Here is a 72089-nt window from a genome sequence, read left to right on the forward strand (position 1 = left end):
AAGTAAGCAATTTAAACTAAATCTTACGTATCGAAGAAACCATTTAAGGATCTGTTTTAAGACAGGCCAATTATGAATCTTAAAGCCAGTTCCCACAACATTCTGTTTACCAGTATTTAAACTGTTTAAAATGTCTCTTCCCAAGGAATACATGGTCTAAACTTCTGGTGACTAACAGCAGAAACTATTAGTGTTTCGAGTTACAACATTTCAATAGCCCAAGAAAATCATTACAGGAGTTTTAAATCTAATAGTTTGGGAGTATCTTAAATTAACTTCTTCTCACCAATCCATGGGAAGATTTTTTCCTGGGTGGGTTTCTTCTTCAGTCTTTTCTGTTTTTAGAGTAACAGCCGTGTTAGTCTGTATTCGCAAAAAGAAAAGGAGTACTTGTGGCACCTTAGAGACTAACCAATTTATTTGAGCATAAGCTTTCGTGAGCTACAGCTCACTTCATCGGATGCATACTGTGGAAACTGCAGAAGACATTATATACACAGAGACCATGAAACAATACCTCCTCCCACCCCACTCTCCTGCTCGTAATAGCTTATCTAAAGTGATCACTCTCCTTACAATGTGTATGATAATCAAGGTGGACCATTTCCAGCACAAATCCAGGTTTTCTCACCTCCCCCCCCACTGTTTTTTTTTGTCTTGGGAGACAGGCCAGTCCTTGCCTACAGACAGCCCCCCAACCTGAAGCAAATACTCACCAACAACCACATACCACACAACAGAACCACTAACCCAGGAACCTATCCTTGCAACAAAGCCCGTTGCCAACTGTGCCCACATATCTATTCAGGGGACACCATCACAGGGCCTAATAACATCAGCCACACTATCAGAGGCTCGTTCACCTGCACATCCACCAGTGTGATATATGCCATCATGTGCCAGCAATGCCCCTCTGCCATGTACATTGGTCAAACTGGACAGTCTCTACGTAAAAGAATAAATGGACACAAATCAGATGTCAAGAATTATAACATTCATAAACCAGTTGGAGAACACTTCAATCTCTCTGGTCACGCAATTACAGACATGAAGGTCGCTATCTTAAAACAAAAAAACTTCAAATCCAGACTCCAGCGAGAAACTGCTGAATTGGAATTCATTTGCAAATTGGATACTATTAATTTAGGCTTAAATAGAGACTGGAAGTGGCTAAGTCATTATGCAAGGTAGCCTGTTTCCCCTTGTTTTTTCCTACCCCCCCCCCCCCAGACGTTCTGGTTAAACTTGGATTTATGCTGGAAATGCCCCACCTTGATTATCATACACATTGTAAGGAGAGTGGTCAGTTTGGATGAGCTATTACCAGCAGGAGAGTGAGTTTGTGTGTGTGGGGTGGGGGTGAGAAAACCTGGATTTGTGCTGGAAATGGCCCACCTTGATTATCATGTACATTGTAGGGAGAGTGGTCACTTTGGATGAACTATTACCAGCAGGAGAGTGAGTTTGTGTGTGTGGTTTTTGGAAAAAAAAAAGGGGGGGGGGGAGGTGAGAAAACCTGGATTTGTGCTGGAAATGGCCCAACTTGATTATCATACACATTGTAAGGAGAGTGATCACTTTAGATAAACTATTACCAGCAGGAGAGTGGGGTGGGAGGAGGTATTGTTTCATGGTCTCTGTGTATATAATGTCTTCTGCAGTTTCCACAGTATGCATCCGATGAAGTGAGCTGTAGCTCACGAAAGCTTATGCTCAAATAAATTGGTTAGTCTCTAAGGTGCCACAAGCACTCCTTTTCTTTTTTCTGTATTTGTTATCAGTGTCTATGGCAGGGTGCTTATAGAGTACTGTGTTTCAGCAGGATAGCTAAATGTGCATGAGGAGTGCTCACATCAGAGTTTAAACCCTTCTCCTTACTATGTACATGGAATTATAGGAACACACATCTCTTTTAGGCTTGTTAGATTCAAAGTTGATTTCTTTCTACCCTTTCATTGGCTGGTTGGCTTAGGTGATGCTTTCATCTCCTGAATAGGCAGACAGTTGAATGTTCTTTAATTGCCTTTGTTCTTGTGGTAGGAAAGATCCAGGTAACTTTTAAAGTTTTAACTTTAATTCAAACCAGTTTGAGATTTCTTTCAACTGTATTATTCGATCAGAAGAGAAATTCTGCTTTCAAAAACGTTCCAGTGCTCCTGTTCTTTATCCAGAAAGTTTAGTTCTCAAAATGTCCTTTTTTTTAAATTTAAGAAGACACTTACAAATTCTTCATTTTTAAATAGTTCAAAATTGTTCACTTCAGAAGACAAGAATTCTGTCTCCAGGGTTGGTTAAGGCTTTGTTTGTGCACTGCCATAATCGATTCTCCATTAATATAGGTATTCTATTCTATACCTAAATGGCCTTTTATTAGTTTATTAGTTTAGCAAAGTCATTAGAATTCATGCTGGTACATAAAGCATTTTACTATTCACAAAGAAGTGACATTAGGAGCTCTGCATTTAGCAAACATTTGCAAGTACGCATTTCAGAGGTGTTTGTTTTAAACTTCTTTCATAAGTGTTTCATATTCAGTTGCATATGTTTTTCCTCAAGTTAAGAACACACAAGTTTTCTTGCAAGATAGTAAGGGTTGGTAGAGCCCACTTTAGCCAGATTTATTGCTCTGATAGCACACTGCATTCCTTTTTACAATTAGACCTCTACTTAAAACATGAATGTTGCACATGGTCTATCTTCTTGACATTTGCTTGTCCTTTGGATATAGAAGCAGACACCTTTTGGAGCTTCTTTAAATAGCTTTATCATTCTGTAATATAACTAGCTAAACATAGGCATTATATTTCCAAGTATCCCAACTATAACATTCTTGAAGCTATATTTTAGTATTTAGTAAAGGGGCAAACAAACCTATAATGACTTAAATATGAAGTTGTAATACATTATTTTTTGGATGGATATTGAAGTCTCTCCCTAAGAGGGACTTATTTCTATGTCTCTTCTCTTTTTCCCCCTCTTCATGTTTTTCATTTCAGAAGTCCCTAACTTACCCTGACATCATTCCTTTCCCCATTCCATCTGTTAGTAAGATCTGTAATAGTTACACAGGCTTTCAGAGTGCCACAGACTGAGTAAAGTGAGGCATTAACTTGATGACGTTTCTGTATGATACTACTTTGGGCAAGAGATCCCTCAGCATGATTTTAATGAGTTACACAGGATAAACTTTATTGTAACATGTAAACACACCAAAAAAGGCTTCCTTTAGTGACGGCTAAGGTATCAGTACACACCCCACCAACTCAGTCCGAGATGCAGGGAAATAAGGGGAAAGTCTCCTGAATTCCTTGTAACTTTCACATCAAAAATAATGTAGGCAACACAGTAGCAAGTTCTCATTACCACCTCCAAGGGATTCCAAAAAGCATTATGTACCCCCAGACTCCCACTCTAGCACAAAATCTTAACAGAGATCTCAGATGCTCTCATATCAACATGATCACATTTCACTGTCACACATCCCATAAACTTGGAAAGTTATTCTGCTTCAATATTGCAGAGATCACAATAAGTGTTTCATAAACCCAGCACTGGTCCTCTACAAAGTGATGAATTTGATCCTTTCTGAACAGTCCCTGCCCTGATCATATTGTAGATTTCTTACATGTAAGTGTCCATTGCTTTATCTTTACACCAGGTCAATTGATCAACTCACCCTGAAGAAAACTCACTCCAAGCAATTTAGTGTTCGATGTAGCTAAATTATCTCCATAGGGAAGCTCATGCTTTCAGGGCAAAGTGGCATCCTTCTACAGTCTTAGTCTTATGCCAATTCTTTTTTCCTGTTTCTCCTAGTTTTCCTTGTCTTCAATTCCTTCTCCCACATTGTCAGTCTGAAATAGCCCCTTATCTACTTTCAGTCAAATAAGCAGTAAGCTGCATCATTGGTAGTCTATAACCAATGCTCTGATTTGTTGGCATTTCAGGAAAATAGAAGATGTTAAGTTCCTTCAGGAGAGTACAGTGCAGTTTGCCACATGCTTAGATTCTTCTCTGGATCAGGCCTGGAGCTCTCAACTTTTTCTTTAACTTTAGTTTCACAGCGGGCAACAAGAGGACTTTGGGCCATATTATCGATGGCTTAAAAAAAAAGCTCAGCTTTACTGGAGTTGCATCCTCTTACTTCAGCAATGAATTTGTCCTTGTACAATCTCTTTTTAACAATGTGTTTTAGTCTAGCTCTTCCTTTTTAACCTAGAACCAGTGTTTAATACAAAACATCACTGTATGAAATGTTTAATTTAAAAATTTACTTTAAAAAGTTATAATTTCTACAGCAGTCCTAATTTACTTTAAAAAGTTATAATTTCTACAGAAGTCCTAATTTACTTTAAAAAGTTATAATTTCTACAGAAGTCCTTTTTAAGTCGTATTATGCTCACAGTTGAGGCACTCTTTGTACATAGGTTTACAAGACATTTCTAAAAGCATATGTCCATTATCCTGTTAGAGGAGAACATTTTCTTCCTGATTTCAGAACTGCACTACCATAGAAAAGACAACAATGTGCCTTCAATCCTTCTTTTGTAATTATACTCTAATGGTGTTGAGGAACGGAAAGGATTTTTGAGAAACTAACAGTCAGCAGATCAATAGTTTGATATTTTCTTATCTGAAGTGTTGTAGTACTTTACCAGAACTGATCTTGTGGCATGGAGCCCAGAGGAAACTTCAGAAATGGAGGGGATAGTGCATCTCAATGTATTCCTTCAGATAAGTCTATTTCACTTCTTTAGAGAGATCTAATAGTCCCTCCTTGCCAGAGCAGGGAGCTATTATCTCTCTCCAAGGTACACTCAAGTTACGTGCCGTGAATATGGTTTGGTCTATATACATCATTAGAAACTGTTAAAGTTGAATAGCTATTAGCAGCTGTCCTACAATATTTGACATCTAGCAAAGAAATGCAAGTGGGAACTACTGAGAATTCTTCACCATGTCGATTAATATCTAACAAGTGTGGGAAATGAAGTGTAATGACTATCCCTGTACCAATTCATAATGTTTACAAAATAAGTATTGAGTTTTTCTCCCAAATGCTGGGATTTTGTTTCCTCTGGGTTTTTGTTTTGTTTTTTGTTTTAATAGCAGTGGTGACTATGAATAAGTGGCAGGAAAATTACTTCTCCTGTTTCACAATGCGTTTCTTATCTAGCAGGCCCAGCTGTCACATATCATAAATAAAAGCATTTAGGTGTCTTGCTAGACATACTAGTGCCTATGTCCCTTAAAGTATTTTGTGAATTTTAACTACTTTGCGAATTTTAACAAACATGCCAATTTTTGCCCCACTATAGATAGTGGTTGATGTATCTTTCTTACAAAATATATGAAAACATCTTATTTTCCCTCCATATCACATTACAGGGTTAACTGTCTGAGGTGTACCTGGGGTACTTACAGGTCTTCCAGGGGGGTACATCAACTCACCTAGGTATTTGCCTAGTTTTACAACAGGCTACATATAAAACTCTAGTGAAGTCAGTAAAAACTAAAATTTCATACGACTTGTTTATACTGCTCTATATACTATACACTGAAATCTAAGTACAATATTTATATTCCAATTGATTCATTTTATAATTATATGGTAAAAATGAGACAGTATGCAGTTTTTCAGTAAGAGTGTGCTGTGACACTTCTGTATTTTTATGTCTGATTTTGTAAGCAAATAGCTTTTAAGTGAGGTGAAATCTGGGGGTATGCAAGACAAATCAGACTCTTGCAAAGGGTACAGTTGTCTTGAAAGGTTGATAACCACTGTTATAAACTAACACATGCATATATTAAGGTCAAACTATTTCTAGTCCTTTTCCCAGATTCTATGAAAAGCAAAAATAAAGTGTCAAAAGATGTGCCTAGTAAAAATATGTTTTTGTGTACACTAGTCTTTGGGGCAGAAAGAACACTCACAAAAAATTAAATATAATTTACTTTTCACAATTTATGCTTGGTATATATACTTTTTGCATTTAATTCAGTTTAGTAAATGACATTAGATTTGTCCATTTCACTGTTTCTTAAACCAGTGGTATATTATTAGTATCTATGGATTTCCAATGCTGCAACAGAATGTTTAACACTGCAATTGTATTTTTTTAAATCTGTTTTAGGTTTTCTGAAACTTAAATATTTATGCACAAAATTCTCTAAAATTTGTCTTCATCTTTCTGTGAAATCAGTCGTAAAGTTTAGAATTTCAGAATGAAAATCCATGTATGATATAAGTTGTATCAAATGGTATTGAGGGAGATTGTTTTTAACCAACTAGCTTCCAGAGAGATCCTGATGCTAGTCCAAGGGATGGATACGGAACCCCAGTCTCAGTTACTCTAGGGAAAATAGTTTTAAAATGTAAATTGTTAGTTTTTATTATCAAGATTGAGGGTTGACAAATATCACAATTAAAAAAGACATTTAAAATTAGGAAATTCCATACAGAACTACAATGAGGATATTATTGCATGGTTAATGACTCAAGTCTGGAATATCTATCCTCTTTTGGGTATGCATGCTGATATCCTATTATCACATCACATCACATCATCCTGTTAAATAATACACACTTATCTCATAATTCACTGGATCAATCGGTCTTCAGCTGTCGTTAAGACTTCACCGATCACAACATGTCCGCCATTCTCGCACTCTTGCCTTTCCTCTCCACATTCGTCTGAAACGTTTAACAATGTCATCTTCCCATCTTCTTGGAGGCTGACCGGGTGGTCTTTTCTGTTCTCACAGGTACCACTCAGCAATGATTGCGGTCCACCTATTGTCCGTGAGCTGTGCTGTGTGGCCCACCCATCGCATCTTGTTATGTCTGCTTTCCACGACAATATCTTTCACACCATTGCGTTCTCTGATCATTTCATCCAGAAGGGAAATTCCCAACATAGCTCATTCCGTTGCCCTTTCAGCTACTGACAGCCACTGCTCTTCTCTCTTTGTTAGTGCCCACATTTCACTGCTATACAGCATGGCTGGCAGCACTGTTGAATTGAAGATATTTGTACGTGTGGTCTTGTCGATTTTTCCTTTGAGGACGTCCTTGATGGAATTAAACGCACACCATCCTGCCTGAATTCTTCACGAGAGTTCTCCATTCAGGTCTTGGCGCATATTAACTTCTTGGCTCAAATATATGTACTGTTCCACTTCTTCGATTTCTTCTCCTGTTACCATTATTCGGGCTTTTTGTAAGACATCTGATTGCATGTATTTCATTTTGCAGCAGTTCATTTTCAGGCCAACCTGTCTGCTTTTCTTGTCGAGTCTTCGTAGCATGCTGGGCAGTTGGTTGGTACTTTCGGCAATTGGTACAATGCCATCCGTGAATCTGAGATGAGATAATCGTTATCCATTTATGTTGACACTACTCCACCAATTGATCTTGTTCATAACCATTTTGAGGCAGGTGATGAATAGTTTCGGTGAAATCGTGTCTCCTTGCTTCATGTCTTTCTCGATTGGGATGCGGAGGGGAGTTTTGAGGAGAGTAATGTCTGTTGTACATCCAGTATTCACTTCCTTCAACAAACTGATGTACTGTGTGTTAATGCCCTGCTCTGCAAGCACCTTTAATATTGCGCTAAACTTGACGCTATTGAAGGCCTTTTCATAGTCGATGAAAGCAATGCACAGCGGGAGTTTGTATTCCCTCGCTCTTTCTCGGATCTGGCTAAGAGTAAATATATGGTTGGTCATGCTGAAATTTCTTCGAAAACCCTGCCTTCTCTCTCAGCTGTTGTTCATCCAGACTCTGCGAGAGTCAGTTCGTTATCACCTTTGTAAAGAGCTTGTAGATGTGAGAGAGCAGGCATATAGGGTGGTAGTTCTTAAGATTTTCTCGATTGTCCTTCTTGTGCAGCAAGATGGTATTTGACTCCTTCCAGCTTGATGGTATTTTTCCTTCTTCAAGATATCAACTGAATCTTAAAGCGAGGGCCTTCCAAAGTTTTTTGCCTCCTGCAGAAATCATTTCTGACATTATTCTATCTTTGCCTGGAGCTTTTCCCTTCATCTGGTGTAGTGTGCTTCGGACTTTGCTGGCAATTACTGGGGGGACATGTTCTTCTGACTCTTGGAGCATTGATTCTTGATTTGAACAGTTCTGTATAGAAGTCCTTACAGACCTCCTCCATCCCTGCTCTGTTGATTGTCTCTCAGTCCTTGTTCTTCAATGCTGTTATGCTCAATCTATACTGCATCAATTCCCGCTTGTATATCCTGAGGCTCTTGCGTGATTGAGCTGTTTTGAGGAGCTTTTCTTTCCGGAAGTTCTCAAAGTCATCCTTCAGTTTTCGCCATATAAGCTTGCACAGAATGGAGTACTCGAGATTGTTATCCAAGCTCCTTTTCATGTTTCTCCGATTCTCCAACAAGCTTTTCATTTCATTCAAGATTCTTCCTTTCGCCTTTTTCAGCTTTTCAATTTCAGCTGCTTTTATGCAACGTCTAGGCTTGTCAGCGAAGATACTATAGTCCTCATCACACTTTTCCGTCTGGCTCCAGTCAAACCCAGAAATCACTTTCTTCAGCTTGTTGAAGTTGATTTTTGACGAAGCAGTGGAAAAGAAGGTGTTACAGATGGCAAACAGGAAACAGCGGCCGAAGACATTCAATGAAGCAAAGCTGAAGAAAGCGATCTCATAATTAAATTCCCCGTTCCCTGAAGAGTACAGAAAAAAGACTTTTCTCGCTGAAGGAAGTGCATGACACATGTCTGCTATTGAGGGTCAGATTCAGCTTCTCTTAGGTCTGGTCTACACTGCTACTTATGTCGATGTAAGTTATATCGCTCAGGGGTGTGAAAAAAATCACCCCCCTGAGCGACGTAGCTTTCATCGACCTAAAGTGGTGTCTAAACCATGCTATGATGGTGGAAGAGCACTCTCCAACCAACTTACCTTCTGCCTCTTGGGGATGTGGAGTAGTGAAGTGACTGGGAGAGCATTCTCCTATTGACTCTTCGCATTTTCATCAGACCTTTCATCAACACCACGGCATCAATTGCAGCTGCGCCGATTAAGCGTGCCAGTATAGACAAGCCCTTACTCACACGTAATACCTTGCTCCAGGAGCAGTCCCACTGCAAACCATGTGGGGAGGCAGATTCTGGTTTTAAATTATACCAGTTTACACCTTTAGAGAAAAGAGAACTTGTCGTAAAGAAGTCCAATACTTTTATAGTGATGTCTTAGACTGCCTACATCACCACAGTATTTGGGCATCTTCCAATAGTGCAGTAAGTGACATGACTAACACTTGTCGTGTGTTTCATTCTCTCTCATCCTCTCCCGAGCGGTAGAATTAGGTTTTGGTAGGGTTGAACATAGAAAATATATATTGTAAAAAGGATCAATTTGCTCTGTTTGTTAGAGAAGGCAAGTGTGTCTTGCATGTGGTGTGGAAGGTGGTAAGATTTGTGATGGTCCTTAGCCCCTATTGGAGTTCATTCTCTAGTCTTAGTTTGACCACTGTCTCTTGTACCAACAAGCTTTAGGCTTGTGGTAGAAAGTTCTGTTCTGCATGAGGAGGGAAGTTATGATCCATAGTCCTCATCATAGAGCTCTAGGTGATCTTTTAGATATGCTGGACCCAGACAAGTGAGCACCTGGTAGAGTTGGACTGATACACTAACTTACTATGGACAACGAAATTACTTTATGCCCAAGTCAATAAAAAGCTGTCAGCTATACATGTCCAATGATGTGGAAATTAGTACATTTATATTATATAACTGGAGATCTAATATGATCAAATAATTAAATGCCATATTGTAATGGATATACCTTGGCAGTTATTCCCCCATTTGTGTGACGAATTAATAAAGAATGCATGAATTTGAAACAACAATGACTCGATTGCCTCTGCAAGTGGTGATCAAAGGGGAAAGGGGAGGGCGGTTGGCTTACAGAGAAGTAGAGTGAACCAAGGGGCGGGGGGTTTCATCAAGATACAAACAGAACTGTCACACCATAGCCTGGTCAGTCATGAAACTGGTTTTCAAAGTTTCTCTGATGTGCAGCATGCTCTGCTGTGCTCTTCTAACCGCCCTGGTGTCTGGCTGCACGTAACCAGTGGCCAGGCGATTTGCCTCAACCTCCCACCCCGCCATAAACGTCTGCCCCTTACTCTCACAGATATTGTGGAGCACACAGCAAGCAGTAATAACGATGGGAATATTGGTTTTGCTGAGGTCTAACCGAGTCAGTAAACTGCGCCAGTGCACTTTTAAATGTCCAAATGCACATTCTACCACCATTCTGCACTTGCTCAGCCTATAGTTGAACAGCTCCTGACTACTGTCCAGGGTGCCTGTGTATGACTTCATGAGCCATCGCATTAAGGGGTAGACTGGGTCCCCAAGGATAACTATAGGCATTTCAACATCCCCAATGGTTATTTTCTGGTCTGGAAAGTAAGTCCCTTGCTGCAGCCATTCCCACAGACCAGAGTTCCTGAAGATGCGAGCATCATGTACCTTTCCCGGCCATCCCACGTTGATGTTGGTGAAACATCCCTTGTGATCCACCAGTGCTTGCAGCACCATTGAAAAGTACCCCTTTCGGTTTATGTACTGGCTGCCAAGGTGGTCCGGTCTCAAGATAGGGATATGCATTCCGTCTATCGTCCCACCACAGTTAGGGAATCCCATTGCAGCAAAGCCATCCACTATGACCTGCACATCTCCCAGAGTCACTACCCTTGATAGCAGCAGGTCAGTGATCACGCTGGCTACTTGGATCACAGCAGCCCCCACAGTAGATTTTCCCACTCCAAATTGCCTCCTGACTGACCAGTAGCTGTCTGGCATTGCAAGCTTCTAGAGGGCTATCGCCACTTGCTTGTTAACTGTGAGGGCTGCTCTCATCTTGGTATTCTGGTGCTTCAGGGCAGGGGAAAGCAAGTCAAAGTTCCATGAAAGTGCCCTTACGCATGCGAAAGTTTCGCAGCCATTGGGAATTGTCCCAGATGTGCAACACTATGCGGTCCCACCAGAATTGGTGCTTGTTTCCCGGGCCCAGAATCGATGTTCCACGGCACGAGCGTGCCCCATTGCCACCAGGATGGCCAAATTGCTGGGGCCCATACTTTGGGAGAAGTCTGTATCCATGTCCTCATCACTCTCCTCACCACTCTGCTGTTGCCTGCTTGCCTGCTTTTGCAGGTTCTGGTTCTGGTTCTGCATATACTGCTGGATAATGCATGTGGTGTTTCGAGTGGTCACAACTGCTGCGGTGATCTGAGTGGGCTCCATGCTTGCTGTGGTATGGCGTGAGCAGGAGAGCAGAGTGGCAGTGGAAGCGGCGGGTAGATGACGATGCTGACAGCAATATGGCGCCCTCATGGAAAAAGGCGCAAAATGATTGTCAGTCGTTGCTTTCACGGAAGGAGGGATCAAGGGGTAGGCTGGCTGCAGATGGTGCAGTATGACTGCTAGCCGTCGTCGTTGCCTGGGTGCTTGCTAGCAGACAGTGCAGTATGACTGCTAGCTGTCATCGTCTCCTGGGCGCTCGCGGTGCTGCTGGCTGGGAGAGCAGCGTGAGGCAGAATGGTCCCCTCAAGGATTGAACTCACAACCCTGGGTTTAGCAGGCCAATGCTCAAACTATTGAACTATCCCTCTGCCAATAGTCCAGGCAGGACTGAATCTCCATTAGACAAAACTTAAAGAAGAGAATGACCTGAGTCACTCCCATTTATGTCCAGGCGCCCCTGACAGACCTCACCAAGATCTGCCAGGAGCACCCATGTCTGTCCAGGTGCCATGACCGACCTCACCGAGGCCGGCCAAGAGCACCCAGGAGACGACGAGGACAGATACCAGTCGTACTGCACCGTCTTCTGCCACAAGGCAATGACCTGCTGCTGTGTAGCAATGCAGTCCCACGTCTGCCAGCACCCAGGAGATATATGGTGACGGTGAGCTGAGCGGGCTCCATGCTTGCCGTGGTATGGTGTCTGCACGGGTAACCCAGGAAAAAAGGCTCGAAATGATTGTCTGCTGTTGCTTTCACAGAAGGAGGGAGGGATGGGGGGGCCTGATGACATGTACCCAGAACCATCCGCTACAAAGTTTTTTGCCCCATCAGGCACTGGGATCTCAACCCAGAATTCCAGTGGGTGGCGGAAACTGCAGGAACTGTGGGATAGCTACCCACAGTGCAACGGTCTGGAAGTCGACACTAGCCTTGGTACTGTGGATGCACTCTGCTGACTTAATGGTCTTAAGTGGGGATACACACAATCGACTGTATAAAATCGCTTTCTAAAAAATCGACTTCTATAAATTTGACCTAATTTCGTAATGTAGACATACCCTTAATTTACATCACCACATACACAACTAAGGAATTCTCCAGAACTTCATGAGTGTAGAAAACCATACCCATTCATAGGGCTAGAAGGAAGACCTCTCTTCATTTGGGAATAAGACCATTCAAGAGTACCAGCTTCTCCCACCTATGTAATAGACACAAACTTCTCCATTTGGGATTAATTATTGCACTCTAAATGGAGAAAACTCCACCATCCTGTTGCATAAAAATATTAACCAGCTGATATAGGGGCCTGATCTAAAGCCCATTGAAGTCAATCTTTTCTATCTCTTGATATATGGAAATGAATAGCCTTGTACACTCAATAAATGAAAGTTCCCCTGTAGCCAGCAGATCTCCCTAAGCTTTCAAACATAAGGAGATATAATTGAGAGAACGCTGCTTCTAGAAAGGTCCAAGTAATTCAGTGACTCATTACAACTGGGTGAATAACTCACTTTTTTTTTATCTCACAGGCATTTTGAAGAAATCTTTCAGTTACATGTTAAGCTGAAAAACTCCAAAGCTTTTGGGTATTGAATTGACTCCATTTTGGGAGAGACCCAAGTTCAAACCTCTCCTCCAATGACTAGTCAAGTATTTTAAGAACATAAGAACGGCTATACAGTAACTCCTCACTTAAAGTTGTCCCAGTTAGCGTTGTTTCGTTGTTATGTTGCTGATCAATTAGAGAACACGCTCGTTTAAAGTTGTGCAATGCTCCCTTAGAACGTCGTTTGGCAGCCGCCTGCTTTGTCCACTGCTTGCAGGAAGAGCAGTCCCTTGCAGCTAGCTGGTGGTGGCTTGGAACCAGGGTGGACCGGAAGCCCGCCATCAGCTCCCCACTCCCCTAAGTTCCCTGTGCAGCAGCCACCCAGCAGGCTACCAGTTTCCAGCAGTTCAGCTGTCCCTCCCCCCCACTGCCATGTGCTGCTCCTGCCCTCTGCCTTGGAGCTGCTTCTGGAAGCCTCCTGCTTTCTGGGGCAGGGGGGAAGGAGAGAGGGTCTTATGTCAGTGTGTCCCCCTCCCCCCAGCTCCTGCATGCTGCTTATCGCAATTCCATAGAGCAGTGGGGGACACAGGACAGGGCTCAGGACAGAGGGAGCTTCCTGGCAGCAGCTGCTGCGGTCTCAGCTTGCTGATTAACTTAACAAGGTAGTGTACTTAAGAGTGGTGTCAGCATACTTAAAGGGGAAATGCACATCTCTCTCTCACACACACAGGGTGTGTATCTCGGTCTGCCATGCTGTCTCCCCTCCTTCCATTCATGCTGCCTTGTAGAGTGTGCGGCTACATTAACAACGAGTTAATACTTGAGGGCTCAGCCAAGTGCTAGTTCATCATTTAGCAGTAAGGCATTCCCTGGGCAATATCCCACCCTCTGACTCCACCACCTCAACCAAGCTTCACAGTTATCATCGCTGTGCACAGTATTAGACTGTTTGTTTAAAACTTATACAGTGTGTGTGTGTATATATATAGTCTTTTGTCTGGCAAAAAAAAATAAATCCCTGGAACCTAACCCCTCCCCTATTTACATTAATTCTTACAGGGAAATTGGATTCGCTTAAAGTCACATTTTTCAGGAACATAACTACAACATTAAGGGTCAGATCAAAGGTCCATCAAGCCCAGTATCCTCTCTTCCGACAGTGGCCAATGCCAGGTGCCCCAGAGAGAATGAACAGAACAGGTAATCATCAAGTGATCCATTCCTTGTCACCCATTCCCAGCTTCTTGCAAACAGAGACTAGGGACACCATCCCTGCCCATCCTGGCTAATAGCCATTGATAGACGTATCCTCCTGTAGTGAGGTAGTGTGGTTCCCCGCTGTCCTGGAGAGAGACGAGTCCCTCCGGACACCAGAGTGGATAGAGCCAGGGAGCTCTGAGCCCGCACTCTAGAGGGGCAGGCATTGCCCCAGAAGTATAAAGGCCCGACCTCAGGGCTTACTGGGAGAGCAGCCGCCGGGGAGACCAGAAGCCTGCGGCCTAGCTCGCAATTGGGAAACTCCAGCGGCCTGTTTGCTTTTTTGACTTCTGCTGCAAATTGAGTGGATATTTTCAGAGAACTATCCACAATGACTCCAAGATCTCTTTCTTGAGTGGTAACAGCTAATTTAGACCCCATCATTATATATGTATAATTGGGATTGGAAAACATATAGTGTGCATTACTTTGCATTTAAAAACATTTAATTTCATCTGCCATTTTGTTGCCCAGTCACCCAGTTTTGAGAGATCCTTTGTAGCTCTTTGCAGTCTTCTTGGGACATAGCTATCTTAAGTAGTTTTGCATCATCTGCAAATTTTGCCACCTCAGTGTTTACCCCTTTTTCCAGATCATTTATGAATATGTTGAATGGGACTGGATCCAGTACAGACCCTGGGGGATACCACTATTTACCTCTCCATTCTGAAAACTGATTATTTATTCCTACCCTTTGTTTCCTACCTGTTTCCTATCAGTTAACCAGTTACCAATCCACGAAAGGATCTTCCCTCTTTTCCCATGACTGCTTACTTTGCTTTAGAGTCTTTGGTGAGGGATCTTTGCAAAGGCTTCTGAAAATCCAAATATGCTATATCCACTGAATCCCCCATGTCCACATGCTTGTTGACCCCCTCAAAGAATTCTAGTAGATTGGTGAGTCATGATTTCCCTCTATAAAAAACATGTTGACCCTTCCCCAACAAATTATGTTTATCTATGTGTCTGACAATTTTGTTCTTTACTATAGTTTCAACCAGTTTGCCTGGTACTGAAGTCAGGCTTACCAGCCTGTAATTGCCAGGATCACCTCTGGAGCCTTTTTAAAAAATTGACGTCAGGACTACTAACTGTAGTCTGTAACCTACCATTTAAATCAGCTTCTGTACCAAATGACTGGAGGATAGCTGAAACCTCCCATTATCACTGAGTTTTTTTTATTTTAATAGCCTCTCTAATCTCTTTGAGCCTTTCAGAGTCACTATCACCATCCTGGTCAGGTGGTCAGTAATATATCCCTACTGCTATATTCTTTATTTGAGCATCGAATTACTATCCATAAAGATTCTATGGCACAGTTTGGTTCATTTAAGATTTTTACTTCATTTGATTCTATGTTTTCTTTTCACATATAGTGCCACTTCCCCACCATCACTACCTGTTCTGTTCTTCTGATATATTTTGTACCCTGGTATTACTGTGTCCCATTGATTATCCTCATTCCACCAAGTTTCTGCAATGCCTATTATAATACTATTATAATAGGTATTGCAGAAACTTGGTGGAATGAGGATAATCAATGGGACACAGTAATTTAATATGAGGCACTCTAGTTCACCCAGCTGATTATTTAGACTTCTAGCATTGGTATATAAGCACTTTAAAAACTTGTCACTTTTTAGCTGTCTCCCATTACATGATGTAATTGAATGAGACTTTTTTTCATTTGACTGTTTTAAACTTAGTGGAACAACAAGACACCTTGGGGGAGACATGCTCTGGAATACCCCAGAGCACAATGGTTAGGGCACTCTTGGAGGTGAGACCCAAATTAAAATACCTGCTCCATATCAGGCAAAGGGTAGGCTTGACGCTGGGTCTCCCAAATCTTGGGTGAGTGCTTTAACCACAAGGCTTGAAGTTCCAGCTATTTTGTGATCAGCGCCAAAGTCCCCTTGTGACTCTAGTGCAATTTTAAAAAAAAAAACCTTCAGCAAAATTGTCAATTCAAATATTTTTGACCAACCAAAACTGCATATGTCTGAAATTTTTTTCCCAGCTCTACTCATTAACCAGGCCATTCAATTAGAATCTCCAACATATTCCACAAATCCAAGTTCACACAAGCATCGAACTACAGTAAGACATGGAAAAAATTCTATTCCCTCAATTCATCTTACTCCCATTGCAGGATTTTTTTTTTATAATAGTTGTTCCTAAGCTTTTTTCTAAGGCGACCCATCAACTGTATGTGTGGTTTTTTTGCAATCCACCATTATAAATACACACTCTCTGCTCTGGCATTGAAACCCTAATCCCAGCCTGGTTGGGGGGGGGCGGTGAAAGGTGATGGTGTGGGATGGTGTTGGAGAATGAGACTCCCCACACTTACATCAGATGCTTCCATCCGAAGGAGCTGGGTCTAGTTCCCGGCTCTAGGCATTGCAACCTGGAGCAAAGGATTGCAGCACCCCACAGGTTTAACCTGGCCAGCCCTCCATCTTAAGGCAAGTGGCACTACATTTTCTGCCCCTCCCCATGTTTAAACGTCCAGAGTGGGGAGCTGGGCCGAGCTTCATGGAAGAGGACCGGTGCTATGGGGTGAGTTTGCTCTCTACACTCCTCCCCTCCCTTACCCCATGCCTTTCTTCTGCATTGAGCCAGGAAAAGTATGTTTGCTTAGGCCAAGGACCAATGATGGATTAATTGGTCTCTGGATGTGCTGACCAACCACCTAGGAATCAGTCAGGCATTGTTGTTTGGTGAATGTTACTTTATGGCACACTTTAGTGGTTTGTCCGGATTTTTAAAGTCCCAAGTGAGGAGGGTTTCGCTACTTTCCTCATGAGAGTAACAGTCTAATATATCTCACTATCAGACAGTTATCTTTAGTTCACTAGACATGCTAATATTGATTAGAGTGCACTGGGCACCACATAGGTGGAATAAACCTAAACCTTCTGTTTCAATAGTATCATGCTTGTATAAAAGCCCCTGTTAAAACTACCACTCTCTTGACAATGTAACTACATACAAATCATGTTCTTTCATGGTTGAGGTATTATAGGAAACAGGGAAGCATTTCTCCCCATTTTACCATTTGAGGTTTTTGAAGCTCTCTCAAACCTACTCGGAGGCTCTCCAGTGTTCTGTATCTTTTTGACCACACATGGACACTCATTCATCACTGACAAGTATATTGTAGCCTGGCTCCAGCCAGCCAGTAATCCCAAATTCATTTCTTACTACAAATGCCTCAAGGCCTTGATGCAGCAAAGCCTGTAAGCATATTCTTACATTTAGGCAGTCCCACAGTAAAATCATCAACAGTATTGTGTTAAATGGGACTATTCACATGCTTAATTTTAAGTACATGCTTGAGTGCTTTGCTGGGCTGGTCCCTGAAAACCAGCATAATGTTCAGCCCTAGATTTAAAGTCTTTTGCTTCAATCGGACAAATTGACCATAGATAACTAAGTCTTTTTACCACCTCTTTCTGGTTGGATATTTTATTTTTTTCCTTTGTCCTCTTTTGGCTGAGTGTTTCCTGCAGGATTTAATGCCAAACTTCAATTATTTTTGATAACTTTTGTACAGCACCAAGGCAGATGGTGATGGGTGATGTGCTTTGTAAACAAAATTAATTTTAGTTCGCTAAAGGGGGAAGAAAGCACACACATATGCATCTTAATACCTATAAAGCTATATTTGAATCCATAAAACCAAGAATCAAATGAGTTTGATATTCTACAATAAGTATGTTAAAGATTGACAGAAAATCATAGTATTTGAATTCATCGCAAATAGAATTTACTAATTTACATGTTTTAAAAAAATCTGTTTTAATGTGACTTACTTGTGTTACTGTAGCACCCAGAGACACTAACCAAGGTCAGGGCTGCATGGTGCTGGGCACTGTAAATAAATATAATAAAAGGAGAATCCATGCCTTGAAGAGCTCATGATTCCAAAGACAAAACAGACTGAGGTGGGAGAAAGGTGTTACTTGTTTTCCCATTTTGCAGATGGGGAAGTGAGGCACAAAGGTTAAATGACTCACTCAGGGTCACATAGGAAGTGTATAGCATAGACAAGAATTGAATCCCTATCACATGAGTCCCCATCGAGAGTTCGAGTCTACATAGTGCTATGCATTATGATTCTACTCTACTGTAAATAGTCCCATTAAATGGGAATAAGAATATGTAAATGGAGACATTATAGCTGATATGAATTAACTATAGTTTTACTTTCAGTAAAACCAAGTATGTTCACAATAAGTATGGAATAGGATTACTTACATAGTGCTAAAATAAGCACTTTGTTTAGTCTCTTGCAGGACTAAGCCACCAGTGCTTTAGCCACAGGCCATTCTTTCACTCCAAAAATCTCCAGTTACACGTATTTCAGTTCAATAGAATTAAGGAAATCTGGTCTATTTGCTTTAGCAAGCTGGAATTTAGGTACATTCCTGGTAATTAAATCCTTTATAGGTTGACCAAGACAAGAAGGTGAATGATAGACAGACAGGTGGGATGGGTTTAAACAGCAGGCCCCAATCTTTATTAATTATGCCCTGGGGAGGGGCAGTATATTGACTGCCCCAGCTCTCATGTACCAGACATTTAATTGGTTCCAGCATAGTTACAGGGCTTTTACCACAACCCAAACAACTCCTCAGGGTAGACCCTCTCCTTTCTACTCCACAAACTAAGTTCAGTTGTGAAACCTTTCCCTGCCTCCCAGTAGAAGGGGAGTGGATTGATAGAGGCTACAAGTCTAGATTGAGAGAATCTTTCTCCGCAAAGACTTCAGAAGCATAAGGTCAACTGCACAATTTCAAGTCGTACTTACCTCTGGGATACAGTCTATTTAGCCTTTACCAGCACTAGATGCTAGCCACAAATTGCAGCCAATCAACAATCATAACAGCATTATATGAACTTTGAATCCTATTACATCTGTGGTCAGATGTTGACTCTGTGTGTGTGTTCATTCAGTGTGCTATCCCAGCTCTGTGCAGATAGCAGACCTCAATTAAACTGCCCAATGAATCCACCGACTCAGTTTTTAGTGAAGGCATCCAGCCAGGTTTATTGTCAACGAGGCACGGTCCTAGTATCCCGCAGACTCTATACATTCTCTAACACATGTATGCCCGTTACAATGGACCAGCTCAGTGAATGGCAGGACTTTCCATTCCCACCCAAAGCCAGACAAAGATACTCCTTCTGAGATACATCTTTATACACCAATAAACAAGTTACGTATTGCCCCTCTGACGTATTTGGGTGCCACCCATTGCCTTGTAGCTGTTGGGTCAATCAAAACTTCTCAGTCCATCATGCTGTGATCCTGACCTTATCTTTGGGATGGGTCAAGTGTGTTCCTGTTTATCTTTGGGGAATGTGCTGGTATTGGGGTGTTCTGGTACTACCCTTCTAGAATGTGTTTGCGTGAGCATTCTGTGCCTAGTACCTCTTAGGAATATGTGTTTCTGCAATATCAGCCCTATTCTTGCCCCATTCTGTGAGCAGGTCCTGCCTAGTCCACAGCCTAACTTTTCTTTATATCAACAAAGTTTTGACCACTACTTTAGCCCAGGCCTCAGGACTCATAACAGGCCTCTGACACAAGGGCTTACATTTCAGGCCCTCTTCCTACTATAAGACCTAATCCAACTGTGCTACCAGGAGGTGACAAGGAAAGCAAAAACCCACCAGGGTACATGACAATTTATCCCGATGGGAAAAATTCCTTCCTGACCCCTAAAATAGGGAAAACAGCCTGATCTACAGAACCGTAAATGGCACAGTTCCTAATCTTCAACTAAGGGAAGACAGGGCAGGGCAGCTAACCAGGCAAAGGCTTTTGACAAGCCTGGGCTAAGCTCAAATGGGCAAGGTGGGGCACTTAGCAGTCAATCAGCTGGCTCCAGCCCCATGTACATAGCCAATAGCTAAGCAGAGAATCAAAGCTCCCTTCTCTGCCATGCATGCATTTGGACTTCTCTCATTCCCTGCTGTCTAGTCAATCACTAAAGGAGTTTTCTCATAGTTAATTTCTTTTGCCATAGTTTGCTCTTAGCATCTCGTTTCCAGTCTTCTCTTCTCTCTTTACCTTCTTTGGAAGCAAAGAATCCTTTTAACATCTACATTCTTTCCAAAAGCAATAAAATAAATTTAAGAAGAAAGAAAACGGAATCCTTCCAAGAGCAGAATATCAGCAGGAATTCCATGCAGGCAGCTGCCAAGTTATAAAATTCAGCTCAATAAAGATGAGCAATTACCATATATTCATAAGTTCTCCTTTGGAGTAATAGAGATTTTCTTTTAATAGAAATTCTTTACTGAATAAGATTAATAGGCTTTCTATTGAACTCACCAGATTCTTTGAAACAGGGTGGTGGTGGAGGGGGAAGATCTTCTGGGCTTACTTGAATCAAGGAATGGAGTAAGTGTGAGAGAATTAATATGCATGAAAATACGTTAAGTAAAGGCTATAGTCCATGTGCTTGATCTTACATCTACTGAAATTGGAGACAATACTCTACTGACTTCACTAGGCTTAAGATCAGGTCCTATGTGCTTCTGGGTAACAAAATGAACTAAAAAGCTACTGAAAAAAAGCTACTGAAGCATAGGAATGTGTCTATTTATAGCCCACCTATGTTTCCCCAAACAAAAATCATAAAACTGAGTTAGGGGTGAGTATATACATTTATAATTTAGGGTAAACATATAATGACGGGGCTTAGCTACTAGCCCAAAAAAGCAGCATTATAAACCAGGAAACTCAGAGTTGGTGTTAAACTTTGAAGAAATCCAAACATGTTAAGGTGTGGAAATTTACAGTCAGGGCACTTGGACAACCTTGACTCTGCCCTGGAGTGATGGCATGCAGTAACAGGCACACGGTTATGCTTACTGCATATTTGTGTTTGTGGTCCCAGGTTAGATTACATGGATTTTAAGAACATATTTGATTTTTCATATTTTTAAGGGTGTGTTCCCCAAAATGAATAGAGCCCAGCTGGCTAAATTAGTTTGTCCAAAAAAGAAACCTACACAGAGGTTGCGTCATTCTGAGATGAGGTTAAAGGTCTGTGACACAAATAGCTAAAGTACTGTCTTCTCAAATTAAGTGATCCTTTTGAATTAGCAGTATCCAAACATTTATGAAAATACATATAATATAGACATCATTTATTTCTCAAACTCCTTTATTTCAGTTGCTTTCTAATTTGGAATACATGTGGAATTGTTTGCACTATATCATTTTGAGCCAAATTATTCTCAGTCACACCTGTGCATCTTCATTGATGTCAGCAGAGCAGCAGAATTTGGCACAAAAACGCTTCCTTACTGAGAAGATGTGTGCAGATTTCCTTTAAATCTGTAACAGGAAACTAATCAGGTGAAAAGGCTTTGAGAGAAGCTCCAAACTGAAGCAGAGTGAGAGAGTCCTGCAGCTTTAGGGATAAAACGGCTTGATGTTGGACGAACTCAAATCTGATTTTATACCATTATCATATGGCAATTATGATATCATATAGGATAAAACCGGTACTTATGACCACCTGCTCAATGCAGTTTCTGTCTTACATATTAAAATTCTCAGTTTCTATCCCCTCCATTGTAATTCATGCTGAGTTATGTGGCCAGCTGCGTTATGTGCTCCTGACCACCTGGTGCCCCACATTGCTGTCTACAAAGACTTTCAAATATCCTGCTAGGACAGGTGGGAACGGAAAATGTTGTGGACCCCCTATTCTCCTTTCCTCACAAATGGTCACAAAAATCAAGGTGTTCCAACAGTCTGAAAAAACTTTAGACTAATGTTACCAATACAATTAAGTTTATCCTTAATATTTTAGTGTGCATTATTGCCAACTCCAAAGTTGGAGACAAGCCCCTCAAATAATTATTTATGATCCTAATTTAATCCATTAAGCTAACACACACAAAGGCACTCAGCATTAAATGAGTGTGCACACAAGGACCTAGTGTGGAATAGCTATGGTGCTTTGAATTCACTTATTTCACAATAGCTTCCTTGTGTAGATAAGCTAATTTGAGAGACGATATATAAAATAAAAAGAACAGTGAAACCTGCTAAAATTAACAGCCCTTAGAATTCAACCCCACTTGATAGCAATTGGCACAAGAGCCAAGAAATGGCTCATTGCAACTTTAACTGTAACCTACTCACCCATATCACTTATAATATGGTCTTTCATTGTACTGAGGGGTTCTCAAACATTTTCATAATATGGACCACATCTTAAGAGATATTGCTTTGCAAATCTCCCTGTCCAGTTTGCACAGGACACTGCCTCTCCCATTCCTGATTGCATTGATCATCTGCCCTTCTGTTTGGGATTGCATAGCATTCTTGTAATAGCAGCAATAGTTGTTTACACGGAAAAGTATTTTTAGATTCTTGCCACTGCAGTTAGCCCCTGGAAAAAAGGAATAGAATCAAACACCCTGTGTCTGATCCAAAGTCCATCAAGTCATTATAAAGTCTCCCATTGGTCCAACTGGCTTTGAGGAGTAGGGTCAATGGACTACCTTCACTCTAGATGCACTCTAGTTTGAGGACCAAAGTGTTGTGATGGTAAATGATATTTTTCCCCCCTCCTTAATTTATGTTAAAAGATTGATACACCTACTTCTCAGGTCCTTTATACATGGTCTATTTTGTGATCAAGTAATTTTTTTTTTAAGTTTGTTGATTAAAATTAGTAAATTATGTAAAAATAAAATTATCCCCATCCAGGGGATCTGATGGAAGCTGAAATCCCACTGCAGCAAAATGCTTCCATAAGCACTACACAATTCAGGCTATTCAGGTCATGAGAGTGAGCGACTTAGTAGCAATAAAGACAGACGTAGCACAAGCTAGGTTCAGATGTGGTATGGACACCTGCAATCCAGGTTTCCTTCAAATAGATTTACTGTTGTAAAATAAGTCTGAATCCCAGCAACTCTCCATCAGTGTTACAGACTTGTAAGTTGGAGTAGATACTGGCAATTTTAGTTCAATTATCCAGCTATACATGTTAGATATGTATGTGGCCTCCATCACTGTAGTGGCTTAGTGTCTCTGTAATCTGAATAGATGTTTTGGGACATGGTCAAATGCCCATCAGGGACTTAGATGAAGCACCAAACTCATTTTCATTAGAAATCTAAGCAAGAACTTAGTCTCCAGAGGTTCCAGAATAAAAATAAAAGTAGTGTATTAATCCAATAATACACTTATGTCTTCAAGATTAATGTATATAGAAATAGGAAAAGAGTGTAATTTCCTTGCTATTGTCAATGTAAGTCTGTCCCTTAACGTGATTTATTAGAGTTATTTTTATCTATTTTACCTTTCTATTTCCATATAGAGTATTCTTATCTTGAAATAGAAAGATCGAATGGAAAGATAGGAATAACTCCCCTAAATCAACATTAAAGATTTAATATAAACCAACTATGGCAAGGAAAATTTATATTTTTCTGTGCATGACTCACACACAGAAGTAGCAATGAAACAGTCTGGCTGTTAAAAGTATGGCAATATATTGAATCTATCACATCACAAAGAGTAATGAAACCTCGGCAGTTGTAGTATCTAAACAGGGCAAAGTGATATAGAACCGTTTATGGAAGTTTGACTCTGAATTTCCTATTTTTTTTCCCTGTATTTCAATCAGACCATGAACATTTACTTTAATGCATAGGTTTAGTACTTGGTTTTCTTTTGAAGTAAAAAATTCTTCGCATTTCCTAGACTAATTAAACTGGCAACATCACTAACAAAATACAATTAAAGGAAGGGGGAACATCTTTTTAATAGGTTCCAATTCTCTCATATGATGATGGCTGTCATTTCATAATCAAAGAATGTTGGTTTTAGGGTTTGTGAATAAGTACACTGCCGTAGGGTCCAATTTATGACTTATACAGCCTACTTAGAGACAGCAGATCTGTTGTTGCTTCTGGAGAAGGAGATATAGTCAGTTTTATTGAAGTTTCAACTTACATGGTACTTTGTTTCATGATCAAACCAGGAGTTATTTTCAACAAGCTTCAAACACTCCCCCCCATCTTTTCTGGTTCTTCACCACCAATTAGTTCACTCTGCAGCTACAGAGCAAATGGAATAATGAAAGATTCTCAAAAAAAGATTCTACCACAATGTTGTATTGACAAAAGTGTCCTATCATTTGAGTGGCACATATTAGAAAGTGACCATGTTGCTCCCAAACTGGTACAAAAGCAGAAATTACTCAATCTTGAACAGCGATGCACAGCAGTTATTCATGTTTTTCTGTTGTGCTCTGTGTGAAAAGTGGGTATAGGCTGCTGAAAAGAGGACATGATCAAGGACAAATCCCTTGGACTGAATGATCCCCTCCAGAAACAGTGCAAGAATATGGGCTAGCAGCGAGCAACTTCAGATGAAGACAGCTTCAGAATAATCCTTTCTAGCTTTACACACAAGAATGTAGCCATTGCTGATGTCACATTTAGGTTAGTACTACCTGGAAGCAGGGGGACACTGCATACTGGTGAGACAGACTGGGTTCTTACTGACAGTGATGTATTTAACTGATGAATCGGCCACCCACGATTTGTGACACCATCTAGCACCTAAAGGTTAAGGGAACAGACTTGCTAATACATTTTCACAAGTTGTGTTTTCTTCTAGTCCTTTGGATGGCTCTTTAGTCAATTAGAAAATACATCCAGTGCGTTCTGTTGTATATCTGAAAGGTTTTGTGTTTGACAAATTCACCACTGATGCATTAGGCAGCCTATAAAGGGAGGAGCAAGAATTTCACTTCCTACCCCTCCTGGACTTTCAATCCCATCTTATTATAAGCTTTTCAGGGGAGTGATCATCTTTTTGTTCAGTGTTTGTACAGCATCTAGTACAATGCGGTCCTTTTCAGTTACTGGAGCTCTTAGGTGCAATGGTAATACAAATAAATAATATTAACAAAAAGGTATCTCCCCCCAGCTCATTCTTGGACATTTGTAGGGGCCAGATTCTGCCACCCTTATTCATGTTGATTAATATTTTGCCCCGCAAGCAGTGCCCTCAGTTTCTGCTTGTGCAGACTCAAAGTTCGGGAAATCCTGCAAGGTTAAAAAGGGAGATTCTTACCACCCCTTATCACCTGACATAGGGGTGTAGGTAAAGTCACACTATAATGTAATATACTGTGGTACTGTCTCTGTCATGCTGTCTGGAATGGCTCACCACCATGAGAGCCTACCACAAGACAGATTGCCAAAAGCAGGGGAGACACCCAAAATTGGTGCCATGTTCTATAATTAGATTTCACCAACCCCGTACCAAATGTGAACTCCCAAAGTACTACAGGTTTCAGAGTAGCAGCCGTGTTAGTCTGTATTCACAAAAAGAAAAGGAGTACTTGTGGCACCTTAGAGACTAACCAATTTATTTGAGCATAAGCTTTCATGAGCTACAGCTCACTTCATCAGATGCATTCAGTGGAAAATACTTGTCTTTTTGCAAAGTACTACAGTAGTTTATAATGGAGTCACATGCAGTCCCCTTAGACACTCTAGTCTATCTTTCCACCCAGGAAGCTGGACTATGTGATAAATATATTTTCTATTATTTATTTGGGGTTGGACCTGCTTTGAGCAGGGGGTTGGACTAGATGACCTCCTGAGGTCTCTTCCAACCCTAATCTTCTGTGATTCTATGATAAATGGTCAATTTATTGTTGTATAAATCACAAAATATTCAGGTTGCATCCAGTCCCAAGAGACCAGTCACTCACCCAGATCGATATGCATCCTACTGCTCACACCAAAGACAAAACGGGTAGCCAATTCTACAGTAAAACAACTTAAGGTTTATTAGCTAAGAAAAAGGAATGAGAGTTACTGAGAGGTTAACACAGGTCAAAACGTATGTACAGGTGAGTCACAGTCTATACATTCAAAAGGTAGCAGAGATGTAGTAATCTGCCAGTTTCCCAAAAGTCTTTTAGGGCTGTCCAGAGTAACTTTGGGGACATTCATCTTTTTGTTTGGAATCTAACAGGACAGAATATCTTAAGAGTCCAGAGATGAAGAATTTTAATTTGTGTTCATACTAATAGCTTTTTCCTCATGGAAAACAAGCTGACAGAGTCACCACCCCCATGGGCTCTTTCTCTGATGGAGGAGAGAAAGGAGTGCATTTTGAGTGTTTTCATCTCTGATAAATCCCACACAATGGCTACTTGCCTTCAAATGCACACAAATCCTCACTTTCCTCATAAAGTTCTTGATTTGCATTACACAAGGCTTCTCATTTGAAGAGTTATTTAGTTACCGGGGTATATCCCCTGTAAATTCTAATGGGATACAGACAAGTGAAAACAATGCATGCAGCATCTCATCAGTTTTCATTAAATTTAAACACCAAATATATTCTTATATATTTGATAATTTATACTAATACCCAAATGAATTGGCCCGACTTCTAGCTGCAAGCTTTTCGATTCTCAGCTGATGCCTAGACCTTGGTCAGAGCTGCCTGGTCTGCCAGCATCAGAGTCTCTTTAAAATTGATCATGTGTAATCACTAGAGGGTCTACCATTGTGAGGCGTTTCTTGGACAATGCAAACATTCTGCATGTTAAGAGTTTGTAGGAGCCTTCTTGTTATGTAAAGAACAGAGAAAGCTCTAATTTCACCTTCTTAGCTCTGATCTCTCTGGGTTCCTGAAGTACGAAGGAAGCAGCATATTCACAAGGAAGATTCTGTCATCTGCCTATCCATGCTGGAAAGCACAGCATATCCCATTAAAAAAAAGTAGTTTATTTGGTTAAATTTTATCTCTTATCTGTTTGTAAATTGACCACAAACTGACAATGCACATGACTAGTCTCCTAGGCACTAGTTTTCTAGGCCACTGAAATTTCCTAGGCAAAGTTATTCATTTTTGCCCATTATCTGATATTGGGTTCTTTAGTTAAAACAAAAAACAGAAAGAATCACTCCTCCCTTTTCTTTCCCTCAAAGGATCTTTCCATTGATTTTCAACACTATTTGGCTTTGGTCTAGATTTCATTCTTCAAAAGGAAAGTGACATAGAATGTAGAATGTATTCAAATGAGGTTAAATGATCCCAGCTTCCATCCTGAAAGTGTCCCAGATGATTATTTTCAATTATGATATATATTGAGTTCATTTACCTATACTTCATATTGTCATAATTGACCTGAGCTAGAATTTTACTTTGCTGTGGGAAGATATTCTTTTGCAAGAACCACATACATATGACCCTGCAAGCACTCCAAACATGGAACCACCATTGAAGTCATTGGGACTTCATGTGAATAAAGAAAGAATAAAAAATTAAAACAGATGTATCATGTGTAAGTAAGACTGTCTTTGGCCAGGCCACTAAAGTCCTCCCCTTTCATATGGAGAGAATTCATAGTCTTTCCGGACCTGCAGGCTGGCTGGCGCCTCCAATACCCTTGCCACTCCCCAGTGGCTGGTAGGGGAACCCAGGTTCACCCTCTACACTGGGTTTCAGCCCAGGGACCCTATAAAAAGCAGCCACAGTCCCTGTACAGTCCTATCTCTTGCTGCTGTTTCTCTGGGCTTCTTCATACTTATCTGGCTTCTGCCCTCTCTGGATTTGCCAGCCTCTACTTCTCTATAGCTTTTCACATTCACAGCCACCCCCCCGCAACCTACTACCTGGCTTTACATAGGCCCCGCCTGTTCCTGCGAAGGGGAGGCTGTCCTTAATTAGCTGTCTCCTGCCTAAATCACCCCTGCTTGCAGTCTAATTAGCTGATTGGGTCCACCTGGCCTAATTCAGCTCTTGCAGGGCTAGTGTGGGGAGTCCACCCCATCACAATTACCCTGTAACATGAGTGTTACTAATATGGTCACCACAAATCTCAAAATAAGGTTAAATACTATAAGTCAAAAGGTTTTGGCTCCACCACCTTCTTTGACATTAGGGATTCCCCTAATGTCCCCAGGCTGCCTTCAAAAAAGGCAATAGCATAGACAATTCCCACCCACCTTGGCCTTACTAAAAGTCTCACACTAGGTCCTTTCCTTGGTCCCTATCCCTTCTACAGGGCAGTGACCACAGGTTTCCTCCCCTGGGCCCTCCATCACACCAGTACTCACAGAGATTGACAGAAAACATCCACTCTGCAGTCTGGCTTTCTTCGGTCTCAGGTAGCTCCCATTTCTGTGCCCCTTATACAATACAGTAGCCACTGGAGTCTTCCTTCCTGGAGTCTTTTCTCTGCTCTAGGGATTTCTACAGGACACTAACCCTTCCTATAGTTTTTCCTGCAGCTTGTTATTAAAAAACCCCTGCTGCTTCTCAGATTAATCTGATTCATAAACAGGGCTGGCTGGCCCTAACCCCCTGGCTCTTAAAGGACCACACCACCCTGTAACAGGGACCTATAGTAATGGCTGTAGCAAATTCTTTCTGAGAATTTGCCATTTCCATTATTATAGTTAATATTTCTTAGATGAGCATTTTTCTTTAGAAGGAGTGGGATACTCTTTTACTAGACTAGCAGTATGTGGCAATAGCTCTGAGAATTGAGAGTACAAATCAGATGCTCAGATTGAAAACAGGACTTGAACAGGAATCTTGGGTTAGGGTGCATGATTCACATTTGATATATTGATCATTCTTTAAAAGTTAAATATAATTGGCATTCATAGTAAGAATATATCAACTGCTAGAGCATTTAACGTAAATTACTTCTTTTATTTAACTGTAAAAAAACCAGCAACAGCTGTCTCTGATGAGAGTAAGATTGGTCCCAGTGGTTAGGGTGCTAACCTGAGATTTAGCAAAGTAGGCTTCCATTCCCTGTGCTACCACAGATTTCCTGGTTGACCTTGGACAAAACACATCTAGCCTCTGTGTGTCTCAATTCCCCACCTGTAAAATGGAGGATACTAGCACTTCCCTACCTCATAGGGATGTTGTGAAAATAAATGGATTAAAATATGTGAGCTGCTCCGACAATCCAGTATTGGGTGCCAGATAAGTAATAAGTCCCTTCTGTAAATTGTTCAGTTCCTTCATCTCTCATTGACTTCCATGGGAGCTGAAGGAAAAGAACTGAAGACTGAATTTAGCTGTCTGTGTTTAATATTGTACTGGCATCCTGGAAGCCATTGTCTTAAAGAAATGCCATTGCACTATTTTTATCTATTTTGGACTTAAAATACAAGTACACTGGGGGGAAAATAATCTACCTTGAGCATTTGGTTCTGGGTTTGCTTAAGAAAATTTGTAGCTGATTTTGTGTTAATTTAACTTTTTTTGTTAATAGGGATGTTTTTTGGGAAAAATGCAACAAAAGGAAAGTTTAAAGAAAATAAAAGAGGTTATAATGTTAGATTGAGATTAACTAAAGTTTTATCTCCTTGTGCTGTAGTTGTGGAAATTAATATGCAACTTTCCAACAGTGATATTTTCTCTTTACTATGTATTAAAAACATGTGATTTCTTTGGTATCATTGAAGATTGTGACAGTGAAGTAAAACGAAATCATTTGACAAAGTTTTGAATGTGTCTGGTGTGATGCTTCCAAGGGGTACCCCAGGTTGTGAGGTACCTCACTACCACCTTCCCTTAGCATGAAGAAACCATTTCTGTGCCTGCCATGGTCAGTGCCCCAACCACGGGCTGCACAAGCACTCCCCTCTAGACCTTGAAATCCCTGCTATTACTTTACATGTTAGTGGTTGACACACTCCAACCCTTGAGCCATCAGAAACAGCCTCTGGTCCACTGGACACTTGCAGTATTTCGAGATTCACTGCTTCCAAAAAAAGGGTACCCCACAGCTTACCAATTCCACCTCAGATCACTGCTGTGCTTAACTCCCAGAACTTATATATGTTTATAGTGAAATAAAATGTAAATTTATTTAACAAAGCACAGAAATTCAAATAGTAGCAAGTAAAAGTATTGGAAACAAATGGTTACACATAAAGTCATAATACACATTCTAGAGCCTAGACTTAATAAACAAGATACTCTCATGTCTTGCAGAGTATTGCTCACCAAAAAACTTTTCTGCATTTTACAGCCAAGCTTAGCTGTGACCCTCCTTTTATAAGACAAGCACACTGTCAGTTTGCCTGCTAGGTAAAGGATTCTATGTGTTTCTTTGCAGCCCAGGATAGACCAGAACAATCTTTGTTTTTTATTCATAAACGGAACACCTGTTTATTTCATCCTGTACATTTCATTTCTGATAGATTTTGCTATCTTTCATTCTGCCCCTGCTCTGTATGTAAATAGGCATACATTGTGAGGCACTCTATGCAAATAACTAGTCAGAGTGACTGTTATTTACTACCGCCTGCCTGAAAGGAACATTTCTGTGGTATGTCACCTCGTGGTGACCTGTCTTAACTCCAAGACCTTAAGAATATATATATTTTGTATAGATACACAACTCCTTAAACATTATCTCTACATACATTTTGCAATGATCATGACCATCAGTGTGTTACTAGCTTCAGTAGAGACCTCATATGCCACCCTAGAGTGAACTATTATGCATATATCCAACCCACAGGATCCCTGTAAAACTCTATGCACCTCCTGTGCCCTCAGCCAGTTACATCAAGGGGTCACATATGGACACTAGAAATCTTTCAGACTCTACAAAAATGTATCCGTCATTTATTTTATTTATTAAACCATCCATTCATTCTGCTTCAAAACTTGACCTTTCTTTCACATCACCCTGCACTGTAACTGTTTGCAAAATCAATAGCAAGCCTACAATAATCACCGTGAGTATGCATGCTATGGAGGAGAACATATTTTGATAAGCCAATGGGGCTCCATTGTCAACCTTCCAAGTGGTTATGATAAACAAATTATTTTAAAGATTATTGAAAATACACTGATAAGGTCCTTTTAAAATGATCTGACTTTGCTGTCAGTGCAATGCAAAGGAAATTAAATCAGTTGCAGTGCCCAATTGACTTTGCTGTCATTGCAGCTTATGATGGTGTCCGACTGCCCAATGTGTCTAGAGCCTGCTGAACTTTTCAGCCAAAACAATTATATTTCTTCTTTCCTATTTTATCCTTTATTTTCCAACATAAAGCTATGTGACCTTTTCTGTCAGAGCAATTTATTGAAAATGGCAATATGAAAAGTGCCTGGCCAGGACAGAACCTTCATACCAAGAATATAATAATTTTCATCCTTTTCTTCTCAGTTAAATCTATGTGGTATTCCTGTCCACCTAGTGAAACAAAAATTAAATCAGTGCCCAAACTAAAGAAATATCAAGGACAATACAAATGCAATGATTTCACTTTTATTTTTATAATTTAAAGATAATGGATTTTGCTATGGTAGTTTGTTATCAGATTAAATTGCACTGCATGGAGTTTCGAGAACTGTGATGCTTGTGGATTGTTTCTGCACTGTTTTGGCCCATTCTCAGTGGCAGGGTACACAAGACTTGTCAGATGGAAGCAACTGCAGTTGGGTGGAGTTGGAGACTGAACCCAGACATGAGTTGGGGCTGGACACCGCTTGAAACACAGACCTTTTCACAATGTTAACTTGATTATTACTTGTGGCACCGTAGAGACTAACCAATTTATTTACCTCACGAAAGCTTATGCTCAAATAAATTGGTTAGTCTCTAAGGTGCCACAAGTACTCCTTTTCTTTTTGTGAATACAGACTAACATGGCTGCTACTCTGAAACTTGATTATTATTATTGTTCAGATTGATTAAAGACATTCCACTAATTAGAAAGCCATATTTCACTTAATTGGTTGCAGAAGACACAGAAAAGAAAATCAGTCAGAATCAATTTGACCAAGTGTTACAACTTTATAGACATAGTCTGTTGTGAGAGGTCCCAATCACTAGGTCCCATGTTCTTCCAAGTCATCCGGTTCTGGGTAGAGTTTAGTCACTGTTTCTAGCTCTGGGATTTGAGGGCATACTACCAGGATGAGACCTCTTATCTGACACCCTTCTGTGGGACTTGGGGCGCCACTGCCCAGACACCCTAGACCAGGGTTTCTCAATCCATGGATTGACACCCAAAATTGGGGTTGGGCTAAACCTGAACAGCGCTGTGACCCCAATGCCTGGAGCAGGGAGCTGAGCAAGCCCCCCGGGACAGGAGCCAGGAGAGAGTGGTTGGTGTCATGGTAAGTTCTGATCCCTGATGAATCACTCCCCGCCTTGCAGCTGGGTGACACCCCATCTTCCATACCCCCTCTCCAGCCCCGTAGTACAGGCACCCTGATGTACCCCTCTCCCAGAGCTGGGTGACTCCCCTTCTGTCATGCTACCCATATTGGCCCTACAGCCTCTCATCTCTTCCCCCACTGCATCCCCAACCTCTTCTGTCCCCACCTCCCTTCTGTCCCCACTTTCCCTTGTCCGCCACACTTATCCTTAGGACATCAAACCCCTCCACTCCTTCACCCTCTCCCCACAAAAGGCTATGTGTGGGGGTTGTTCCTCCCCCAGACTCCTTAGTCCCATACCCTTTCCCCACAACCCTTCTGTACCCCCACAACTCTCCTCCAGCCCACACAGAACCCCCATTATATCTGCAGGCCCTCTGATCTTCCCACTTCACCTCCAGTCCTCTAAATCACTCCCCTTACCCTCTGCCCCCCATGGGCCTGTGTGTTTTTAGGGGGTGTCTCTGTTCACCACCCCTTCCCTTGATTACCAGTGGGGGCATTCCCCAGCTGTTCACATCTGGCTGGAATGTCTGAAATCTTAGCTCTGAGCCTCCCCCGGCCCCAAATCCCTGCAGGGGTTGTGGGGGCATCAAGTCCAGATCATCTTGAGAGGCAGCTATTGTGAGTCCAAGTCTTGGCAGTGTTTCAGACTGCGCAGAGTGAATGCTGCTGTCTCTTCTTGTAAGTTCTTCTTTCCTGGTACTATGATCAGCCCCCACAGCACAGAGCCCTTTTAAATAGGGCCAGGGTCTCTGAGCTATGTTCTCAGACTAAGACGCTCTGGCACCACTAATAATATTTGTACCATCCCCCCCCCCAGTTGGCTCCTAAGCAGAAAACCCATTGACTTTGGCCCACCCCCAGGGACCAATATCCCCAGATTGGGGTCCTGATGTCTCTTAGTGTTAGTCCTTCAACAAAGTTTCAAATACCTTTCCCTGGAAGGGCAGCCACTTGGAATGTAGTACAATGGAGTGTCTTTGAGCATATCCAGGCTTGTGTAGTCACAGTGTCTAATATTTCCACACATGGTACAAAACTGAGTCAAATTGTGAGCTCTGACATAACCCACCAAGTATCTAATGTACTAAGACAATACTGAATTTTAAATAAAATGTATTCTTGCATTGCTGGCAGTGCACCACAATAAAAATACAAAGGTTGGCAGTGGGAGTGGGTCTTCCTGCTCAACATTTCCAAGAAATTTCAAACAAAAAGAAGAGGTTTCTTTACAGTAACTATGATTAGTTGAGACCAGTGCCTCTATGTATTATTCACGGTAGAGCAACAAGGTGGGTGAAGTAATATCTTTTATTGGACCAACTTCTGCTGGTGAGAGGGACAGGCTTAGAGCTGTTCTTCAAGTCTGGGAAAAGTCCTCAGTGTCCCAGTTAAATATAAGATGGAACAGATAAGGAGTTATCATGTGATTCAAGATGAAGGGGCAGTTAATGCCCTGTGCAGTTGTAGGACAAAGGATGGTTAGTGGATTACAGGTAATTGTAATGAGCCATAAATACAGTGTCTTTATGAAGTTCATGCTTTTTGGTGATTTTGGTTGTTTTCGTGTTTGTAGGCTATGCAGCTGAGGTTTTGGGAACTGTCTAGAGAAACAGTGTGGGTCAGGATGAAAAGTCACCCCTCACAGTGCTGAATGGTTGGATGCAAGGTTAACAAAATCATCCATGCCTTCCCCTCTGCTTTAGCTCCTAGTGCTGAAGCCCAGAGTCCTTAAGAGATTAGAATTCAGAAGGAGAGAGTGGGTAATATGAATATGATGAGGCAACACCCAAAGAATTACAGATAAATAACCTTTATTTCTACTTCAAGGTGGCCTCTGCTCATTCTTATTTGTGGGAGTCTTGCAAGCAGTACAACCTGCAGGTAGATGAGCTGAAGAATTCTAATGAAACAAGGCTTGCAGAATTGCTTTGTGACAGAGAACATCAGATAGAGATGCCCAGCCAAGAGAGAAGTGCTGTGTTAAAATGTGAATACATCTCCCAGTAGCAACCCTGCAGATTTCTTGGATGGAAAGATTATGGAGAGATTATCCTCGTTGAAATAATGCCTTCAGGCACTGACATCAAAGCTGTAAGATAACAGGGCAAATCTTTTGCTGTGTCCAGCTTGAGGTGCAACATTGCATTATTGTGTCTGAGCGCTTGTACAATGAGACCTTTGAGTAACAGAAAAAAATCAAGTAGAGCCCATATGAGGGCTGACAGCTCTAGCCCATTTACTTGTATTTTTGCTTCTATATTTCTAGGTTCTCAGATATAAACTCCCAATTCCAGAGGCAGGCATATGTGATGAATCCAGTTGAAGAAGAGATGTAGGACCGAAAGAGAATCCCTTCAGATTGTTGCCCTGTAATTCCCACTAGTGACAATTTGGAATTCTGAGCTCATAGTCAAAAGTACAATCATATCCTGTACATTTACATTTAGGGTGCAATTTCCTTCCACACAATGTTGTGATGGTCTAATTTGCATATGGTATCAGATTTCTGAAGGGGGCCTTGAGACAACAGAGAAAAAAGAGCTGAACAAATGTTTTGTGGCAGTCCTGCTTTCATGCACCCTTGGTGTCATTTTTCATATTAGGATGTCATCACCATCTAAGAAAAGCTTAGGTGACACCAAATGGCTGCAAGGCAAACATGACAAGAACCTGTCTTATCTGAATTGGAATGTATTGACACTCAGAAGAAAGAATGAATTGTCAGTTGCATGTGTTGACGCATTGCTAAAAACCCTGTCATATTTTTAAAAATCCTAAATTAAAAAATATAATTAAAGTACCTCCTCCATTGCAATGAAATGATCTAGAGTTAACTTATTACCATTGGATGGGCAATCTGTTTTTAAAACTCTGAATTACAAATGTTGTTTTCCTCTTAATCAAAACAATTGTTTGATTGACATGAAGTAAAAGAACTTTACAAAATTACAAATAATTGAAATTAAAAGTGAACAAAAAAACTTAAGTTGCACAGACCTGAGTTTAGTGATATGTTTTTACCATACAAGTATTGCTGGATAAAATATAAGCAGTACAGGGTGATACTGTGTAGTACCCTGCATTCTGTATACCACTTTAGGTACTAAAGTTGACATCAGCCACGTCAAGGTTCCTTCCCCACTCTGAACTCTAGGGTACAGATGTGGGGACCTGCATGAAAACCTCCTAAGCTTACTTTTACCAGTTTAGATTAAAACTTCCCCAAGGTACAAATTATTTTATCCTTTGCCCTTGGATTTCCACTGCCACCACCAAACTTTATCTGGGTTCCTGAAAAAATGGAGTTTGGACATGTCTTTCCCCCCAAAATCCTCCCACCACTTGCACTCCACTTCCTGGAGAAGGTTTGGTAAAAATCCTCACCGATTTGCATAGGTGACCACAGACCCAAACCCTTGGATGAACAATGAAAAAACATTCAGTTTCCTTACAAGAAGACTTTTAATGGAAGTAAAAAGAAAAGAATCACCTTTGTAAAATCAGGATGGTGAATACCTTACAGGGTAATTAGATTCAAAACATAGAGAATCCCTCTAGGCAAAACCTTAAGTTACAAAAAAGACACACAGACAGGAATATTCATTGTATTCAGCACAGCTATTTTTTCAGCCATTTAAAGAAATCATAATCTAACACATACCTAGCTAGATTATTTACTAAATTCTAAGACTCCATTCCTGTTCTGTCTCTGGCAAAAGCATCACACATACAGACACAGCCCCTTTGTTTTTCTCCCTCCTCCCAGCTTTTGAAAGTATCTTGTCTCCTCATTGGTCATTTTGGTCAGGTGCCAGCGAGGTTACCTTTAGCGTCTTAACCCTTTACAGGTGAGAGGATTTTTCCTCTGGCCAGGAGGGATTTTAAAGAGGTTTACCCTTCCCTTTATATTTATGACAAGCCATATCAGGAGTAGCACAGAACCTGGGTCTTGGCAGATCAGTCCTGATGGAATTATACAAATATTTTATTTCAAAACTTGTTTAAAAATTGTTATAAGTTTGTATACAGTTCGAACTTTGTGACTGGGTGATTTTGAATCTAAACAGATTAATTTCTCTCAGCTTCTATATTACAGTGAAAATCAGAAGTGGCCATTATAACAATGGATGAGTTCCTACTTCCTTTTTAGCTCTCTTTCTAACATAAGCTTCTTTGAGACAGAAGTTCTCAGTCAACAGATGAAGATATCTTGAAACTGTAACTGTAATTGGTTGAAGCATTTTTGAACCATGGAAGTCTAAATAAATGAGCTTAACTTCTTTTTCCCCATTTGGTTGTTTCCAAAACACTTTATAAATGAAACTTCAAACTTATCTTGTTTTGTAGATCTTGTTGAGACTTGGGCCAGATCTTCAGCTGGTGTAAATCAGTGTTGCTTTTCATTGTAGTCTTGTTGACTTCTAGCTGACTTCAGTGGAGCTATGTCAATTGACACTAGTTGAGGTTCTGTCCTAAAATTATGTTCTAGTCTCAACAGTGTCCATGTAAAATGGCACATTCTTACCAAATAGATCTATCCACCACGCATGTTCAGGGATACACTCGCTTATTTTAACAAAATAATTGTTTACTGATTTTTGCTCCTGTTCGCACTGCAGAGCCAACAGTGGTAAGACTCAGTGAGCTAAGTTATTTTTCTTAATCACCATCAACAGAAATTGTTTGTAAAATTTCAGATTACATTTGTGAAACATTGCTGAAAGTAATAGGTTTGCAGCAGGGTCACAGAGCCTAATTTGACTTGCAGAGCCTTTATTATAATAATAAGTGAAAAAGACAATACAACTTGACTCTCAGATCTCAACATATTTAATATGGAAGGAATTGAGAAACAATATGCATGAAACTTCATTATTTTTACAGTCAGCTTTGACTTCAGTTTAACTTCAGTTTAAAAAACAGATTTTTAGAGATGTGGTTCAGTTCAGTATTATTTAAAGTTATAAACATGCAATCCTTCTGCCAGGAGCCACGGGCAATAACCAAGGCAGAATTCAATAATATGCCTAGGAGACTCTTTCCAAAATAAATAAAACACATGGATCAAGCCCCTACCTACAACCTTATCTTCTCCCAGATTTTAGTAATTTAAATACCCCAGACACCTTTACAACTGTTTCTTTCCCACTTGCAAACAACAAGACTCCTTGAGATTATGAAACCTAAAATACCTTTTATTAGGGGAAAGCACAGTAACCATATATTTGCATAAAAATAAAAAAGAGCAAAACCTAGACAGTGTATCAGGGGTATGATCAATTTACAGGGTCAATTATTAATTGCCTGGCTTGTAAATAAGAGTTCTAGGTCTCAACAGGACAATCCCCGCCATCTAAAATCTCACTCAGGAACCCAAGTAGACTCAGTGGTGGAGAAGTGGACCGCAGGATGGCTCTCTTCTAATGTCCAACTATGTCCACACCACCAGATCCTGCTCCAACTCATCGCTACGTGGTCTGGCTCCTGAAAATCAGCTTCAGTTGCTGTCCATTCTGGTGTAGTTTGCAGAGTCAGCTCCGCTATTGCTAATCTGGTCCTGAACATTTAGTTCTACTGCTTCTAGTTTTGGCCTACCAAATCAGCTCCACTTCTGCTGGCAGTCTGGTCCAGTCCTCTCCAACAAAGTCAACTCTGCATGTTCGGGTTCTCTAGAAGGGATGAATGAATCAGAAAGAATCAGGACCCTTGCACATAACCCTAAATCTCAATACCCTGCCAGCTTTAGGTGACCAACTTTTTAAGAGGCTATATCTTACACAATTAATATCCCTTTCAGAAATACGTACTATCATCAGTCACAATATCAGAACATAAATCAATTCCAATGTAACACAACAAGCTATATAATTTATGTAAATAAAGCCTGCCAGAGCATGTAGACTTTCCCATTTCTCTGATATAGGGAAGCAAAGAGTTCTGTTCCTTAATGCTTTGTGGACCTGGGGCTTATAAACATTCCAAGTCAACAGTTTCATGTTGGAATCTTCCCTCATGGTTGGTGTGTGAGAGTCAGTTTGTTTCAGTGTGTCTTCTTGTATGAATGCAAATCAATGAAGGATCTGCTGGTGTTCCCACACGTTGGGCAGACATGGCTACATCATGAAAACTCAGTTAAGGAAGTTCTATAATATTTGCTGGGGACAAAAGAGCTCATAAATTCTACAGAGGAGAGCGCCAGCTGATACATTTAGAATAGGTCTTGGATCAAGGAGCTTCCAAGTTTCATTCATGAAAAATGTAAGCTTTCCAAATCATATAGTCCTGGAGCCTTTTATTTTTCTAGGTTTCAGAGTAACAGCCGTGTTAGTCTGTATTCGCAAAAAGAAAAGGAGTACTTGTGGCACCTTAGAGACTAACCAATTTATTTGAGCATGAGCTTTCGTGAGCTACAGCTCACTTCATCGGATGCATACTGTGGAAAGTATAGAAGATCTTTTATACACACAAAGCATGAAAAAATGGGTGTTTACCACTACAAAAGGTTTCTCTCCCCCCACCCCACTCTCCTGCTGGTAACAGCTTATCTAAAGTGATCACTCTCCTTACAATTTGTATGATAATCAAGTTGGGCCATTTCCAGCACAAATCCAGGTTTTCTCCTCCCCCTTCCCCCCTTCCCCACACAAACCCACTCTCCTGTTTGTGGGGGGGGGGGGGGGGGGGAGTGGGAAAAAACCTGGATTTGTGCTGGAAATGGCCCAACTTGATTATCATACACATTGTAAGGAGCGTGATCACTTTAGATAAGCTATTACCAGCAGGAGAGTGGGGTGGGAGGAGGTATTGTTTCATGGTCTTTGTGTATATAATGTCTTCTGCAGTTTCCACAGTATGCATCCGATGAAGTGAGCTGTAGCTCACGAAAGCTTATGCTCAAATAAATTGGTTAGTCTCTAAGGTGCCACAAGTACTCCTTTTCTTTTTATTTTTCTAGGTTTTAATTGCTTAACAAATCCAAAGGGGAAAATTGAATGACAAAAAACAAAACATAAGAAAATAAAACAAACAAGCCAAAAACCACAAAGCCATTAATACAAAACTAAGATTCCTAACACTTAAAAATAATTAATTTCCAAAAAGAAGTTGCTCAAAATTGTTAATTTTGTAATGCAGAAATTTTCTAAAAGGTAAAATTACCTGAAGCTTTTTTCACTGTTGTACATGACATACCAAATATATATATATAGCAGGATTTTCAGTAAGGGTGATTTAACATTGTGGTAGCAACTTTAATGTCTTGATTTTAATTCTCTGAGTGGTAGACACTTTAATGTTAACATGACAGTTGCCCTATTTTTTAACATAATTAATAGCAGTACAATGAAGGTGTAAAAGAGCCTTCAGCTTAAAATGGTTCTTATTTTATGAATAAGTGCAATTTAGTTTTCACTCAGTGCTTTTGCTTTTTCTAGACCCTGCAACTGCACTGGAATGCAGCAATTAAGCAAATGGTTTGGTAAGTGTGGCATAACTAGGAAACACTTCAGCTTGATGGAGTGGCTAACTGACAAGAATGGTTAGCTAATCAGATCGCTGTTAGTTGAGCATTACAAATACCTCTTTCCAGATATCCTAGGCTTGGCTTGTAAATCTTATTGCCAAAGTTTATGTAGACCCATGTAAATGCCTACTGAGTTTAGATGGCAGGTCCACCACACCTCATGCTGGAAAAGGGTTGGTGTTAGATGCTTTACTCTAAACAGCTTTGGTAAATTCAGGAAGAGTAAAACCAACAAAAAAACCCAAACTTTTCTTACTTGAAATTGTGTTCATCTTGTGTGTTTTGCGTACAATGCCTCATTTTCCTGGATGAAGACAGAGATGGGTGTCACTGTGCTGATGCACAGGCCAGAACAGTGTTGAGAGAGCTGATAGTCTCCTAGCTACTAGACAGAACTGCAGCCAGTAAATAAAGCCCTTATTTGTGCATCTTCCTTCTTTAAGGATAAGCTTGGTGGTGGGAAGAGATGGCGAAGAGTAGCAACTGGATATCAGAGTCCCAATAGCTAACTGAGGGAATCCACCAGTTGACTGGGGGATTGGTTGGTTGTACTAGCAATGCTAAGAGAGATGGAGGGAGAGGCAATTCTGAAAGGCCAGTTGGGCTCCTGGCATGTCTCAAAAACTTTGAGAACACAGCTGGGAGATTTCCATCCTTGTCCTTAGTAACCCTCGCATGGCATGCTACCAGGATTCCAAGCCTGCCCAGAACTAGCTTGGGTTCACTCCCAGACCAAGGACAAGTTTAAAACTGGAGTTTTACCCTTAAAGGGATAGGGCACAGGTAAATCTAACCCTTCCATTGTCACAGACTGGGGCATGGGTGGTCAGAGTAGGGGTGGATAGGCTTGCAGGTCAAAGTAGGAGTCAAGAGCTAAGAGTCAGGAACCAAGCAGAACAGAAGCAAACCTGGAACAAGAAAGGCACAAGAGCAATTGCAGTTGCAGGTGTAAACCCTGAGCAGCCACTGGTCTATTACTATTGCTGGGTTTAAGTCCTGGCAACACTGCTCAGTCAATCAGGTAATCTGGCCAATTAGGGATCTCAGCTGTAGTTAGCTAGCTGATCCCAGACCCAGCTGCTGGCCCCCATTCCAGACAGTATCCCACCCCACACCCTTTGAGGGCATGCCCTAGGACCTGGTTTCTCAGGATAAGCCCAGTGGAAATCCTATAGTAGATCCACGGGGTGGATGTTTTCAATTTGTTTCCAAGATTGCTCATCTGGACCATAACCCTCCCAGTCCACTAGGTACTGGTATTTTCTCCTAACAAATTGGGAGTCAAGGATTTGTCTGAGAAAGCATTTTTCTTGCCCCCAGGGTTATGGGTGCTGGTAGTGGGGCAGCAGTAATTCAGCAATATATTCTCAGTATGGGGTTTAAGGAGGGAAATGTGAAACACCCAATGGATCTTGAGCAAAGCAGGTAGTTGCCACTTGAAGGCTACGGGATAGAGATGTTCCAAGATACTGGTAATCAAGTTTGGCTGATGGGCAGGTCAAATTGAGTTCCAGGTGAAGAACAAGACTCCCTCTAGCTGGGCTGGGAGAAGTCTAATGGGCCTAGTGTTCATTGTATGTGTAAGTTTCCTATGTGGATCTTAACTGTACTTGGTACAGCTGGGTTGCCCAGTCTATGGTTGCAGGTACCAGGGAGTGGGTGGGTATATCAGGATGGAACTGAAGATGAGAACCATAGTTCACCAACAATGAGCTTTGTTGTTTGAGGTGTGTGTTGCATTGTGATAGGCAAATTCTGGAGCAGAGAAAACCAGGTGTATTGGTGGTCATTCAAGAAACAGTGTAGGTTCTGGTCTAGAACCTGGCTGACTTATTGTGTTTACCCATTAGTCTCTGGGTGTAGGCAGATGATATGATGGACTGTAAGCAAAGAAGCCACAGAAACTCCCACCAAAAATGGGAGATGAAGTTGACACAATGCCAGTTGGTAGTCCACAGTAGCAGAAGATATTCTACAGAAAGAGGTGTGCTATTACTGGGGTGGTAGGGATGGTGCAGAATGGAACAAAATGTGCCATATTAATTAGGAGATCAACTATGACTAGTATCACCCTGTGCTCATGAAAGTGAGGCAGACCCACAATAAAATCCATTGATACAGTAGACAAGGGTAGAGGAGGAAATGGGTAAAGGCTTGAGAAGGCCAAGCAGTTTCAAGCAAGGGGTCTTGTTTCAGAAGCAAATGTTGCAGGATTTTATGTATTCCTGAATGCATTCATGTAAGCCAGGATACCAGAAACTCCATGACATCAGGCCCCATGTCTTAGACTGGGCAAAGTGACCAGTGAGTGGCATGTCATGGCATAATTTCAGGACATGGAGTCTAGGTTGACCTCTACAATATAAATATGATCCTTGTAATAGAGGAGGCCATCCTCTAGCCTGAATTCAGAGCTGGATTGGGCAACTTCATTATCCAGGGTCTGGAGGAGCTGGGTTATGAAGGGGTTGTGGGGCAGCTGAGAATGGATGGCCAGACATTAGATTGCTGTTGACTGACACATTGACAGAGGTGGATGCCTTTAGCACTGTGGAGAGAAGTTCTTCTCTAGGCTCAAAGTAGTCTTCTTTGTGTGGTAGAGAATCTGTTTTCCCATTTCTAGCCCCCAGGTGACAGGTTACAATAAAAATCAAATCAAGTAAAAGATAGAGACCACTCCCCCCCCACAAACAGGATGTAAAAGACCACAAACAGGAGAGTGGGTTTTGTGTAAAAGATAGAGACTAGCAGATCTGACATTGATTGAGGTGTCTGGTCATCCAGAGGTACTCTAGGTTCTTATAGTCAGTGAGAACCTGGACTGGGACCCAAGATGCCTCCAGCAGGTGATGCTATTCCTTAAATACTTCCTTGGTTGCCAATAACTCCTTGTCCCAGATATTGTAATTATTTTCCACTGAGGTCAGTCTGCAGGAGTAAAAGGGTGAAATTCACTGTGGGAGCCCACTGACCAGGACAATACCTTGCCTATGGCAAAGTTTGTTGTGTAAACTTCCATAATAAATACTTTGAGGGATAAGAATGGGCACTGTGGTGAATGCCCTTTTCAGCTGATCAAAGGCAGACTGAGCTTCTAAAGGCCAAAGGAACTATTCTCCTTTTCACAGGAATGCTGTCATAGAGGCAACCAGGCTAGGAAATCCTTTGGTGAAACATTGGTAAAAACTGGTGAAACACAAGAACCGCTGTACCCTCCTATGGCCTTGTGGGCTCCCTGCCATCTTGCATGGGTCCATGGTTAGTCTCTTAGGGAAGTCCCTTAGTACCATAGGAATTCAACTGTGTTCTGGTCAAACTTACTTTTCTCAAGCTTTGCATATTAGTTGGTTTTTGCCAGAGTCTAACTAGGGGCACATGTTGTTCATGCGGATCCTGAGCCTCAGAAAAAAAAAAGACTATTAAGGTAAATGACAAATTTGTTCAACATGCCTCGGAAGATATCGTTAATGAATTGCTGAAAGGCATAACCAGGTATTTTAAATGCCCATACCTGGTACAGAAAATGGTCTTCCACTTGTCTCCTTCTTCCATCTGAACTAGATTATAGGCTCTGTAAAAGTCCAGATTGCTGATGACCCTGGCAGAGTGCAGTCTTTGAAAAAGCTAATTAATAAAGGGTAATGGTCTTGAGTAGTAACCATATTTAATGCCTGGTAGTTCACATAAAGTACTGGAGAGAGGAGAAAGAAGCCAACCCAGCTCAGACACCTCTGTTGGGGCTGGAGTTTGCCATTTTGTGAGCAGAAATACAGACTGGACTTTTCCAGGGCAGCTTAATGTGAAGTGTCCCAGTTCAATGCAATACAGGCATAGGCTTGATACTGTAAGCCAGTTTTAATCTGTGTTGGAGAGACACGGCCAAGCTTGGCAGAGCTGCATGGGTTCCAGCTGGATGAGGACACCAGGTGCTGACAGATGGGACCTGGCAAGACCAGTGAGGGTTGGGACTGCCTGATGGAATACTGCCTAGAAAGAAAGTCAATCTTAATACTGAGCTCAATCAAGGCATCCAGGCCAGCTGGTGGCTCTATGCATGCCAGTTCATCTTTGGTCTCATCTTCATGGCCAGATCGGAAGAGGTAGCACTGCACAGCCTCACTCCATGTGGTATCAGCTACCAAATGCTGAAACTCTGCAGTATAATTAGAACTGGCCTGTGTTTCTGTGGCAAGGTCTGAAGTGCAGCCTTGTCTGTGAACATGGCTTGGGTCATCAAAAAATAGTGCCTTGAACAAAGTCCTCAAACTGATTCAGGAGGGGGCTAGACTTTTCTAGGAGTAGGGAGGACCAAGCCAGCAACTCCTTGGTCAGCAGGCTAATGGTAAGTCCCACCTGGGACTGGTCAGTGAGGGAAAACTGCTGCGCAGCAGGAATAGGCACTCACTGATTCATAAAACTGCAGAGCTGGCTTATTTGGTAGGAGAAACTGTAGGTTCCAGAGAGGGAGGAGTCACAGGTGAAGAAGCCTGGGCCTGCAGCATGGCATTCTGCACCTGCAGGGCATTTACCTGCATCTGTAGGTTCTGTAGGGCACCCACTAACTCTATCAGGATTATTTTAGCCTTAGTGGGATCCATTCCAGTAACCAACCTGTTCCTGTCCCCTTCTTTACCTCCTTGTTTGTTTGGGCTGCTCAAATAGTCATGAACTGGGGCTTGGGTGGTCAGACCTAATGATCAGATCAGTGGCAGTCAATCCTAGTGATTGGAACTGAAGTCAAGATCCAGAAGCCAGAGTCAGTAAAACAGGAGTCAGAAATCGAGCCTGGCAGAAGCAAAGCTGGGAACAAGGTAGGCACAGGAGCAATTGCAGCTCTGGGCATAAATATTGAGCAGCCACTAGCCAAATGCTACTGCTGATCTTAAGAGCAGCCTTGGCAATGCCAGTCAGCCAATCTGGCTGATTAGGTATTTCGGGTGTGATTAGCTAGCTGATCCCAGGTCCAGCTGCAGGCCCTCATTCCTGTCTATATTCCCTTATGAGTGCTGTAAATGAAATGTTCTCCTGACAAGTCTATTAATAAAATATAACAGATAGTCCATCCTTTTGACTTATTAGCAGTAGTCCACAAATTCCACAAGCTCATAACCACTTTCATTTGCTGTTTCCATTTCTCACAGTAATCTTTATGGTGTACATACAGAGTTCATAGGTAAACCACAGGCAATGTCAATGGGCAAAAGGGGTGATTTCCAAATAATAAATAGAAGGGTGAGAACCCAGTAGCTTAATTTTGTGTACACTTATAGGCATAGATGACCTTATTAAGGGAACCCTTCCAGTTTTACTTTTGTTCCCTTAGCAAAGTTCTCAATGTAGCTCGCTGAGCTTGGTTCAGCCTTTCTATGTCCCCCTTGCCCTGGGGATAAAATAGGGTGTGTAAAATGTTTCAGTTTTACAGTAGCAGTGTAACCTTCTAAATACATTATTTGCAAATTCTGCCCATTGGTCATGATTAATCCTTTTGGGGAATCAAATTTTAAAACAAAGTCATTGAAGATCTTGTCTTCCACAGTCTTTCTTGACTTGTTGATGATAAGGGAGGTTTGGAAAAAGGAGATGAAAGAAGTCTATTGATACAAGTGCAAATGGTTCTATTGTAACTATGTTAGTTAGCAAAGTTGGTGAGGGTTCTTTTGCTTGATGCATGTACAGACTAACAACAATGTCCAATGTCCCACTTTATCTTTGGCCAATAAAACTGATCTCATGCCCGACTGATTACTTGCTTTGCTCCTGAGAGTCCCATCTCTTCCTGTGACATTCCTGATTAAAACAAAACAGCTTTTTGCTGCAGTTTCACTGCAAGTCATCCTAGAAGTGCCCAGAGATTCAAAATCTCTTCAGTGCTAATCATTTAGATGGTATAAAAATCATCCTACCCGAATGAAGGTCTTCTAGCTCTCTCCTGGCCATTTTACTTGCAAATAATTAAATCTTCCTTGGCAACTTTTCCTGGAGCAGACTGCAGCAGCTGTAGGTAGGTAGGTTTGTCTCTTGGAGAGATCAGATAATTGCAATTCAGCCTCTCCTGCCTGTGCATCCCAACTGTTATACTCCTAGACCCCAGGACAGTTTTAAACTAATTTAGTGCCAAAAATACAAACACATACAGCTTGCACAAGCCCAATTGCTGCTTAGTCCTTTCAAAGGACACACAACCAGATCTGTCCTCTTTGGCCCCTCAACAGACCTTCAATCCTTAAAGGAACAGGGCACAGGTTAATCTAGCTCAGACATTCCCTTAGGAGTGCTATACTTGGAACTTCCCTCCCTAAAGATCCCTCTTCTTCTGTTTCCCTGACAAGTAACAATCATCCAGCTTGGCTTTAGTTGCCTTCTGGCAGCTGACTTGGTAAGAGTGATATAAGACCTTTGGACCTAGCCCTTTTTCCAGAAGGCGGTTTAAGGTAAGAAGTAATTGTGGGGCTGATTAGGAGAAGAATAGGCCCAGTGAGAAGGGAAGAGGAATGGATGTTCAATGTGGTAGATATTTATAGTGAGGTATCATGAATATTTAAATGAATTTGTCATTGAGAGCCTCTGAACTCAAATATCATCTGAACCACCAGTTATTTTCCATCTCTAGTTTAAGTATTTTTTTCTTTTTCTCCTGACAACAGAGGCTATGTTAAGTGTGTGGTGTTTTTTGTTGTTGTTTTTTTTGCTATTTATGGATACATTCTGTTGTTTTTAAAATTTCAAATAGACAATTGGAACCTTAAAAAAAATCACTGGGACAGGTGTTAATCACTGCTCAGAAATAGCTGAGAAGCTGTTCGGCAGTTTCCCAAGGAGAATTGAAGACAGACATCATGTGGTGGCCAAATGAATGTTTTGATATCAACCATGGCTCACTTTGGAAACAGCTGAGAAGAAGCCAAAGGCTTTGGCTGCACTTTGCTGTTTCCAGTATGAGCCGAAGGATGATGCAAAGCAAATGTAGAACTTCCTTTGAAAAATCAGTTGTGATTTTTTTAAAGTGAAACACATTTTGCTAGCAACACAACCATCAATATAAGCCTTTGGCCTCTTTTTGCTGTTGATTGGTGAGCATTTTTGTGCTGTAAAATCTATTTTCCCAAGGTTGGTACATACAGTAGATAAAACACATAACACCTTGGACCTTTAAAAGAATGTTCTTTGGATATTGAAACTTCAAAGTTCTCCACTGTAACTGGAGTTGGTCTTGCAAGATCAGGCTCTAAGACTAAGTTCTTTTGTACTGCAACTTCCTTTATGTTATGTGCAGAGCCTGTCTGTGAAGGTCAATAAATTATAATGCAATTCTTGAATTTGAAATGGCCTCCTGTGCACCATCTCATCATAATACAACAAAATGCATTAACATATCAGAATAAAAAAACAGCATAGAAAAGTTTAACAAACTAAAACAGAAAAAGATTTTTTTTAAAGGTGGAGATGGACAAAACAATTTAGGGCCAAAAGTGGCCAAATCGGAAAACAGCTGTAAGTGCTTGTGTAGACATGAAAATTACAATAGTATGAAACAAAACATTTACAAGCTTTCAAACCTGTAGGTTTCAAGGACAACTAAGAACATGACCATAGTTTTTATTCTGCAGCTAAATCTTGATCTTGAACAAGAAATCAAAAAGTTCAGTGACAAGCAATTAAAGGTTGAAAGAGTAATACATTACAGGCTGATTTTCAGTGTGGACAAACAACCTTACATGCACATGCACTGCTATTAGGATTTGCATGCACAGCATTATTTTTTACTAGTAAACTTTTCCTCTAGGAAAATTGCCTGACTGTGCAAATGTTAATATAGCACAAGTGCACAGGCAGCTTTAAGTATTTGTACAGTTGTACGTGCAGAAATGGTGGTTGGGTTGTGAAAAGGTTGTCAGGGGTAAAAAAAACCCACCCAAACAATTATATTGTACAGACCCAATGTTCAATGCACCTAAGTCTCTTTGCAGACCTTATTGGTGTTATGTTTGTCCCTCATTTCATCATATCCATTAGTGCCCATCAGTCTCTCTGTAGTGTATGGACTTCTGTTGTGTGTGTAAACTCAGTCACTTTTTCCTGTTGTAGTGCATAAGCTGTATACAGTTTGCTCTGAGCAAATATTTTTTAACCATTTATTTGATTGATTTTGACTTTCTGTGCATAGAACAAGCAGATAGTATTTTTTTCTTGTTCACCTATTCTATCTGTGACAGGACGTACAAGTCACATGCCATTGTTTTGTTTTGTGATAGGCTGAATGCCCTTCATAAAGTTTCTGCTGTAAGTGCTTGAAGACGTCTAGTTTAAATTTGCTTTCCATAAGTTTTCAAGCCTGTGAGTTTACAACTTGCTTTCGGTAAAAATTCATACTAAAAAGATTTATTATATGAATGTTCATGGGAAGTGACTATAAAAGGAAAAAAAAAACAGTCAAATGAAATTATTATTTATATTCAAACAAATATTCATGAAAATATCTTTCATTATTTACCCATCTCTAATGTAGATAAATGTGACTTTGAAAGTCTGGTTATGAAAAGGCAATGTGCAAAGAATATTAATATCTACATTTGTGCAAGTCACACTTTAACCACTGAACTATCAGGTTCCACAGCAAATAATACCCTACAATGATTTAAAATTGCATAAGAAGTTGTCAAAAATACAATGGAACAAATAATGACATATAATTCATTGTTTAGAAAGGGAGTCAAGTAAAAATAATTTCACAGAATTGTAAAGGCAAATTGAATGATAAATTCATCTTTTCTTTTTTCTTTCTTGCTAATATATATACTAGAGAGAGAGTTGATGAAGCTTAGAGCCAGAATACAGGAAAAACTATACTTGGAGCTTACCACAGTGCCTTGCCACAGTCAGATTCCCAAACAGAATTCCTCAGACACCAACATCTGGTTGTCAGGATGTGTATTAATTATTTAGACTAAAGCTGTGAAATCATTGTGTGGAGGGCAGGAATCAAACCAAACCACAAACTGTATGATGGGGCCATATAAGAAAAGACCAGTCATGATGCATGATTACACCAAAGCTTTTGTGAGAAAAGGCCACAGGTTATTAAAAGCAAGATTCACATAAATCAAGAACAAACATTAATCACTACAACATCTTGTACTACCATACACAATAAAAATGACATCTTTTCTTTACTAGCAGCATTTACAAACATTCCTTTAAATTCAAAGCCATTCTTCAAATCAACCATATAATTTGTGGCTCCTCCAATTTTATCATTGTTTTTTGTTACACACACACACAGACACACATACACACACACACAGCTCCACAAGTTAATTAATGTAGTTTTTTTCATGTCCTTTTTATCAGAACCTTACCTCAGGAAGAGATGAAACTAGGAGACTCCTGACAGTGTATAACTATTTTTTAAAGTTCTAATTCCAGCAATTAAAGATCGAATTGGTTGATGAAGTGAGCTGTAGCTCATGAAAGCTTATGCCCCAATAAATTGGTTAGTCTCTAAGGTGCCACAAGTACTCCTTTTCTTTTTGCGAATACAGACTTACACAGCTGCTACTCTGAAACATATCAAACAGGGAAATCTTGGATCTTTCTGAGTTTGAATTATGATCCTTCAAACCTTAAGGAATGGATCATGACAGCTAAAGATATCCATCCAAGCAACCTTGTTATGGAGAGAGTCTGCCATTTAGGACATATGGCTATTGTATACAGGGACATGTTCTATTCCATTACAACAGTGTGAAAAAGAGTCATTCCACCAACGACAAGGGAAATGACTCCAGATATAAACTTGTGTAGCTGAGAGCAAAATCTTGTCCTCACTAGGCCAATTTTTTTTCAGTCCTCATTAGGCAAAACTCCCAGTAGACATAAATAGGAGATTTGTCTCAGTGAAGACTGCTAGATTTGCCCTTCCAAAAATACTAAATGACAAGTAGTGGGGGAGGAGAGGGAAACTTAATGTGTTGGAACAAGCTCTTCTATTCTTTATAAACATGCAAGTCAACTGAAATGTAATGGGGTTGCACATTTTTATGTCTGAAAGCCAGGAGTTTTGCCTGAATAAGTGAACGGGATTTGGCCCTGAGAGCAAAATGTGGCCATTGGGGTTTCTTTGTACATCAATAAAAAAGAATTTTTCCCCCTTTAAAATCCTGGCAAATAAAGGAGTGCAAATTAAAAAGTAAGTGCATCAATCTTCTGTGATCTACACTGGGGATTTCATCTCACTATGCTGCACTCATGCCATGTGCTAAAATCTCACTGGTCATGACGTTCTATATGTGAAGCAAGTACAGAGGATGTAAACTAGATTCATGCTGTGACTAACAGGTCGGCTTTGTAGATCAGAGAGAATTTTGACCTATATTTTTTAATCAGATGGATATTAGTCAGAAAGTGGACAAAAACCAGGAGCTTTCTGCTGGGCATTGTTATTCAGTGTCTCATTAAACTTACAGTTTTCCACTAACTTGAGTAATCAGTTTTGAATACTGAATGCCTATTCATCACATTAGAAATTACACTAACTTTGGGGCAGAACAACCTATAATATATTTAGGAATAAGTCTTCTTGATCCAGAGAATAAATCATTTTCAATTTTTTGTAGAAGCTGGCAAGGTAATCTTTTCAAAGTATGCCCTACTATACTTATCTCAGACATCTAGACAGAAAAATAAGTGCTAAATTCACCTCTACTTTGGAAAAAAGCCTTTTCTGTCATTAGCAAAATCTGTAAATAGATGTGTAGGAAGGAAAGTACCTTTTTAACACTGCCAAATACCAAATCATTACTCACTTCTCTATTACTTGATTTATTTGTTACAATACCTGCTGAGATTAGGTGGAATCAGATGTTTGAACCAGATTTAAAGAAACAGTGTCTAGTAATTTATACTCTCTCCTACCTTAAATTTGCTTTAATCAGATAGGAAGGGAGATCTAGTTAATACATATTCCGCTTATTTTAAATTTACCTAAATGTAATTATTTATGCTCAGCCCCATGTTACTTTATCTACCAGTGTAGCTGTCTGGAACTAAAACATTGAACATAAGCTAATAATAAACCAATACTTAGAGCTGTGCTGACTTAACAGATAATATTATTGATGACTCTCATGCATCCGATGAAGGGAGCTGTAGCTCACGAAAGCTTATGCTCAAATAAATTGGTTAGTCTCTAAGGTGCCACAAGTACTCCTTTTTTTTTCCTGACCTGGATAGAGGGGAAAGGAACACCCATGTACTGACATGAATGGATCAGGTCTTAGGTCTCACAGCTATTGTTTCGGGTTGTATTCATCTCTCTTGGGTATTGTCTTTCAGCTGGGAACATCTCATTGAGAGGAACGAGCCACTTAACACCTCTCTGAGGCAGCTATGCAGTTGACTCATATGTAGACCCTGTCCACTGCAATATTAAAATGGTGCACCCAACTGTGTTCTAGCTGAGGGCTTGTCTACACTTAAACAGCTGCAGATGCACTGCTGTAATGCTTCTCCCATCAATGTAGGTAATCTACCTCCCTGAGAGGCAGTAGCTATGGGCTTATCTACATTACAGGTTACGTTGGTATAACTCATGTTCCTCAGAGGCGTGAATAAGCCACCCCTCTGAGCAACATAAGTTACACTGCCCTAAGCGCTGGTGTCGACTGCGCTATGTTGGTGTCTCTCCGGGAGGTGGTTTTATTACGCTGACTGGAGAGCTCTCTTCTCTCAGCAAAAAGCTTCTTCAGCAGATGCGCTACAGGGGTGCAGCTATGCCGCTGTCACATTTCTAGCATAGACTAGCCCTACGTCAATGGGAGAAGCTCTCCAATCAACACAAGTTGTCTACACGGGGAATTAGGTCGATTCCATGTTTTGCTCAGGGGTGTGGACACAAGTTGCTAGTGTAGACCAAGCCTAAAGTTGTGAAGCCCTTCTTGTTCAAAGGATGACTCTAAGCCCTGGTCTATACTAGGACTTTAGGTAAAATTCAGCAGCATTAAATCGATGTAAACCTGCACCCGTCCACACGATGAAGCCCTTTCGTTTGACTTAAAGGGCTCTTAAAATCGATTTCCTTACTCCACCCCTGACAAGTGGATTAGCGCTTAAATTGGCCTTGCCGGCTTGAATTTGGGGTTCTGTGGACACAATTCGACGGTATTGGCCTCCGGGAGCTATCCCAGAGTGCTCCATTGTGACCGCTCTGGACAGCACTCTCAACTCAGATGCACTGGCCAGGTAGACAGGAAAAGAACTGCAAACTTTTGAATCTCATTTCCTGTTTGGCAAGCTGCAGGTGACCATGCAGAGCTCATCAGCAGAGGTGACCATGATGGAGTCCCAGAATCGCAAAAGAGCTCCAGCATTGACTGAACGGGAGGTACGGGATCTGATCGCTGTATTGGGGAGAGGAATCCGTGCTATCAGAACTCCATTCCAGTTTTTGAAATGCCAAAACCTTTGTCAAAATCTCCCAGGGCATGAAGGACAGAGGCCATAACAGGGACCCGAAGCAGTGCCGCGTGAAACTGAAGGAGCTGAGGCAAGCCTACCAGAAAACCAGAGAGGTGAACGGCTGCTCCGGGTCAGAGCCCCAAACATGCCGCTTCTATGATGAGCTGCATGCCATTTTAGGGGGTTCAGGCACCACTACCCCGCCATGTTGTTTGACTCTTTCAATGGAGATAGAGGCAACACAGAAGCAGGTTTTGGGGACAAAGAAGATGATGATGATGATGAGGTTGTAGCTAGCTCACAGCAAGCAAGCGGAGAAACCGGTTTCCCCGACAGCCAGGAACTGTTTCTCACCCTGGACCTGGAGCCAGTTCCCCCTGAACCCACCCAAGGCTGCCTCCTGGACCTGGCAGGCAGAGAAGGGACCTCCAGTGAGTGTACCTTTTAAAATACTACACATGGTTTAAAAGGAAGCATGTGAAAGGATTAATTTGCCCTGGCATTCGTGGCTCTCCTGGATGTACTCCCAAAACCTTTGCAAAAGGTTTCTGGGGAGGGCAGCCTTATTGCGTCCTCCATGGTATGACACTTTACCACTCCAGGCTAGAAGCACGTACTCGGGAATCATTGTACAACAAAGCATTGCAGTGTATGTTTGCTGGCGATCAAACAACATCCATTCTTTATCTCTCTGTGTTATCCTCAGGAGAGTGAGATATCATTCATGGTCACCTGGTTGAAATAGGGTGCTTTTCTTCAGGGGACACTCAGAGGTGCCCGTTCCTGCTGGGCTGTTTGCCTGTGGCTGAACAGAAATGTTTCCCGCTGTTAGCCACTGTTAGCAGCGGGGTGGGAGGAGGGTTGAGGAGGTAGCCACGCAGTGGGGCGAGGCAAAATGCTACCTTGTAACGAAAGCACATGTGCTATGTATGTAATGTTAACAGCAAGGTGTTAGAAAGAGTGTAGCCATTGTTTTAAAAATGTGTCTTTTTAAATACCGCTGTCCCTTTTTTTCTCCACCAGCTGCATGTGTTTCAATGATCACAGGATCTTCTCCTTCCCAGAGGCTAGTGAAGATTAGAAAGAAAAAAAAACGCACTCTGATGAAATGTTCTCTGAGCTCATGCTGTCCTCCCACTCTGACAGAGCACAGACGAATGCGTGGAGGCAAATAATGTCAGAGTGCAGGAAAGCACAAAATGACCGGGAGGAGAGGTGGCGGGCTGAAGAGAGTAAGTGGCGGGCTGAAGACAGGGCTGAAGCTCAAATGTGGCGGCAGCGTGATGAGAGGAGGCAGGATTCAATACTGAGGCTGCTGGAGGATCAAACCAATATGCTCCAGTGTATGGTTGAGCTGCAGCAAAGGCAGCTGGAGCACAGACTGCCACTACAGCCCCTGTGTAACCAACCGCCCTCCTCCCCAAGTTCCATAGCCTCCACACCCAGATGCCCAAGAACGCGTGGGGGGGCCTCCGGCCAACCAGCCACTGCACCACAGAGGATTGTCCAAAAAACAGAAGGCTGGCATTCAATAAATTTTAAAGTTATAAACTTTTAAAGTGCTGTGTGGCATTTTTCTTCCCTCCTCCTCCACTCCTCCTGGGCTACCTTGGTAGTCATCCCCCTATTTGTGTGATGAATGAATAAAGAATGCATGAATGTGAAGCAACAATGACTTTATTGCCTCTGCAAGCGGTGATTGAAGGGAGGAGGGGAGGGTGATTAGCTTACAGGGAAGTAGAGTGAACCAAGGGGCGGGGGGTTTCATCAAGGAGAAACAAACAGAACTTTCACACCGTAGCCTGGCCAGTCATGAAACTAGTTTTCAAAGCTTCTCTGATGCGTGCCGCGCCCTCCTGTGCTCTTCTAACCGCCCTGGTGTCTGGCTGCGCGTAACCAGCAGCCAGGCGATTTGCCTCAATCTCCCACCCCGCCATAAACGTCTCCCCCTTACTCTCACAGATATTGTGGAGTGCACAGCAAGCAGTAATAACAGTGGGAATGTTGGTTTCGCTGAGGTCTAAGCAAGTCAGTAAACTGCGCCAGCGCGCCTTTAAACGTCCAAATGCACATTCTACCACCATTCTGCACTTGCTCAGCCTGTAGTTGAACAGCTCCTGACTACTGTCCAGGCTGCCTGTGTACGACTTCATGAGCCATGGCATTAAGGGGTAGGCTGGGTCCCCAAGGATAACTATAGGCATTTCAACATCCCCAACAGTTATTTTCTGGTCTGGGAATAAAGTCCCTTCCTGCAGCTTTTGAAACAGACCAGAGTTCCTGAAGATGCAAGCGTCATGTACCTTTCCCGGCCATCCCACGTTGATGTTGCTGAAACGTCCCTTGTGATCCACCAGAGCTTGCAGCACTATTGAAAAGTACCCCTTGCAGTTTATGTACTCACCGGCTTGGTGCTCCGGTGCCAAGATAGGGATATGGGTTCCGTGTATGGCCCCACCACAATTAGGGAATCCCATTGCAGCAAAGCCATCCACTATGACCTGCACATTTCCCAGGGTTACTACCCTTGATATCAGCAGATCTTTGACTGTGTGGGCTACTTGCATCACAGCAGCCCCCACAGTAGATTTGCCCACTCCAAATTGATTCCCAACTGACCGGTAGCTGTCTGGCATTGCAAGCTTCCAGAGGGCTATTGCCACTCGCTTGTGAACTGTGAGGGCTGCTCTCATCTTGGTATTCTGGTGCTTCAGGGCAGGGGAAAGCAAGTCACTAAGTTCCATGAAAGTGCCCTTACGCATACGAAAGTTTCGCAGCCACTGGGAATCGTCCCATACCTGCAACACTATGCGGTCCCACCAGTCTGTGCTTGTTTCCCGAGCCCAGAATCGGCATTCCACCATATGAACCTGCCCTATTAGCACCATGATGCATGCATTGGCAGGGCCCATGCTTTCAGAGAAATCTGTGTCCATGTCCTGATCACTCACGTGACCGCGCTGACGTCGCCTCCTCGCCCGTATCGCTCTGCCAGGTTCTGGTGCTGCATATACTGCTGGATAATGGGTGTGGTGTTTAATGTGCTCCTAATTGCCAAAGTGATCTGACTGGGCTCCATGCTAGCCTTGGTATGGCGTCCGCACAGAAAAAAGGCACGAAACAATTGTCTGCTGCTGCTTGCACGGAGGGAGGGAAGGAGGGAACGGGGGCATGACAATATGTACCCAGAACCACCTGCTATAATGTGTTACCCCATCAGGCATTGGGATCTCAACCCAGAATTCCAATGGGCAGCGGAGACTGCGGGAACTGTGGGATAACTATCCACAGTGCAACACTCCGGAAGTCGACTCTAGCCTTGGTACTGTGGAAGCACTCCGCCGAGTTAATGCACTTAATGAACTTAGAGCATTTTCTATGGGGACACACACACTTGAATATATAAAAATGATTTCTAAAAAAACGACTTCTATAAATTCGACCTAATTTCGTAGTGTCGACATACCCTAAGTACTCTAATACTTGCATGCTTACACAGATTGTCTTGAAATTAGCCATCATGCGAGTTCAGGGAAGGGTTAATGATCCAAAGATGGGGTCATTTGAGCAACAGGCTCCTCAGATACAGCCCCCAAGGGGGGGGGGGGGAGGAAACAAAAAACAAACAGCATTTCATTAAGGGTTGTATATACTACAAGAGCCAAACAGAACAGCTGGCAGTGCTACATCTACGCCACTGTCGTGTAGACGCAGTTGCAACAGAAGGGGTTTTCCCCATCACTGTAGTGAGTCCACCTCCTTGAGAGGCTGTAGCTAAGTTGATGAAAATTTAAAAGGGAGATGCCATGGAATGTTATGGTGGCAACATTACAGATGCCAAGGAATTCAGTAGGGCATAGATTCTAGAAGCAGCCCAGATGTAATGATTGGGCCTACAAATTTACCTTCATTGTAAGTTTAACAGTAAAAGAGCAGAAGTTTCTAAAGTGTCACAATAACCTATAATAATAAACATTGATGGGAAATGTTGCAAAAGAAAGAAAAACCCCTGAACGAGTTCAAGGACTGTTAAAATCATGATTGGTAAACAAGACAGTTTAAAACCAAAAAATAATGAACCAAAATTGGTGTGTCAAAATTTAGGCCTATTGATAAATAAAACTGTAAAAGGATAGACTATTCCACCCATATTTTCTTTAGGGGATTATTTAAAGGAAAAGACTTTGGCGGGGGTGGGTGGGAGGGATATGAATGAACAGGTGGAGGCTGCCACAATGTTGGCTGACTGAAAAACAAGAGAAGAGGAAGCAGTATGGTTCACCATCCCACGGTATCCTGGGATCCCGGACCTTCTCTGTCCTAATGCTAAGAAAAGTTTTGACCAGAACAGGCCAGAGAGACACCATCACCTCTATCAACTCCAGCTAAATCTTGTATACCATCTAAGACGTGTATACCAACTAAGGGTTTCTCTCCCCCCCTCGCCTCACCATGTCCTTTTTCTTCCACAATTTATTTCTTCTCTGTACTATCCCTCTCATTTTTCCTTCTGTCTAGTAAGAATCTGGCTTTGCCAGCCAAGATTGTGTATTTTGCAACACTGCTGTAAGCCTGTAACCAGAAAGAGGCAGATAAAAGCAAAGCCCTAAACAGCCTGATGCTGGTACATATTTACCAGGTCTCAGACCAGCTAGTAAGACAGTGTGCTGTGCCTGCGTTTCTCTAGCAATGAGACTGCGAGTAAAAAGTACAGTTTCTCTCTTTCCTGTTTTTTCTCTCTTCCTTTTTGTGGGTGTTTGTCTTGTTTTCCATTTTAGGAAAGAGGATCAGACTTTAAGAACAACAGCTCCAGCCTATCTTAACTATTTTCTTCTCTTTTCCCCAAAAAGAATAATGATTACCATCTTTAACACCATCTAAAAGACTGTCAGCCAAGAGGATTTTTCCTTCTAAAAGCTCCCTCCAGCTAAAGGGAAAGGGAACAATGGAGGTTGTTAAAATTAAAGCCGTATTTAATACTTTATATTTCAAATTGTTAACTGTTTTTCCCTCTTTCCTGTATCTTTAATAAAAGGTTAAAAGGATTTTTAATGGTGTGTTTGCCATAGTACTAAGCAGGCTAAGGTCTCTGTGGTCAGGTCTACATTACAAACTTACATTGGTATACTTACATCAACGAGGGGTATGTACACTGTTATATGGACCTAACCCCAGTGTAGACAGTGCTGTGTCAATGGGAGGGCTTGTTTTAAAATCCATAAATGTATTTGTTTGGAACAAGCTGAGATGGGTTGGACCCCCACCCCTATCCGGGATGCCACCTGATGTACTGGGATTTCACTGAGCCCGCCTGCTCCACTAGCCTGGGCTCCCTCTCCCTGTTTTGCTGAATCAGGCTCTCCAGCCTCTGGCAGCATACATACACAAGTAGGGACACACCAGCTGTAGAATCACACAGAGTCTGCAAGCAGCTCTCTATGGGAAGATTCAACTAGTTGCCCAGAACTCTCACCCCCTTTGGGGAGTGAACCCCAAAAGTATAGAAAAGTCTGCACAGTGCAAGCTCATAAAAATTCGCCCTCTCCCTCAATGTGGAGACAGAGATGCACAGCTTCTTGTCCCCCTCTCCCCCAGATATGAACTGCATAAACTGGATTATGTTACAAACAAGAAATAAGTTTATTCACTATAAAAGGTAAATCTTAAGTGATAAGGGATAGCAAACTGAACAAAGCCAATTACTAAACAAATAAAACAAAACATGCACACTAAGCGTAAGATCTCAAAGAGACTGGTTTCAAGAAGTAATTTCTCACCCTAAATGTTGATTTTGGGCAGGTTTGGAACTTCTTGAAGGTTAGCTACTCTGCTTGAAGCTTAAATCTTCAGGTATCTTATTCACAGACCAGATCCCTTTTCCAGCCAGAGTTCAGTTTTCCTCCCCCTTTCCCTTTGTCCTTGTTCTTTATGTGTTTTGAGCAGTCATCCTGAGTGGGGATTCAGTGAAGAGTGAACCAAGATCAACTTACTCCCCAGCCTTAAATAAGATTTACATAAGGCAGGAATCTTTTGTTTCCCAGTCTTGACCTCCCCCTCCTTTTAGTGGAAAATTACTATAAGTCCAAGATGGTGTTTAGTCACACCAGGTGACAGGACTAACTGATGTAACAGTGTCACAGCAACATCCCAGGACCCCTCTCAGGAAGGAGAGAGATTAGTATCTTCAAAGTCTTATTGTTTATTTCTAATGGCCCATAAAGGCTGATGGCTTGTTGTCTGGTGGGTGTTTCCCAAGTACACACCCAGTTGTAATTGTTACATAGTCAATATTCCTAACTTTAGATACAGAAATGATACATGCATACAAACTGTATAATCACATTCAGTAAATTATAACCTTTCCAATGATGCCTTACTTGACCCCTCTTGCATAAAATATATCTCAGTTATGCCATATCCATATCATAAGCATATTTCCATAAAGAATATGGGGTGTAACATCACACAAGCATGCAAAGCAAAGCATGTAGGTACCTATGACATAAGGCAAGGTAGAAGAGAGGTCATGGAGGCCAAATTTAGGCTGATAGGTAAGAGATTAAAGTCCAGGACCGCCTTGATAAAATTCTCTGAAATGCTTTCAGTTCCATGCACAGGGCCAGATAGAAATGCAGAAGTGGAGGGTCTCAGTGCGTAGATGAGAGGATAGTGTTTGGAGGAGGGATTTAGGCTTATTAGGCACTGGGGAAACATTTGGCAAAGGTAGAGACTATACAGAAAGGACGGGCTCCATCTAAACCAAAAGGAAACCAGATTGCTGGCATGTAAAATTAAAAGGGTTGTAAAGGATTTTTAAACTAAGGGCTGTGGGAAGCTGACAGGGGCAGAGGAGCACATGGTTCAGATGAAGACATTCTTTACAGGAGGATTTATTGAAGAGGGTACTCTATATCCTAGTAAAGAGGAGAGGATAGAAGTTGATAAAGGACAAAGTCCCTCTCCAAAGGCTCTTAAGCAAATAAGGCAATCATGGCATAAGAGGGAAGGTCCTCTCATGGATCAATAGCTTGTTAAAAGATAGGAAACAAAGATTATGAATCAACAGTTTTCACAGGGGAGAGAGGTAAATAGTGAGTCTACCAAGGAACTGCTTTGGAACATGAGTTGTTTCAACATATTCATAAGTGATCTGGAAAAAGGAGTAAGCAGAGAAGTGGCAAAGCTTTCATTCAATTCAAAGTTACTCAAAATAGTTAAGCCAAAGCTGACAGCAAAGAGTAACAAAGGGATCTCACAAAACTGGATGACTGGGCAACAAAATGACAGATGAAATTCAATGCTGATAAATGAAAAGTAATGCACATTGGAAAACATAATCCCAACTACACGTACAAAATAAGGGTGTCTAAATTAGCTGTTACCGCTCGAGAAAGAGATCTTGGAGTCATGTTGGATAGTTCTCTGAAAACATTCGGTCAATGTACAGAGTCAAAAAAGCTGAAAGAATGTTAAGAACCATTAGAAAAGGCATAGATAATAAGACAGAAAATATCATAATGTCATCCTATAAATTCTTTATTACTGCATGCAGTTCTGGTTACCACACCTCAAAAAAGATACTGGAATTAGAAAAAGTACAGAGAAGGGCAATAAAAATGAGTAGGGTATGGAACAGCTTCTGTATGAGGAGACTCAGACTGTTCAGCTTAAAGAAGAGATGATTGCTGGGGTGGGGTGAGTGGTGGAGGTTTGTAATTTGTATTAGTGGTTTAATGCAAAAGGCTTACAATTTTTTTTAAAATGGTGTTTTACGTTGAAGAAGGCTAAGCTGCCAAAATAAATTTTTAGTAAAATAACACAGTGGGCAACGGCCAGCCCCCCATTAACAAAATGCTCTCTTAATTCAGGGCCTCTACTGCATTGACTGTAAATTACATCTCTAACATCCAAAACTAAGGGCTGTTGCAACACCAGACTGAGTCATTGTTTCATTCTAACATTTTTTTCCTTGATATTTTTGCATTTTTTGGGTGCTGTTTTGTGTTTTTGCAGTGGTTTTTATGTCAATGGTTTTTGCAATTCTTTGCATGTAAGAGAGCACTGTGCTATTATTGCAGGTTATATCTCCATAATGACTATTTTGCCACAATGGCCATTTAGTCCTTACACCTGTTGGTGGTAAAAAAAGGTGGGCAAGATCTGTCATAGACTAAAAAGGCCTGCTAAGTTTTACCAACTTTGAGTGTTGCAAATAGGTCAAATGCAAAAGTGGTTCCAAAAAAAACCATTATTTTGTTTTTTCTTTGTAATGGAAGGAACATTCTTTGATAAAAATGCCACCAAAAAAGATTTTTCTCCAAGTAAGCAAGCTTAACAACTAGTGCATAAAAATTCTTATGATTTGTGCAAATGTAGAGTTTTGACTGTGTAAACAGCAAAAAAGGGGAAAGTTTTCCCCATCTTTACCCATCCTGGGCATTACAGCCAAAAAGGTAACAAAAGCTAGCTTGTTCCTAAACATCTTTCAAACACATAACAAAACCAAGAAAATAAAACCAAAATTTAAAACTGCAGATGTTATATGTAAAGTTTAACTGTAATTTATTTAATATTTAATCAAGTAAAATTGTAAATCCCAATTTTGGATTAAAAAACTTGTAAACCTTAAAATATATCTAAGTTCCATTTTCCTTTTCCTTTTTGCTTTATGGTTAAATAATATTTGTTTGTAATTATAATTCTATGACCAAAGTCAGATCCTAGATTGTTTCATAAAAGTAAGGGATTATGTTGTAATAATTGGGCCTACAAATTTACCTTAATTGTAAACTCAACTCTAAAAAGCAAGTGAAAGTTAATAAAGTGTCCCAATAACCTATAATAATAAATACTGATGGGGAAAGTTGCAAAAGGGAGACAAAAAATTGAAATAAAACAAAGGAAGAGTTAATAAAATTCAAGGACTGCGTTATAGTGATACCTGGTAAACAATACAGTGTAAAACCAAAAAAATAATTAATCAAATTGGTGTTCCAAAAGTTAGGTCTATTAATAAAATAAAAGGATGGTTAACTCTACCCACTACTCCCTTTTGTGTGCGTATGGTTTTTTTTTTTAAGAGTCTTTGGTTGGGAAATGTGGATGAATAGATGGAGGCTGTGCAACGCTATCTGACAAAGACAAGACAAGGGGAAGAAGTGAGGTTCACCATCATGGCTGCCTACCCCATAATCTCCTGGGACTCTGGACCTTCTTAATTCTAATCCTAAAAAGTCTTTTGACCAGACTGGACCAAGGGAGCAGGACCCAGATGACACCATCATCTTCACCAACTCCAGTTAAATCCCAACTACCATGTGGGATGTGAGACTTTGTCTTCCTCCCCGTCCTCCACATTTTTTCCCTTCTCCACCTTATTTCTTCTCTTTCCTATCCCTCTTTTTTCTTTCTGTCTAATAGGAATCTGATTTAGCCAGCCAAGACTGTACATTTTGCAAGATTGCTGTAAACTGTAACCAAAAAAAGGCAGCTCAAGCACTCCACTAAACAGCTCAATGCGGGTACAAGTTTGCCAAGTCTGGAAGTGGGTAATAAGACTGTGCTGTGCCTATGTTTTTCCAGCTGTGAGGTTGAAAGTGAAATTCAACACTAGTGGCAGAAGCTGCACTTTCCATCTTTGCTATTCTTTTCTTGTCCATTGTGTGTGTTTGTCTCGTTTTGTCTTTTAGGAAACATGATCGAACTTTAATAACCAAAGCAACAGTGACAGCTCCGGTCCATCTTATCCAACTTCTCTTTTCCCCAAAAAAGAACAGTTATTACCATCTTTGATACCATCTAAAAGATGGTCAACCACGGGGATTTTTCCTTCTAAAAACTGTGTCCAGCAAAAGGGAACAAAAAAGGGAAAAAAAAAATAAAAGCTGTATTTAATACTTTACATTTAAGATTCTTTAATAGTTTCCCCTTTTGTATATCTGTAAATGTTATAAGAATATTTAATAGTGTGTTTGCCTTGGTACTAAGCAATCTAAGGTCTCTGTATACCAAACCCCAAACCTTCTTTAAAACTGTTTAATGTTGGACAGTAACTGGGTTATATATGGCCCATATATTCCATCTGCATTAGTACAAGAGTCCACAAAGGGAAGATATGTCAATTAAGACAATCTGAATAGAATCTTTGCTTGGAGTGGAAGCAGTTTCTCAGCTTTCTCAGACGAGTAGACTAAAAGGCTGAAATGATTAAATTCAATGATTCTATTGTTCCTCTCAAGGACTAACTAGCAGTTCAAGCTGTAGATTTCACTGCTGTAGTTTCTCCAGTTCTCAGGCTATATCTACACTACAGCCTATGTTGGCGTAATTTATGTTGCTCAGGGATGGGAATAAACCACCCCCGTGAGTGACGTAAGTTACACCAAAATCAGCATTTATGTGTACAGCGCTATGTCAGTCAGAAAGCTTCTCCGGCCAACATAGTTTCTGCTGTTCATGGTAGTAGTTTTTTTATGCCAATGGGAGAGGTCTCTCCCACCAGCATAGCAGAGGCACAGCTGCATCGGTACAGCCTCGCCGCTGCAGTGCTGTATATGTAGCCTGGCCTCAGTAACTGGGGGTACGTTCTATACTTAAAGGGCTACAGCAGCTCAGCTGCACTGCTGTAACACTTCATTGTAGACATTACTTATGCCAATGGGAGGGACTCTTGTCATCAGAACAGGTAATCCCTCTCCCCAAGAGGTGGAAGTTAGGTCAACAGAAGAATTCTTCCATTGGCCTAGTGCTGTCTACACTGGGGGTTAGTTGTATTAACTATGTCACTCACAGGTGTGTATTTTTCAACCCCCCGAGAGACATAGTTAAGACAACTCAATTTTTCTAGTGTAGACCAGGCCTGAGACTGGGGATAACAACTGATTTTAGATAGACATCAACCAAATTTTAGTTTATTCACTATTTCCTGAATACATGTTTATTTTATTCTTAATTTTATTTCTGATTCTCTTTCCTTATTTTAGTGTACTTGCACATAGCCTTTTCGAAGTGCAAATAAATCTTAGATTTTTATCTAGTTTCCCTACCTTGTGGGCATGTCTTTATTTGAAGTGCTAGGAGTAGCATACAAAAGTGGAGGAACATAATCCAATATGATCACCTTCAAAGCATGTGCCTTAATATTATAGAGAGATTCAAAGAGAGATATCTTGGACCCTCATAAATTTAAACATTTAAAATTAATTTTAATTAGTGGAGCTTAAAATGAATTTATTTTCCCATTTTGAAAAAGATCCACCAAAGTGTATTATGTGGGCAGCATAATAGGTTTAAGAGTAGGATAGGGATGAGAAGTCATCTTTTCATCTTACAAAGGTGAAAATCCCAACATAGTGACTAATATCCCATCTCATTAAAACAGGTTCTAGGACTCATAAACTCTGATTAAGCTATTGCTAAAGGCATACTGGTTGGCACACCTTTCCTGTATAGTCACCACATCATCTATATTTAGTAAAACTTTACTTCATGAAGTGCTTTGAAGTACTGAGTATTATAAGCATTACATATAAACCAAATTCTGTTCAGTGGCCAAACCCTCAGTGAGTTCAATGGGAGGAATTCTGCTTCCACAGTAAAGAGCAGATTGTCACTTGCACTAGTTTGAATGTTCAGGAGTAGAAGAGACAAGGAAATGTCAGTCTTACCCATGTTCCCTTCACTAGGGCTGGGGACAGCTTTGTACTTGGAGGAGCACAAGGACTACTCCTCTATGAAAGCCTGGGCAGAGGAGGAGCCTAAACTGCTCCCAAGCAGAAGGGAGAAAGTTTTAGGCCATGGTCCAGACTCTTAACTGACCTGAAGAGGCGTGGGAAGACAGGGAGCAAGCTGCACTATACCACTGGATGTCACAACTTTCACATCTTCCCCCTCACAGCCTTTCCTCCCACTTTTCTTGGTGGCACAAATCCAAAGCACCTCCTACGACAGAATGTGGCTAATTGATACAACATATTCCTAAATGAAAGCTTCATATAGACCTAGAACCCAGGTTTCTCCTGTCTCTGTTTTGATCAGTTGATACATGGTCAATGATGTTCACAATGGCATAAGCTTGAGATATACAATGCTCAAGTTAGGAAAACCACAAGCTTAATATTTATCCTAGTAATGGCCTTATAAAAGAGAAATAGAAATGTACTGAAGCTGCTTTCCTCTGCAGTTCAGTGGTTCCACTGTTTGCATATGAAGACGTTTATCTTTATTGATCCAGTTCTGCTGGAAATTTAGAGAACTTTGGGATTAAAAAAGGACATAATGTCAAATATGAAAGGAATAACATATACCGATGAAATAATTTTTACCCCTAAGGATCTCCTTGAAATTCAGTTTTAAAATGAATTGTGGAACAATAGCTTGAAAAAGATAAGAATTTAGATTTAAACGTAGTTTATTCCGAATCCCAGGAAATCATCCAAAATGTAGCAGGCTGTGGACGCAGGCTGTGAGTCAAGTGGCAAAACATCATTAATTTATGTTCCCTTTCTCATGTATCAATCTGTTTTTTTTTCTTTTTTTGCAAAACTTTGTGTGCTATGGGCTTTATAAGTTACCGGGTTAAAGATGTCATGAAAGGTCATGTCTGCCTCGTACATCTTTAAAGATATATGCAACCGAGTTCATCTCAATTAGCTCATATCTATCTGAGGCTTGTTATACCATATTTGAAAACCAATACATTTTTGCCTAGCTTGAATTAAGCTGACACTCCGCCTAACATGCTTCATCCTTTAGAAAATTGTTGTCATGTATTAGAATTCAAAGAGAAGGCCATCACCATATTACAATAGGGAAGACAGGATGCTTTGCACACTTGAAAGGGGTAATTTATTCTTCTTGAATACGATATTAAAGGGTGAAATCCTCTTGAATTCTCCCTAGAAGGAATACTCTCAAATTCCTAACCCATATAGAGGTATTGTGGTAGAGTCTTCAAAGACATTGCCTTGTGTTTGGAATAATTAAAAACTGGGGCTCTGCTTGCTGAACTGATAGCTTTAAAAATTAAGCTGATTTTTACTGTTTCAGAGCAAGAGAATGGAGCAATGAGCCAAGATAGCATTTAATAGTAAAATTAAAAACATCTGTGACATGAACCCTGATATTTTTTTCACAAAAGAACTGTTGGGGATAAATCATCCCATCCCAGGGTGGCTCACAAGAGAGTGTGATGCAAAATGTACTAGCTCAAAAATAGTGTGCTCTTCCTTAGTTGCATCAGTGAAAGGCAGTGAGTCTATCCATGTTGCAGTCCATGGCTTTGAGCATATCAAAAACAGTCAGGGACTTACTTTAAAGGGGTAAGGCCATCCGACAAACCCCTGAACTCTACTGTTGTGTTCCTCAGTTGTGCATGTGTGATCCAGGCATAAGGAATGCATAAAGTAAGGCAGCTCTGATTGCTTTAATACATGCTTTTTCTGGGTGGGTCCCTGTGGCTACAGCAAGTATAGTAACATAGGAGGTGAGCAAACACCAACTAATGCTAATAATGATGACAAGGAAAGAAAATGAGGACAAAAAGAACAGGACTGATCTTAGAAAGCAGGGCGTGTTTGGTGTGCACTCTCTCTCTCTATCTCACCCACCCACCTCTACTAAATCTCTGATCTGCCATGAAAACCATGTTACAAATGAAATATATTATTGCCACATCTATCAGACATGGCCTGTGCCATGAATCTCTGGCAAAGCCCCCTCAAAGTGTGACATGTCATCTGCTGTCTGACCACCACAGACTGGTGGAAGCTTGTGCACCCAGATACTGGTGAATGAGTTGTACAATGCCTCCCACTATTGGGATATGGACTGTGTGACAAAGTTCCTGCTCTACCTTGGTGGGTCTTGTGCTTATTGGCAGATTTGCTCGCCTTGGAGCTTCACGGCAGCCCTCAACTTGGCCGTTTTTCTGAATTCACAGTCCAGGTTGACTCCTCCTGTGTCTGACCAGGAGTTGGAAGGATTTGGGGGGAACCCAGGCCTGCCCTCTACTCCGGGTTCCAGCCCAGGGCCCTGTGGAATGCAGCTGTCTAGAGTGCCTCCTGGAACAGCTGTGTGACAGCTACAACTCCCTGGGCTACTTCCCCATGACCTCCTCCCAACACCTTCTTTATCCTCACCATAGGACCTTCCTCCTGGTGTCTGATAATGCTTGTACTCCTCAGTCCTCCAACAGTCTGCGTTCTCACTCTCAGCTCCTAGTGCCGGCCCGCTTCCCCGGAGGGGGGGGAGTGGAAGGACCCAGCCCCCAGACCCAGCCGCTTGCTGTTTGTCTGCGGACCCGTCTCCGGCTGAGAGAATTTCTTATCATCCACTCCTGCATCCCTGGAATGTGAAAAAGAAAGCCCGGAACAAACAGAAAAACAGCCGTCTACTGGAGGAACACCGCGCGGGGAATCTACAAATCGCCGTGGAGGGGGCCCAAGACTGAGTACCTTTCGAACTGTGCACTCGTGTGGGGGGAGGCCTTGACTGTGTCGTGACTGTGTTTGTAGGGACACAGGGGGTGTGGCACGGAGCTGCCCCCCAATCCATCTGTGTCCTCCCAACCCCCACACCACTATCCTCATCACTGCCCCCTCCATCGTCATTGCTGGCTGTTTAACATCTGCCTCTGGACTTAGCTGCTTGCCCTGATTCCACCGCGTGGGCCAGAAGCACCAGCCAACCAAACAGGACTCTCTGGACAAGTGTACGGTGGTTTATGTGCCCCCCCGAACTGCCCATCCCACAGCCTGTCCCTTTTTACCTGACCCCAACTCCTGTTAATCACCTGCCACCACCCCCGCTGGGGCATCAGCAATGGAGGGCACCGGGGCAAGGGGAAGGGCCCCGCTAAAACCACCGGGCCCTCCATGGCAGGGGCTCCCCCCCACTGCTGCGGCCCCGCCACCGACCACAGCGTCCCTCCCTGCTGCCCCCTCCACCGGCTCTGCGGGTGTCCCTCCCTCACCCCCCTGCCCCCCGCCTGCCGCCTCATCATCTCTCCCGCCCACCACCTCCGCCACCATCAACAGCGGCCGGGGCCCCTTCCTCACCATGACAAGGAAGCACGGTGTCCGATGCCTCCTGGTGCCTGCCTCTCCCCATGTGGAGACCTAAGTGCGGGCGTTGGTGAGGGTGGTGGGGCCCTTGGCCATTGTGGCGGCCTCCAAAATGTATGGGAAGGTCGTCTTCTTCTTAGCATCAGAGGCTGCCGCCCAGGAGGCGGTGGAGAGGGGCCTGGCGGTGGGGGGGGTGGGTGTTTGTCCCCCTAGAGCCGCTGGAAGACCTGGGCATCCGCCTGGTCCTGACCTCTGTCCCTCCTTTCTCCCCAATGCTGCCCTATTACCCGCCCTTTCCACCCTGGGGAAACCTGTTTCTGTCATCAGCCCTCTCCCGTTGGGCTGCAAGGACCCCACCCTCCGTCACATCTTTTCCTTCCTCCTGTAAGTGCAGCTTCTACTGCCATCGGCGGCACGTGATGGAGAGGCGCTCGACGGGTCCTTCCTAGTCCCCCACCAGGGGGCCCGTTACCGGGTGTATTTCTCCAAGGGGGAAGCCTGGTGCTACCTTTGCCAGGCATCAGGGCATGTCTGGAGGGACTGCCCCTTAGCCCGGCAAGGAGGGGCACCTGGGATCCCCGAGGCCCGGCAGGACATCGGCCCTGTCATTGCTGATGCCCCTGGCCACCCAATACCCAACCCCCCCCCCCTTCGGGCCACCACTTCTCCCGCTCAGGCCCAAGGGGCACCTCCCCTACAACATCCAGACAGGCGGGAGAGCCCCAGCCTCGCTGCTGACACTCTGGTGGGGGTCTATGGAGGAGGGTGTGGCAGAGATACCACCAAGCATGGGAGAGAGCCTGCCCCAGGGAGAATCCTCCCTCCCTTATGCCACCTCACCGTCCCAAGTCCCTGAGCCATCGCCTCTACCCCCTGATACGACCCCTGCAAACCAGCCCCCAGATGATGCCATGGAGGGCTGGGCCTAGTCCAGGGGAAGTGAGGCAAGCAGAAGGCTCAAGCTCCGCCTCATCTACCCGAGGCAGAGGCCCCCCGGAAGAATAGGAAGGGGGGCACCGATGCTGAACCTTCTGCTTTGCCTACGAGTGCGTCCCATCCACCGATGTCAGCCGGGAAAGACGTGGTAGCACCGGAAGGTAGTGTCTCCCCTCCATGGAAGACCCTCCCCTCCGAGACCCTCGAAGAAGCCCCTTCTGTCCTGACACTACCTGAAGCCCCCGTGAACTCTGAGGCAACCGTCATGGTGGGTGCCAGGGGGGAGAACCCCGAGGCAACGGAAAGTGTCCTCTCCTCCATGTTCGAGGAGATCGAGGCCCTAGATCTGACCCCGGTTGCCCAGGGGGAGGACGACCTTTTGCCAGCAAACCTTGATTTGGGCAACCTCACTCCACCCCTCTTTTCCCCATGCTCCCTCCCCCTAACTGCTGCTTCTGCTCCCACCTCCGAGGAGCCCTTGCACTCCTCCATCGACCCGGCCGCTGATGGCACCCCGCTGACAACCACCGAGCCTGCTCAGGTGATAGCCGGCGCCACGCGGCCGGGACACGAGCTGCCAGAGGCACCCCCCGTTGGTGCAGAGCAATCGATTTTCTTCCTGGGCGGTGGCCCAACAGAAGATAATCCACCTCCTGATGCTGTGGCCACTAAATCCACCATAGAGCCCGTGCCCAGTATCACTGAGAGCTCCCTCCTCACCCCCTTAACCCTCGAGCCTGATTGGGAGGCGCCACCATCCAGCTGCTTGCCTCCTGAAACCCAGAACCTCGCCTCTGCCCCTGCCCCTGCCCCTACCCCATCCAGTCTACCTCCTGCGATGTTATCGCCGTCCCCGGGGCTGTCTCCTTCCTTTTCCAACCGATGACACCCAGGGAGCGGCCTTTGCGTTCTCCTGCCCCGACCCATTAGGGGCTGTTATTTTCCCTCCACCGCTCCCATCGTCCCAGGGCTTGAGGCGGGCCTAGAAGCTCCAGCCCATCAGGCACCCTGTCGGGGGTCCGCACCCTGCTTGCCCATTTTAGTGGGCCACGGGGCTGCACCAAGGGCCCCACCGGGGAACAACTGGGAAACCGTAACCCCACCCCCCCATGAGCTGCGAGGAGAGCTGCGGAAGTTTTTAGAGGATGTCCGTGGCTCCTGCAATAAGGTACAGCTTGTTCTCTAGCGATGGGGGGATTTTTTTGAAATCCTCCGGGCCACAAGGGCCCTCATGGGGGAAGGTAAAGGGACGGGGAAACAGGATGCCGCGGCCTACTGGCGGGTCCGCGTCTTCTGTGACCAATTACTCACTTACGGGATGGGTCAAAGACTGTTGCGCGGCCCGCTGGGGGATGCGAGCGTCCCTGCCAGTGAGGATCCCCCCCGGCCCTCCCCATGACACCTCTCACCATCACAAAGTTGAACACCAGGGGCTGTAGGATGGCTCTCCACAGGTCCTAGGTGCTCTCCTTCATTAGGGAGGGAGGGTACTCTGTGATTTTCCTGCAGGAGACCCATACGGATCCGACCGCCGAAGATAGTTGGCGGCTGGAGTGGGGGGACAGGGTCTACTTTAGCCATTCCACGATTCGGCAGGCTGGAGTGGCCACCCTGTTCTCCCCCGACCTATGGCCCGAGGTGCTAGGGGTTGCCGAGGCCGTGCAGGGTCGCCTGCTGCATCTCTGGGTCCGTATAGAGGGGCTCGTCGTTAACCTCATTAACGTCTATGCCCCAACATCGGGCCCGGAGCGGCTGCAATTCTATCAGCAGGCGTCTGCCTTCCTCGGCACCTTAGATTCTCACGAGTGCCTGGTCCTGGGAGGGGATTTTAATACCACCCTCGAGGAGCGAGACTGCTCGGGGACCGAGCAGTGCCCAGCTGCCGTGGACACCCTCCGGGAGATAGCTGAACATAACTCCCTAGTGGACATCTGGCGTGACCACCACCCAGATGACACTTCCACGTTCACCTTTGTCCAGGTGGAAGCCCATCGGTCGAGCCACTCCCAGTTGGACTGCATTTATTTATCACGTTTCCAGCTCTCACGAGCCCACTCCTCCAGCATTCGGCTGGCCCCATTTTCTGACCATCACCTAGCCACCGTGACAGCCTCCCTCTGTGCGGAGAGGCCGGGGCTGGCCTATTGGCATTTTAACAACAGCTTGTTGGAGGATGAGGGCTTTGTGATGTCCTTCGGGAATTCTGGCTGGCCTGGTGAGGGCAGCGGTGTGCCTTTCCCTTGGCGCGGCAATGGTGGGACCTGGGGAAGGTGCGCGCCCGGCTTTTCTGCCGCGAGTACACCGGGGGCACCAGCCAATGGAGAAATGCGGCGATTGAGCAGTTGGAACGGGAGGTCTTAGAGCTGGAGAGGCGTCTGGCCGCCAGCCCCGAAGACCTGCTCCTCTGCGGAGTGTGCCGGGAGAAGCGGGAGGAGCTCTGGGCCCTCGAGGTTGCTGGTTGCTGTACACTTCCGCAGAGTGTCTGGTTAAGCTCAACTGGACCCTGACCGAACCGGTCAGCTTCGGGCGAGGAGTACGGCACGGGTGCCCCCTCTCACGTCAGCTGTATGCTCTGGCAATCGAGCCCTTCCTCTGTCTCCTCCGCAGGAGGTTGACAGGGTTGGTGCTGCGGGAGCCGGAGCTGCCTGTCGGCATACGCTGATGACGTGCTCCTCGTGATCCAGGACCCCGGTGACTTGGTGTCATAAATATAAAGGGAAGGGTAAACCCCTTTGAAATCCCTCCTGGCCAGGGGAAAGCTCCTCTCACCTGTAAAGGGTTAAGAAGCTAAAGGTAACCTCGCTGGCACCTGACCAAAATGACCAATGAGGAGACAAGATACTTTCAAAAGCTGGGAGGAGGGAGAGGAACAAAGGGTCTGTGTCTGTCTGTATGCTGCTCTTGCCAGAGACAGAACAGGAATGGAGTCTTAGAACTTTTAGTAAGTAATCTAGCTAGGTATGTGTTAGATTATGATTCCTTTAAATGGCTGAGAAAAGCATTGTGCTGAATAGAATAACTATTTCTGTCTGTGCATCTTTTTTGTAACTTAAGGTTTTGCCTAGAGGGGTTCTCTATGTTTTTGAATCTAATTACCCTGTAAGATATCTACCATCCTGATTTTCCAGGGGGGATTTCTTTATTTCTATTTACTTCTATTTTTTATTAAAAGTCTTCTTGTAAAAACTGAATGCTTTTTCATTGTTCTCAGATCCAAGGGTTTGGGTCTGTGGTCACCTATGCAAATTGGTGAGGCTTTTTATCCAACATTTCCCAGGAAAGGGGGGGTGCAAGTGTTGGGAGGATTGTTCATTGTTCTTAAGATCCAAGGGTCTGGGTCTGTAGTCACCTAGGCAAATTGGTGAGGCTTTTTACCAAACCTTGTCCAGGAAGTGGGGTGCAAGGTTTTGGGAAGTATTTTGGGGGGAAAGACGCGTCCAAACAGCTCTTCCCCAGTAACCAGTATTAGTTTGGTGGTGGTAGCGGCCATTCCAAGGATAACGGGTGTAATATTTTGTACCTTGGGGAAGTTTTGACCTAAGCTGGTAAAGATAAGCTTAGGGGTTTTTTCATGCAGGTCCCCACATCTGTACCCTAGAGTTCAGAGTGGGGGAGGAACCTTGACATGGTGGCACAGTGGTGGGATTAACCTGAAATCATCTGAGATCCAGTTGAGATTTTTTGAACTAGAAATACAGATTTTAAAAAGGAAATTTTTTTTTCTTTGGAAAGAAAGTCCAGAAAGCAGCTTTGAAACTGAAAGCAGCTTGGTTTCTCTCTGCGTTGTGGCCAAGCAGAGA

The sequence above is a fragment of the Caretta caretta genome, chromosome 4 (genome assembly GCF_965140235.1).
Source record: "Caretta caretta isolate rCarCar2 chromosome 4, rCarCar1.hap1, whole genome shotgun sequence".
NCBI lineage: Eukaryota > Metazoa > Chordata > Testudines > Cheloniidae > Caretta > Caretta caretta.